The sequence below is a fragment of the Cyprinus carpio genome, unplaced genomic scaffold, assembly GCF_018340385.1.
Source record: "Cyprinus carpio isolate SPL01 unplaced genomic scaffold, ASM1834038v1 S000006796, whole genome shotgun sequence".
Taxonomy (NCBI): domain Eukaryota; kingdom Metazoa; phylum Chordata; class Actinopteri; order Cypriniformes; family Cyprinidae; genus Cyprinus; species Cyprinus carpio.
This window is the reverse complement of record NW_024879382.1, coordinates 437401-506270: the sequence shown is the minus strand read 5'-3', so window position 1 is coordinate 506270 and position 68870 is coordinate 437401. Positions and strand designations below refer to the sequence as shown.

At 39.6% G+C, this 68870-nt stretch overlaps 1 protein-coding gene and 2 long non-coding RNA genes across 3 annotated transcripts; all 3 read left to right on the top strand.

The window, feature by feature from the left end:
- Nucleotides 1–13115: 13115 nt before the first annotated feature.
- On the top strand, nt 13116–20473 carry LOC109069053 (GTPase IMAP family member 4-like). Its single transcript, XM_042756120.1, has 6 exons — nt 13116–13276; nt 14012–14053; nt 16078–16122; nt 18303–18368; nt 18518–19620; nt 20462–20473. Exons 1-6 carry the CDS (start codon nt 13267–13269, stop codon nt 20471–20473), a joined length of 1278 nt encoding a protein of 425 aa, XP_042612054.1. The 5' UTR covers nt 13116–13266.
- A 10010-nt stretch (nt 20474–30483) lies between these two features.
- LOC109062927 lies at nt 30484–31088 on the top strand. Its single transcript, XR_002013160.2, has 3 exons — nt 30484–30522; nt 30651–30821; nt 31028–31088. It is a non-coding gene; the product is annotated as an uncharacterized LOC109062927 (long non-coding RNA).
- A 21677-nt stretch (nt 31089–52765) lies between these two features.
- LOC122144902 lies at nt 52766–54765 on the top strand. Its single transcript, XR_006159917.1, has 2 exons — nt 52766–52825; nt 54663–54765. It is a non-coding gene; the product is annotated as an uncharacterized LOC122144902 (long non-coding RNA).
- Nucleotides 54766–68870: the final 14105 nt, after the last annotated feature.

Here is a 68870-nt window from a genome sequence, read left to right as displayed (position 1 = left end):
CTTGTAGTTAAAAAAAAAAAAAAAAAAAAAAAAAAAAAGTTTGAATGGCCGCCAACGGACTTCCTGGAACTATCGGAAGTCTACATGAATCACGTGACAACCAAACATTTCGAACTTCCGTTGTCGCAACTCTCTCTCTCTATGGCTCTGGCAAGTGCAAGTCTGCAGCCAGACCCTTCTCCCCCTCACTGCAGCCGCCTACTCTCGCCTACATTTCAGGCGAGGCGAGGCGCATCTCAAACAAGCCTACTGCGACGGCTGAGTCAGCCGGCTGCTCTCGAAACGCTCTCGCGGTACTTCATAGTCACAACATTTCTAACTGTGGCGTCGACCCCAAGTCGAACAAAATTATTAACTGGCATGCACTGCTTCAAGTCAGATTGCGATCGGTCTGCGCAGTGCTGCATGAAGTCGAACGCACCTATTAGCTCAGGGGTTCTCAATCTCAACCTCTTTTTTTCCCACCGGGCCGCAATATGGTCCAAATGCAAGTCTCACGGGCCGCACGCATATCATTTACATAATTACGTCACCAATACAAACCAACCTGATTTATAATAGGATAGCCTAAATATTATGATATCTAATCGATTACATTCATTGAAATGTATAAATAATTCCCCATAAATAAAACACCTGATGCGGTCGGCTGACGCAAATTTTGTGAATTCGGCGCGAAGAGAAACGCACAATGAAGTTGCGATTGTAAGATAAGACACGGCGACAGAAAATGTGCGTTCAACAATGTAACCTAGTTGATTCCAAATATGGAAAGCACTTTCGAATTTAATAGGTTCTTCCCATAGATGTCTTGCCACATTTCTTCAATTAAGGATGATTGCTGGGTAGTATGGGTGTTTGCCTGAACTTCTTCAAGTGAGAAAATCCAGCACTCTCCTTCACTACTGATACTGTTATGTGTTCATTCGCTGGCATTTTCCACATTTATTTTTTCTCCCTTAAAAAACAAATTTGTCCATTCTGATGCTCCATTTTACCGAACTAATGGCTGTTGATGACTATTTGAATTGAATTCTGCCAATTTGTATTTGTATTTGTATTTGTTCGTTAAATGCGTAACGTTATGTGAGTATAGGTCTGGCTCATGTCTGAAAATAATATAAGCTATGAAAAACAAAATAATTTCACATAAAAACATTAGGCTATAGCTTATATTTCTTTAGTACATTTTTAAATAAATTAAAAATTAAAATTAATTGTAAAACTGAAAGTTATTTTTTTTTTTAATTGTGTTCAGCTTGGTGGGCCGCATTTGAATTCGTGACGGGCCGCGGGTTGAGAACCACTGCAATAGCTATATTTATTAGGCGGCAGATAGCCTAACTTGTAATGAAAATCTATAGACTATTCAAACAACAATTAATGCTCCCACAAATGGGGAATGTATAAAGAAAGCTAAATATATAAAAATAAGAAACTACATCACCCAGTAGCACTTCTGGAGTTATTCTTATTGTTTTTACTCTGTTTTGTCTGTAATCAATCAAGCAAAACCAACTTACAGACGATTTATCATATTACACAAACTGTTGTTTTGACACTGTTGCAATGCTTGCCAATGTAGCATTTCAGCGCCGTTACCTGTTCAAAATAATCCATTAAACAAGAATCGATTTAAGCCCAGCTAACAAAAAAAGGTCCCCAGGACGTCCCCTAAACGGCCTCTGCGAACGTCCCCCGGACGTCAGCGTGTAGGTGCCCCTGGAACGTCGAACGGACGTTCGCGAATACGTCCTGCCGGCCGTTCACAGTGGAACGTTCACACAGGACGTTCAGCGGCCAGTCTGCGACGTTGTAGGGGATTTCGGCTTTACAAATCCTCAATTGTCATTTTATGTTACTGTTTAGGCTAACCGCAAGCACAAACACCTAGACACATGCACATATGTTGGAACATAGTGGACTACATTTTAATTTAAACAATTTAAAAGTGTTTTTCTTATTATTTTTATTACATGTTAAAATTCCTTATAACGCACTATATACAACGAGAACAAAACAACGTTTTGCCATATATGTATATAAGGATTGCAAGAAGAAAAACAGAATCTATAATTAAAATTAATAATGTATAGTAAGCAAAAAGAAATAAAGAGAACAACTTCATCTAAGTCACCAAACGTACAAAAACAACAGGACGTTCATGAACTGACATAATTATTTCTTCAATAAAAAATGATTTTTATTCGGGAAATTTTTCAAGTGCGTGCGTGGGTCTGGGGGTAACCGCAATGCAGCTGTCTCTTTCTGCTTTATTCTGATGGTAGCTCCATGTTGGCTTTGCCTGTGACTAAAACAACGAAAGGAACACATTCATGTCATAAAACAGATCTAATATGTTTTCCTCTTGCAAAAACCCAGCAAAAAGGTTCTTCGTTAACCACTGGAAGCACTTCATCCACTCCAATTCTTTTTCTACCTGCTAATTAATTTTGTAAAGGGCAATCATCAAGTACAATAAACTGACATTCGAAGACGTAAACGCGAGTCCCCAAAACGGCCTGAATGTTCCTCCAAGACCTAATCAATGTGAACGTCCGAGGACTAACCTATCTCGAACTGCTGCTACGTCAAGGGTATCCCTACACGCTGACGTCCAGCATAATTATAGTCCGCAAGCACACGTTTAATGGGACCTTGTATTTTGTTACTAAAATATTTGCGTTTACAACACTCCAAACCTTAAGTGGGCAAAATTGCTGGTTAAGTTGTGTAGCCTGGCCTATGTGTAAAATGAACGTCATTCGCGTTGTCCTCACGGTGAGCTCAGTAAGCTTATTTTCCATAACGACCTTTATCACCCGCATGCTTATCCAGTAAACCTCATGAAATGCCTTATGAAAACTACCTTTATAATACCCATTACATAGAGGTAAGCTGAAGTTGTCTTATGACACTGATTGCTTTTTTTTACTAATGATCTTCTATGTTCTTATGCTTATTGGCTGCACGTAAAGACACTGTACGTGTAGCTTTTGGCACTTTGATTACGCGCGGCATTTCCTGCTTCTCCATCTGGCATCAATAAATGTCATAACATTAGCATAAAAATGCATATAGGTCCTTCTCAAAAATTAGCATATTGTGTAAAGCCTCATTATTTTCCATAACGAAATGATAAACTTAAACTGAACAAGTGATGCGAGATTAATGTGCACAAAGACTGTTAAAGTTGTGTATCCCTAGCCTATACGGTTGTAATACTCAAACGTCATTTTCGTTGTCTGCCACGTGAGCCTCATAAGCTTTAATGTTCCATAAATTACTTTGTCCACACGCGCTTATTCAAAGCCTTTACAAACCCAAATCATACCTTAACCGTCCACATAACTTGCCCACCTGACCCTTATACTGTTCCCACTGGCCCAACATATGACCTTTCCACAAGAAGCCATCCCATTCACTGCAGCGCCAAGAGGGCTGACATTGTTAAAATTCGAACTCGAATCCGCGCCCTGATACCGCATGTTCATATGGCAATATCGATATTGTTGAAAAGTAAAGTACCACACCAAAACTAAAGAGGGAAATCCTGATAGAAGATTTCGTGGCATAGCTGACCATTCCATATCTGCAAAGGACACTCGTTAGCTGCACGTGAGCCTATAAGCTTAACATCCAGGAGACACCGGCATATGAGTGCTTATACCATCTAAGAGTATGACTTGCCTTGATATGGGGAATAGAAGCAGTCACTGGACTGTCGCCTGTGCGGTCCAGTTTGATTATAGCATTCTTCATGTCATACGGATATCAAGGTGCCAGAACCGGATAAAAGATCATAGGGCTAGGATTCGCCATGCAAAGTTCCTGGCAAGGCCGCACTCCATTGAAGTCTGATGGTCTGGGGTGCTATGCGTCAAGGGCTGCGCCGGTGTCCAGTTGGCATTTTACCGGTTCTGGATTAATAGAAAATCATATTTTGAGACCCATACAATGCTTCCTTGTTGGCTATTGCATACAAATATACACCCATGCAACTTGGTTTTGTTGGTCCAAGGTACATAGTTGTTGTAAGTCTGTCTATCTGTCCTTCTGTCACTGTTTGTTAGTCTGCCATCCATCACTTTCTGTCCTGAGATGAAATAAAGGTGCTTTTTTGTCTGACTGTTTATACACTTCTGAATTAAATTTCATAATGCACTCAGGGCCTCGATAAACTGTTTTTTACAACGATCAGCGGGGCATGTTTTCGGGTGGACAGCAATCATCTCTTCCACACTCTGTCATTTTTGGTTTGTGTATCCTACTGGCGTACAACTAACATAATTATTTGAAGGTTGACTTTTTTTTGCTCAAACACTTCTTTTCTTTTTAATATTGGTATCTGAATGAAATATGCTTAATTTTTGATATGTAACTTTAGGCCGTTGCCACAAAATCAATTGGGAGTATTAAAAAGAATAAAGACTCAGAAAATATTTCAGCTGGCGCAACAATCAAAAATAGGAAAAGCTTAATTTTTATCAGCCATATTGGCGGGTACCAACAAACTTTTTCACAAACATACAAATTTCATAAAGACCCAGTATATGCCTGCCCGAGTTTTTCAGACTGGCCTTTGAAATGCAGCATTGATCCATCTTTCCATTTTTTCACTTAGAGGTACTGTTCTGACTTTCCCATTTTTCCTGTGAACATAACCACATTATCTAGAGAGATGGGTCCAAGATCCGTAGTTGAACCGATTGTATTTTCACTAGCTGATCTGCAACATCCCCTCTGAAGAGCGTCTCCGCTTTACATATCTCTGCAGCTGGAAAAACAAATACGATATTAGAACTCTGAACAAGAGGATAGTAATGCGGTTCACCACCTGAAGTTTTATGTGCTAAGAATAAATGGTTTTAACATTATCAAAGTGGTTTATGGAGCCTCTTTCAGATAGGTTTATTTTCGCAAAGTCAATTTGAGCCTCGCACTTAAGGTAGTTTGCACAAAAACAGTAATCATACCATGATTATAGCAAAGCTCAGGGGAGAGGAATATCTAAAATAAGAGATCAGGGCATAGTCTTCCATTGGATTCGAAATGGCAAATGCCCGAGAGACTTTCACCAGAAAATTATCGAGGCTACTGAAATAACACGTTCCTGTTGCAAGCATCGTAGAAATCCACTGACAGAACTGCCTTGTAACCGTGGTCGCCGCCTCAGTGGCACACATCATTCAAAGGCGCTAATTCTCAGTTACATTGTAGATTTCTGTGCACCAATTATTGTTTGAAACAGAGTCTTCAGACCTGACATAACTACACAATGGCGAATATTTAATTAAAGAGACATACCTAACACTGTCGCTAAGTACCGCGCCACATGTATGACACGTTCCCGGATTACGATGAGTTTAGTTGTCGAGCAATCCTGAAGCCACCCGTATATTCTGTTGAGTTTCCTAAACAAGTCACAATTGGATGTACCCTCAGAGTAAGCGATAAAACATTGTGGTGTGTGCTACACACGTGTATGTCATGGCGCGTGCTTGTGTGGTGGGTAACGTGAGTGATTCTAGCGTACCGCTAAAAACGGCCACTTGAGCAGAAAGATTTTATTGATTAGGGGAACGCTATGAAATTGTGGTGTTTCCAAAGACGCGATCTAAAATGGGCTGCAGCTGCAGATAGAAACGCAGGTGGCTGCACAACGCTACCGTATATTCTGAAAACGCGCCCAAAGACAATATTGATGGCAAAATTACAAAATACAGCATTCAGCTCACCACCGTTAAAAAACACTACTTTAAAGCAAAACAAAAAAAGAAAAAATTCAATATTTACTATATGCTCTTTATAATTTTTCATTTGTTTTGAATTCTTTCTCATTACCTGCCGGACAAAGGTCGTCCGACTGAATTCCATCTCAAACAGAACAGAGCGCCCCCTGGAGGGAAATATCCGCACTGCTCTGCAGTGGAAGACCAGCCACCACTAAACGGTTTTGGTCCAAGTTAATGTTTGCGTCCTGTCGTACTACTGTGTATAAAAAGTGCAGTTAACGTCGCTTCGTGTAAAATAAAACACCGATGTTTTACGCACGCAGCCCCATGCCGTTCCATCTCCACAGAAGCTGACCTCAGGTGGCTGCAGTTATGGTTTTTGAACGTTTTGGAACTGAATGACCATGCTGCTGAAGGCAAACCTATATCTAGATAGGAGACACTTATAACCATAATTTTAGTCAGACATTTATCATTGATGTTGAGCTGTTACAGTATCCACATTTTATTAATAAAATGAAGTAGAGGGCGATTGATGTTGTCTTAAACTCAGTACACAAAGAGAAATCTTTAAAAACAAGAGCATCATGGAACTCAGCAGTGGACCTGTTAAAGGTGATTAATCGATATTGATGATGATGGTTTTTCCATCCCGAACTGAGATTCCACATATCGTCCTGAATATGTTCGGGAGAAACTTATAACCGTAAATGAACCGCTGAACACATATGGAGATGTGGACGCCATAGCAAAGAGCCACCCAGGCATTAGCAACTTAGAGCCGGTGGGGGGTGGAACTGGGACGCCTCATCGCGACCTCGGATTGAAAAAAAAAAAAAAAAACAAAAGGTATAGTATTTCATCCTCTGATACCTCCTTAGATAGAGTGGACATGGACGAGCCAACCCCAACATGCAGTGCGTGGCGTCAGGCGCGAGAGGTTTTATTTAACAAAAAACCAAACACAGGAATAAGGTCCAAGGGGAACAGGGTCGCAAAAACAACAGGGAATCTGTCGCCGTCGTGGGCTGCGGGTCGTTGGTGTCTGGATGTCGATGGAGAAGGTCCCAGGGTAAGGGGGTCGATCCGGCGGCCGCAGGCGCGCTCCAGCCTCTTCGTCCGTGGGGCGCGAGGGGCGCGGCTTCTTCAGCGGCTGTCATCCTCCTCGCTGGGCGCGCGGCGCTTGCAGGGGCTGGACGGCCCGGCATCCTGCCTATCACATGATCATTTAGAATCCCTGCTAATATTCTGATTAATTATGGGAGTGTGGAACAAGTTTCGGCTGTCTAATATATTGATGAATAAAAGGTTATTAAAAAGAACTGCATTTATTCAAACATAAAATAAAAAATTCTAATAATATATATTCTAATAAATATTATTTTATTTACTATCACTTTTTATCAACTTAACACATCCTTGCTGATAAAGTATGGATTTATTTAAAAATAAAAAAAAAAAAAACAATGACGGACCCCAAATTACTGACCAGCTAGTGTATATTGTTTATTACAAAACTATTTAATTTTAAAAAACATAGCTCTTCTTTTTTTTTTTTTGTTGTTTTACTTTTTTATTCATCAAAGTATCCTAAAAAAGTATCACATGTTCTGAAAAAATATTTAAGCAGCAGAACTGTTTCCAACTTTGATAATGATCATCATATTAGAATGATTTCTAAAGGATCATGTGACTAATGATCCTAAAAATTCACTTTGCTTTGCATCACAGAAATAAATGAGAATTTAAAGTATAATAAATTTTAAAAACTATTATTTTAAGTTGTAATAATATATCACAATATTACATTTTTCTGTATTTTTGATCAAATAAATGCAGGCTGGATGAGCAGAAGAGACTCTTTTCAAAACACCTTAAAAATAGTATGGTTTCAACTTGTTGACCTGTACTGTATAGACAATATTATTATATATATATGATATATATATAATACATAATATATATATAATATATATATGATAGCGGTACAAATTTTCAGGACTATAGCAAACCAAAGTGAAAGTAAATCATAGTGACTTTACCTTCATCAGGCTCCCCAGCGGAAAAAAACACAAAACAAAATATTAGCAGGGACTTTTTGACATTTCTTAAAAGAGTAGTTCACCCAAAAATGAAAATGAAGTCATCATATGCACCCTTGAGTTGTTCCAACCCTGTATAAACATATTTGTTCTGCTGAACACAAGGGAAGATTGTTTGAGCTCAAATTCTGTACCCCTTTGTGTTCAGCAGAACAAATAATATTTATATAGGTTGGAACAACTCAAGGGTGAGGATGATGACAGAATTTCATTTTTGTGTGAACTTATCCATTTATGGATTCTGCGCCTCAGGAATCATTTTTTGCACACATAGAAAAGACTATTTTATATTATCATCAACAGTTTTTGTTAACTTTCGTACTACTTACACTTAGATGGCAAGTTGCTGGTTGATCTTGGGCCGTTTGTTTATTTCTTTGCTTTCAAACTGAAAATCTCATCTTCAGGGGTCAAAACAAACAGGGCAATAAACAGTATTTTCTGTCAGTTAGAAAATATGCTAGATTGTACTGTTCGAAATAATTTCTTCCCTCCCCTATTTAAACCTTTCATTAAATAAAGCATACAGTTAACATAATAATGATTTCACCTTGGGTTGATTCACTATCCTCAAGAACTTAAAAAAAAATTAGCATGTAAAGGAGATATAGATACACACAACAAAGACATATTCTATATGCATTTTGGCTTTCCTTGAGTATTCCAGATTCAGTTGTTTTGCATTGTATATTTACAGCGTTTTGTCGGTGGTGTACTTTCTAGGTATGGACGCCCCGGAAGTTCTTCTTCTGCAAAGAAACAAAAGTTACAACTGCATTGTCTTTCGGTTTGTGAAAAACTTGACCTTGTTTACCGTGTCATCAACAGATTTTATACCTCGAAATCTTCTTGGTGTTATAATTTTTCGTGAACCTATTTCCTCCGAGCGTCCCTCAAACATGGGACTTTCAACTGCGTTTTGGACCCGATACCGATAACCTTGCTAGGTTGTAAACTGTCTGTTCTCCAAAAATAAGTACAAAAATTTTGTTTAATAAATCTTGATAGAAATAATTTCATATCTTAGGAATGGTTGCCAGTAGTTGATGAGATTAAAAAATAATCTTGGTATTATACTTTACCTGTGTCAGAAAATACTCTGACGGCACGGAATGTCACATTTTATGACTTTGGTCCCAACATTTGAATTGGGCCAATAACAGAACAGTACCTTTCGGACAGAGACAAAGGCAGCGTGCTTAATGTTTTCTACCATAGTGATAAAAATCATAAATGATTAATGTTATATCATTTAGTGTATAAAAACATATATGAAACTAAATTCCTACCCCATCGATCTTTTCGGAGCCCATGAAAGAGGGTGCCACCTCAACCTCATTTTGGGGCTCAATGAATTGAGTACTACAAGGCAAGGATAAACCTTGCAAGTTGGGAACAGTTTAGATAAAATCTGTAAAGTTCAGCTTGCAATACATCAAATGAAAACAAACACAATTCCCTATTAATAGCCACTCATTGGTGTTACTTCTCTTAAACTATATACTTATTTACTGGTTACCAATGTTTGCGTTTCTCGTTGTACTGGAAATTGATAGTTTTCAAAAAAGATGGCACTGGAGAGCAAATCACCAGAAGACAGAAGGAAGCTTGTAGGGAGGCAGAAACTCATGGGACAAAATTATTCACAAAGCAGAAGCTGGTGTAGATGCGAGGACTCAGGGGCCAAAGCTTCAGGACCCAGAATCTCCAGGGGTAAAGCCGAAGCAGTTACACCTCACAGATGACAAAGCTTCAGGAGGAGGCAAGACTCAGGGGTGCAGCTGAAGGATGTAGAGCCTGCAAGAGTCAAAGTGATACTGCAAGTATCTCAATTTCACCCAAATTGTCATTGCGGTGTCATTTTATTATTTTATTGTTATTTTTGGTGATTTTTACTTTGTTGTCCCATCCTAAAGGATGAAGAATGGACACCAGCAATTTTGATCCAGGTAGTTTTCCTCCACCGGTGAAATGCCCTCCTCTGAAGGGGACTTTCGTTCTAACAAAAGCATTGAGAATGCCTGATGTAGCCATTGTATGTTCCATAGAGGGGTGAATCACCCGGTGTTGTCAGATATTGGCTGTAGATTAGATTTGTGTACCCCCTGCAATAACCACGGTGTTGGTCCGCCTTGTTCTGAAACCACCTCGGCAAATTGTTCAGGGCCTAACACAAAGGCATTGCTTGGCACCAATTGAATGACAATCAAGTTTTCCCGTGATTTCTGTCTTGGATTAGATGTTTCCTCAAGATGATTTGCAACTTGTGCCAAAACATTTTTCCGATCGGACCATTTTTTTTTTCATATGATGAAGATAGGGGCTCTCAAACTTGAAAGCACTGCAGCATGTCAAGGCTACCAAAGTTTTGGGCATCTTTCTGCAAGGTTTGCAGCAAGGAATGGACATTGTATACCAAAAATGTGTCACTCCATACAGCTCCCGTCCTCATCTCTCTACAAAATACTTAAGCAGCTGGTTTGCATAAGCTCCTTGTGACTTTGTGAGTAACATCAGGATTCACCAAAATTGCAAAGAGCCGTGCTGAAGCTCAAGAAGTGTGCATAGAGATGGTCTTGGAGAATTCCCTTTAGAAAAACAATCTTCCCAGTGTAGGATAGCAAACTGTCTGAACTCTGTTGCTTTCCAGCGATCTATATTTCCTGCAAGCCCCGACCCCGTTGGCTTCCTGGCAAAGCAATCTGGAATGGGACTTCTTTAGTGACACCAGCCTCTCGCTTACACTGGTCACATCTCCTGATGACATCCGGAAATCTGTTCTCCCTCTTGTCCACAAGAGCAGCAGCTTTTCATTACCCCGAGATACAGCTCTGGTGCATATAATCTATGGGGAATGATTTGATCATGTCAGATCGGGAGGACAGAGAAGTGGTAGATCTCCTCTTCTTGATGGTGTTCAGGTGTGCCAGCATTCCCTGAATGATTGATCTGTCTCATGGTCAGGTTATTTGTTTTCAGGAATATGTCAGATCCGACCTTCCCCAAGATCCCCTCTGGTCGCATTTATCGCACCCATAGTATCCAAAAACTGCTTTATACACTTTACCATAGTTATTTTAGCTGGAGCATCGCAGGTAACACATCGTAAGTTGGATGTTTCTCTCGAAGCGTCTCCCTCCCCAGGTAAGACCATCCTGGATTAGTTCTGCCAATTCTGCTGAACAGCGTCAGAGGCAAAGTTTGGGGTGTTTTGGGTTTGGAAAGCAGCAGTGGATATGCACAGGGGGAAAATACATTCCTGGAGACAAGTTTATGGGAACACAGAACTGGCCAGAGGGATACATTTGAGCTTTTGAACATTGGCAGCCCATCGATGTTCAGGGAGAGATCAAGTGACTGCAGATGGTCTGTCACAGATGTTTTGAGAGCTGATCTGCCACATTAAACTGTATACTTTCGACACCATATTTGGTAGTATGTTCATAATTGGTTTGTGTGTCCAAAGAGCGTCCTTTGCAGTATGGGGAAGGTATGTCTTCATGCCCATGTCTTTTAAGGCTGTTTTATAGAGCATCCACGGCATTATGTTTAACTTGAAACATACAGCCCATTGCCCATCTCCCATTTCGGAAAAGTTCTTCCCTGAGCGTGGGTGGTAAGTATCTGGTTCGCTCTCAGAACTTGACAGGGCTGGAATCTGAAAGCATGTCAAGATGTTCCTTGTTTTCTTCCTCAATGTGCTGGTTGAGATTAAGGCTGTCACTTTCAGCAATGCTAGCCATCTCAACTGAACTGATAGTTTCTTCTTTGTTGTCTGCCTTTCTTTTGTGCCCTTGACACTCTAGCCCAGATTTTTGTTGTAATCTGCCTCCTACGCTCTTGGATGTCATCAAGCTACTGTACTGGTGTCTCTGCCAAATAATTCAGTAAAATTACATTTTTCAGTACACTTACAGATCTTATCTGTTTTCTCAATCTACCAGTATCAACCATATAATTTAAAATTTGATACTGAAACTTACCTTTGTTGAGGACATATTTGCCAGAAGCATAAGGGCTGAGAAAACAGAAATAAACATAAGTTAACACACACACACACACACACACACAACACACACACACACCTCACAAGTTTGGAAGCATTACTATTTTTTTTTTTAGTGCCTTTGAAAGAAGTGTCTTAGTGCTCATCCAGCCTGCATTTATTTGTTCAGAAATACAGAAAAACAAAACTATTGTGAATATTATTACAATTTAAAAGAATGTTTTTTTATTTTAATATGGTTTAAAATATAATGTTGATTAAAAAAATTTTGTGCTTTTGAACTTTTTTCTCAAGGAATCCCTGAAAAAATTATCACTGTATCCCCCCAAAAAATCTAAATAAAATAAAATAATAATAATAATAAATAATAATAATATATAATAAGAATATATATATATATATATCTATATATATATATAATATTATATATATATATATATATTATATATATATATATATTATATATATATCTATCTATTATATAATTAGCACAACTTTTTTCAAGCATTGATAATAAGCATGAAATCACATTATTATGATTTCTGAAGGATCATGTGACACACTGAAGACTCTGAGTAATGGGAGTAGAAAACTTTTGCTTGGCATCACAGACAATAAATGACATTTTAAAGGATATAAAACATAGTAAAAAGTCAAATTAATTTGTAATAATATTTCACAATATTATTGTTTTTTAAATTTTTCTGAATTTGATTAAATAAATGCTTTCAAAAGCATTAAAAATAGTAATGTTTCCAAACAAGATAAAAAAAAAAATTAAAATAAAAAACTGATTCAATTTGGCCCCCCTCTCCATTATACTGTTGAAAGTTGCTTTTGCTTTTTTAAGATTAATATTTTGTATTAAATCAAATTTGATGATTACTCGAATATCATGTTTATATTAAACTTTTTTTTTTGTTATATATATGTGTGTGTGTGTGTGTGTGTGTAATGAAAGTAAACTCAACATATTGTAAAAAAATTGGAAAATCTTCCCACTTAGGTTACATTGGGATGTAGTAACGTTAAAGTATTTTTTTTTATAGTTAAATTCAGGCTAAATCAATGGCATTGCACTGTCTACTCCCAACTATGACCATAGGAACAATTTTACATGAACCCATTTTTCTCAAAAACAGGAGGGTGAAAATATTATTGTGATTTGACCCAAAAAGCTACTTTTAACTGTCGCGCCGCGCCCCTATTGTTTTTGCGATCCACTTAAAGACTTTTCAGTGTGTTTTCCTGGTTTTCAACACTACAATCAGTTTTGAATTTAAACTCCAGTGCAATAGGTGGCGGTATGCATAGTGCTGCCCCTCAGTAAACAGGAGAACAGGAGGTTGGGCTAGCGTGCACTGATATTTTCAGTTTCGTTTGTCAGATCAGTGATTTTCTTTCGATTTGTTTAGGTGTAAAAATGGCGTCAGGTAAGAAACAATTTGGATACGAATAAATGCAGCCACGTTTCATTGATTTATTACGTATATATGAAATATTAGCAAACATAGAGTTGTTTACTTCATTTAGTTTATTGAATGATATTTCACTTCGGTCTTATATTATGTTTAATCCATTGGACACCAGGCAATAACCAAACTTCTGCGTGAGGTTTCTTGTTATTGCCCATTTATTAATATTTTTATGTAGACTATAGATCAGGGGTGCCCAACCATGCAACCCTCCTGGCGATCGACCCTGTCCTGCATTGTTTAGCTTCAACCACCCTAATCAAACACACCGCTGCCTTTAATTTAAGTGAGCCTGAAGGACCTTAATTATTTGCTTCAGGTGTGTTTGATTAGGGTTGGAGCTGAACTTTTGCAGGACAGTCGATCGCCAGGAGCAGGGTTGGGCACCCCTGCTATAGATCCATAGTTTTTTTTTTTTTTTTTTTCTTCATGAGTTGAATGTGTGTAATTTTGTCACACTGTAGCTTGTTCTGAAGATAAGGAACAATAATAATGTCACCATCAAATGAGTGTTGTGATCTCAAACACAAGATCTGTGATCATCAGCACATGGTGTGTCTGAACTCAGTTTAGTGGTAAATGCAAACATTGTGAAGTCACAGCTTTTCAGTGCATGCTGGCTTTTATAAATCATTTATAATGGATAAACCATCTGTTCTCTTTCTCTGTATGTCTGTGATTTTTCTTCTCTAGCAGCAGCAGACAGACACAGTCCAGTACATGATCGTCCTAACAGTAAGTAAATGAAATCGCTGGCATGATATTAAGATGTGTTTAACATTTATGTGTTGTAAATCTTCCCCCCGGATTCACAGACAAGGCTTAAGTCTAATCCTAGACTAAAATGTCTGAGCTGTTTCAACTGAAATAAACTTGTCTGTGAAACCGGGCCTTTGTGTTGTAACCACTGATCTATATATGACTGGATCGCTCATCGCGTTCTAAACTGCCAGCAGACAGTGAAGCCCCCGGAAGTGTTCGATCCGCCATCATACTAATTCCCTACCAGCAGAGAGCACCATGAGTCACATTCAAACCGCTGTCCTAAAAATCACCCGATTTGAAGCAAATCAAACGGGACTAGTTTTTATGTTATGTGTATGTAAATTAATGTTTACTTCAGGTGTTATCTGCAGTGTTTACGGTCTTTTGGGGCAGTATAAGCGATATATTTAAACCGTTTATGTGTGTGTGTCTGCTGCGCAAATGATGACACAGGTAACGATCCAACACAAAATATAGCTTTCTTCTCTATGAACATAATCATTCAGGAATTATTAAACATGAAGTGTTACTGTAGTCAGAAATGGATTTGAATATATTAGAGTGAATAATACAATAGAATCTGTTAATATTGCTATATACTGAACTGAAAAGATTACTACTATCTTGGAAATAAAGCCTTTAAATGGTCTTTAAATCCCTTTAATCCATAACTGGGTGTATAGTAAGTTATGTTTCTCTGAATAAATTATGTATGTGTATATTTTTTAATGGTCATGATTGAGCAACATCTATTTCAGACTCTCCGAGATCGCGCAAATATGTTTACTAGCAGTTACGTTACTGTTTACATGTAAAATATTGTATGCTGAATTAATAATTATTTTAACAACCGTTTGAATCATTACCTGCTTCAAAATGAATGCTGTTAATGAAATCATTGTTGAAACATTTGCACTTAGCGCTGAATAACGAAATAAAAACCTTATAAACTAAATTATATAAACAATGAATAATTGTTACAAGGCAAAATAAAGGTATACAAGCTATAAATCTTTCTTCAGATTCAGAATGAGCACACTTTGTCGTTTGTTTTGTAATGTTGAGTTCGTGTCCGTCTGATGTTTATCATGTCATGATGTTCGCTACTGTAATGAACGTAGCTTTTGAATAAGTAGGGGAAATCCCCGACATTTAAAAAAAAATAACCGTTTACATGCCTAGGGTGTTTGCGTTGCAAGAATGTACAGGGATACTTCCAAATTTAAAAACGCTGACTTGTTATGTCATGTTTTCTCATTAAAATCATAAAATTTCCCAACTTAATTCAATGGAACGTTTACGCACGCGAACACTAGGATTACCAATATGGCGGCGCGGCGGCTTCACTTAATGACGTCATGGAGCAATCCAGTTCCCCCCCACACCCAGTTCTCTATTCTAGATCAGTGGGTGTGTAACTGTTAAAGTATAGGTTACCCTAAAATGAAAATAATGATTAGTCCCAATATGTTGAGATTTACTAAAACAAAAAAACAAAACAAAACAAAAACTATGAATGTGAATTACTTGCATAAGTGCAGCTTTACCAAAACAGTTTAATTGATAAAGTTAATGTCTCGTTGTATTTGAGAGAGACAGAATGTGATGTTGGTCAGTGGTTAAAGTCTGTTTGATGAGAACGACCCCCATATTTTTTACATGTATAGTTAGACCAACTTATGCTGTGTAAGAAAATATTAGGCATCGTAAGTATAAATATAAATTCTGTTTTTTTTTTTTTTTTTTTTTTTTTTTTTTATTTAAACATTCTCTCATTTTCCAAAAATGACTAAAGGCTCCATAAAATCACCATAAAACTTTTCCGTACAGATCTGTGCCTACAGGTTTTTCTTGTTTTTTTTTTTTTTTTTAACATTAATTCTTGTCTTGTGTTAAATCTGCTAATTCTATAGAATTTTTTTAAATGATTTTAATGTTGACTGATGATTGTGCAGTGCTTTTTATTGCATTTTTTGTGTCTCTGCTCTTTTCAGTGAGTGATCTTAGAGAGAACACAAAAACAGGAAGTGATCGAGGAGGTTTGTTACTTATTATTTTTCATAATAAAATGATAAGAGTATGATCATGAACTATTTTGTCCTTCAATAGATACAGTGTAGTGCAAGAGACAGAAAATGACAGGGAGAAAAATGAGGGTCACTTTGTGAGTCCATGACATTTTTACAAATCTCTTTTGTTTTGGTTTAAAAGTAATTTCCGTGATCAATTGTCATTTAATTAATCGTTAACTGCAAAATGTGTCTATTGCGTTGACATATTCACCAGAAGGACTGGATGTGCAACTGGCACTCAAAAAGCCAGCTTCCTCAGCCGAAATAAAGGGGGTGCGTTTTAGTCTTAATAAAGGCTAGAAGCAGGCACTGTAAAATAAATAGATGTGATTATCATTTGATAAAATGAAGAGAGCGCGCTCTGTAGTTAGGCTACTTTTGGGTCATTTTTACTTTGTCGGCTGTTTCATATCCTGTTTAACGCGCCTTTTTAAATGGTATCATGACATTACTAGCATCCAAAATAGGGCTGGACAATATATCGAACGATATGATCACGCGCATCTCGTCAGTAAAGCCGGTTCCATGATTAGCGGTAAATCCCCATCACCTGCTTTCAAATGGAGCTGCAGTTAATACACAGAGCCGTAGTTCACTGAGAAGCTACGCTATATCGAGTTCATTATCAAAGGCGATTCATCTTCAATAATGAACTCGATATAGCGTAGCTTCTCAGTGAACTACGGCTCTGTGTATTAACGGCAGCTCCATTTGAAAGCAGGTGATGGGGATTTACCGCTAATCATGGAACCGGCTTTACTGACGAGATGTGCATGGTCCGATATATTGTCCAGCCCTAATCCAAAATATAATTATCCCAAATGTAACTGTGGCTCGTGGGGCTGTGTTGCGCAGTCAGAGAACCGCTTCCACCACCAGAGCTGCGGCAAAACGAAAAAAAAAAAAACTTGAATATGTGAACTTGAATTTAATTACTTGAATATTAATCTGTACCTCACATGAAACTATGGAACTGCTTCAGAACACTTGAAATATGTCCATGAAAACATTTTGATGCTTTATAATGTTTTTGCCCCTTTCGTGGGGCTCAACATTAATGCAGAATAGTATACGCACAATATCGGATTTGGATCAGTCTCGTCTGACCGATACCCGATCCGCAGAAAATGCTAGTATCGGAGCCAATACCAATCCTGAGTATCGGATCGATGCATCCCTAGTCTCAAGCCTCCAGGTTTTCATCCAAAATATCATAAATTGTGTTCCGAAGACGAACTGAGCTTTTACGGGTTTGGAACGACATGGGGGTGAGTGATTAATGACAAAAATTTACTTTTTGGGGTGGAGTACCCCTTTAAGCAGCAACTCCTTTTTCCTCTCTCCAGCAACACAAGGGATGCACCGATGTATCGGCCACCGATATTTATCAGACGATTTTTCCTCAATTTATAACCATCGGCATATCAGGTATATAAGGAAAAAGGCCGATATAACAAACCAATGGTTTATTAATTAACTGCGTGAAGGCACAAAGCTGTATAATGTCTGTTGCATAATCCTTGCGCTGCTGTCTACACATCAATGCTAATCAAATAACGAAAGATTGCACACTATTCTTATTAAACTGACAAACTGCTTATTAAACTGACAAACTTTAAATCCGAAGAACTGCGTGATGTCATTACCCATATAATGTTAGCTCCATAGACTAGAAAACCCATCAAAATAAGAGTCCCACCTTAGTAAAGATCTCAACCATATTCAAACTTACAAAAAAATATTAAAATGTATACAAAAGCAAATTAGAATATTAATCATAATAAAGTCTGTTAATTTTTGGCCATGAATTAAAACAAATAACATTTAACATAGAAAGAGCAGAAGAGCAATGAGAAACTGAGCATGAACTAATTGGATCTTGCATGTTATCATGACTGGCCAGGTTTGAATATACGAAAAAAACAAATGAGATTTGAGAGCTTGAGCATGAGGCAAGATTTTTGTTTTCTTAGTCTCTTTACTAATGAAGACAAAGTAGAATTAGAGAAGATCCAGATAATATTTAGCTCATTAATAATGTGCTACACTATGATCAGCATGATTGGTCCAAACACACAAGTGTCTGTGTTGCTGGAGAAATTGGAGCAGATTATTTAGTCAAACAGTGTTTTTTTGTTTCTCCACAGAGACATCGATGGAGACACAGATGGAGAAACTGAGGAACTCATTAGAGATGTGGTTTCAGTCACAAGGTAATGACCATACAATCTGCATTAATTAAACACTTTTCATGATTGCTGAAGTCTACACACATTTGTGAGACAAAACAGTAAAACGATATGCAGAGAAATAACATGATTAACACATGATGTTTCAGTATAAATTATTTATCTATCTTTAGAATCGAGAGAAAGAGAAGATGAACTGAGGATTGTGCTGCTGGGAAAAACTGGAGTTGGGAAAAGTGCAACTGGAAACACCATCTTAGGAAGAAAAGTGTTTATATCAGACATTTCTGAAGAATCTGTTACTAAAGAGTGTCAGAGAGAAACATCTGAAATCAACGGCAGACACATTACTGTGATCGACACTCCAGGACTGTTTGATACTGAACTCAGTAATGAAGAAATCCAGAGAAATATGAGAAACTGCATCTCCATGATCCTGCCTGGACCACATGTGTTTCTCTTATTGATTCCATTGGGACGATTCACTCAAGAAGAAGCAACATCGGTGAAGATCATTCAAGAGATGTTTGGTGAAAACTCTTTAAAGTACACCATGGTACTCTTCACCAGAGGAGATGATCTGCATAACAAAACTATTGAACAGTATCTGGGAGAACCTGGATCTACACTTAAAAACCTGACTGAAGCATGTGGAAACAGATTCCATGTGTTCAATAATGAGACTAGAGACCAAACACAGGTGACTGATCTACTGCAGAAGATAGACAACATGGTGAAAAAGAACGGAGGGAGTTACTACTCATGTAAGATGTTCAGAGAGATGGAGAGACAAATACAGAAGAACATACTGATGGAAAGAGTCAGAGAAAGAGAAGAAGAGATGAAGATGATCATGGAGAAAGAAAGACAAGAAAGAGAGGAACAAGACAGAAAGATACAAGAGATGGAGAGAGAACGAGAGGAGAGGAAAAAAGAACGAGAGGAATTGGAGAAACAGAGACAACAGGAAAACCAAAGAAGAGAAGAAGAGGAAGAGAAATTGAGAAATATAATTAAGAAAACACGTGATGAATATGATCAGAAACTTAAACGAGAGACAGAGAGAAGTCAGAGAGAGAAAGAAGAACTTCAGTTCAAACATGAAGAAGAGAAAGAGAGAATGAAGATGAAGATGGAGAAAGACAGACAGAATTATGAGAAAGAGAGAAAGAGAAGAGAAGAAGAGTTTAGAGAGAGAGAAGAACAATATAAAAGAGAGATTAAAGACACAGAGGAACAAGACAGAAAGATACGAGAGGAGATGAAGAGAGAACGAGTGGAATGGGAGAAAAACAGAAAAACAACAGGAACAACAAAGAAGAGAAGAAGAAGAGGAGAAAAAAAAGAGGTAGATTCTTTGAACTTTATAACAAAAAAACTCCTTTAAACTTTATACAGAACTTTATACAGAGGCTCAGCACAAACTTTAAGTCAAAACAATAACCAACTAATTTTGAAATTATTTTGCAAAAGAATAAATATTTGGGTGTAAACAATGCTTTTATTGCACTATAGTTTTTTTTTTTTCGGGAGTTTATGTGGTTGAAAGAATAATTAAAGATTTATAATTAATAATAATTTTAATGTACCTGACTCAGAGTTGAGTTTCTAATCATTTGGTAAAACATAAAGACTCACCATTTGTCCTTTCTGAGCTTTGTATCTGAAAACAGAAGATGAAAATAGTGAGGAAAAAAAACAACAACTAATTATCGGCAGAAAAATATTTACATTTGTCATTTACCAGACGCTTTTATCAAATCCAAAGCGACTTACAAAAGAGGACAATGGAAGCAATCAAAAACAACAATCGAGCAAAGATATACAAGTGCTATAACAAGTCTTAGTTAGCTTAATGCAGTACATATGGCAAGGGCTTTTAAATAATATAATAAATAAAAGAAATTATGTGTTTTTAGCTGATTCTTGAAGATGGCTGAACACTCAGCTGCTGGGATTGAGTTGGCCAGGTCATTCCATCAGGAGGGAACAGTTAATGAAAAAGTCCATAAAAAGTGACTTTGTGCTTCTTTAATGCTATAATAAAATTATTGCTATTATCTCTGAAAGAAAGCAGAAAAAAATTGTCAAGTGCTTTATTGTTTTTTTTTATTCAGATACCCAGTTAGTCAAGAAGTACGAAAACAATGCCAGCAAGCATGTGAGCTGTTATCAAAGGCAAAGGAGGCCATTTTTCTTATTATTTGAATAAATTACCATTTAAGTTGTTTTTCAGTTGTTTTATTTGAAAAAATTAACAAAACATTGTTTAGAATATACTATTTAGTTGTTTCAGTTTGTTATTTGTCCAAAAAATACAATAACATTTTTAGAATATATATTTTTTTGACAGATTCCTAAAATATTTGTGTTTTGTCTTATGACAGGTGGTCTTATAAATTGTTAAGCACTGTATGTTTTCATAGCATTCAGTTGGCACATTTGTTTTAAGGACATCGTGCAGAATGTGGAATGGAGTGTTTTTGTCAGTAAAATTAAAATAAAGGAAATAGGGGTTTTAACCCGATTAATCAAGAAAAAAAAAAATAATAATTCGACCAACTAATCGATTATCAAAATAATCGTTAGTTGCAGCCCTACAGACAACACATCATATTTAACTGCTTTAGAAATTTTCCCATATACAGTGCCAATAGACAGTAGAAGGAAAAGGAAAGGGGATCCACTTTATATTTTAAAGCATTCGTTTAAAAAAAAAAAAAAAACACCGGAAAAAGATGCTAGGATTTGGGGAGGAAAACAAGAGATTTTTCTTGCATTCCAGTGAATTATTCATGAGATATAGTATTTAACTATTGTAAAGTAAATCGGCTGAGCAGACCATAAGTGTGCAGTATATGCTGTCTTTCTCACATCGTTACAGTTGAATACAAAGGAAAAGGAGTAAATAATTCAGGAGCCAAACAAAAAACATTACGGTTGATAGAAAAGTGGTCATGCTATATTGTTGTCAAATTAAATGTCACATTAAAGGTGACCTTATTATGCCCCTTTTTGCAGGATATAAATTAATTATTTGATGTCCCCAGAATTTGTATGTGAAGTTTTAGTTTAAAATACCCCACAGATAATTTTTTATATCTTGTTAAATTTTATACAGTACTACAGTTTGTCAATTTAAAATGGTAATTGTGCATTAACTTGGGCATAAAGTCTGTCGTCAAAGTATTTCTGTATTATTGTCTTACTCGACTGCATCCCCAAGCAGCTGGCATCCACCTCCGAAAGCAATTGTGTTCTCTGCTTAGCTCTGAGGCCAAGTAACTTGTCATATATGAAAATTATTAAGTGGTTTCTCTTACTTTTCTTGGTGATATTAGGGCCAGTTTACCAGGAAGTGACTATTTTGTTCTCTTTGACTCGTTGGATGGAAATGGTGTTTTATTCACATATGTTTTATCCCTGCTGCAGATGAAGCCTGTCAGTATGTGACTGGAATTGTGGGTAAAAACCCGTTACTCCTGAGAGAGCTGGATCTGAGTGGATATGAACTAGGAGACACAGGAGTGAATCAGATCTCTGCTCTACTGCAGGATAAACACTGTACACTCAACACACTGATGTGAGTATTTTCATTGTTACAAGGACACTTTTAAATTCTTGCTGCTGGGTGTTTTTTATGTGTCTTGTATAAAAGATTGCTGACTGAAAAACCATATGTGACTTTTGTAATGTGGCTATCATCATCATCAGCAGTATTTGTCAACTGTCAGCTGAAACATACTGGTAAATATTCAGATTAAAGCTGAAGTGTTTTCTCTTTATGCAGTCTGAAGAAAAACTGTATCACAGAAGGAGGGTGTCATGTTCTGGCTGCAGCTCTAAATTCAAACCCTTCAAATCTGACAGAGCTGGATCTGAGTGAGAATAAACTAGGAAACCCAGGAATGAAGATCATCTTGACTCTGTTTGAAAATGTACAGTGTAGACTGGAAAAGCTGAAGTAAGTATTTTAAAAGTGTACCCCATTAATTACCCAGACTGCAGTGACCCACCACAGTTTCATAGATTAGAAAATATTTTACACTTCTCATCAGAACTGCACAATTAATCAAAATAAACTTGGCATTGTGATATGTGATACAGTCTGCAGTAGGGATGCTCCGATCCGCCTTAATCACCTCTGATACCGATTCCAATACCTAGGGTTCAGTATTGGCCGATAAAGATACCGATCCGATACCAGTGAATTTTTATTTTTTTCCCATTTAAATAAATGTAGAATTTATAATGCAGTACTCATAGTGACCAGAAGGGGTGATGAAGGCTGTCTTCCATTCGTCCCCTTTGCGGATTCGACTGAGGTTATAAGCGCTCCGCAGGTCCACCTTGGAGAATATGTGGGCTCCACGGAGTTCCTCGAGGGTGGCAGGGACTAGAGCTTAGATCGGGCCCAACAAATCAAGACCAACCCTACCCGAGCCCGCGCAGTTATATATATCTATATACATATATATAAAAATACTATTAATAAATGAGCAAAAATTGGCCACTCAATATTAAATATTCAATTATTTTAATTATCATAATTAAAGTTTTAATTTTATTAAATTGAACAAGCACAACATTCAGCATTCAATCAAATATTCTTAAAGATTAATTATTATTAATAATGTTACTTCAACATATTGTTATTTCAACATATGTGAGTGAGCAACAAGCAAGATGTGCATTTGTAAATTCGGTGACAGCGTGTGTTACGAGTTTCAAATGGTGTAAGTGTGACCGCGGCGCACCGGCGCCTCCATGTCATTATTATATTGTCTGCTATATTGCTTTTTATGTATTAAATCCAGGCAATTGGTTGATGAAAAATGTATTAAAATTAAGATACAATTTATAATAAATGAAATTCACTTTAAAGAAAATATTTCTTCAAAACAAAACTTAACAAACTTGAAACTAAATGTGCTTATTTAATGGCTAAAACACGTAGGCTACAGACTCTCTTTTTGTACAAATTGCAGCACATTCATTTAATTCTGAATTTTGCACATGTGAGTTGAAAGGCATTTGTTTGTGCATAGTAAAACATCTGTAACATTTATCAAGTTCATAATTGTGAGTGCATTTATTAATTATTATCTTAATGAATAATACGTCAAGGAAGAAGCATGTAAACTGCGTTGTTTGTTTATTCAGAAATAATTGAATGGATCATAAATGGATCTGAAATTCCGAATGAAGAAATGTAAAACAAAATAAAAAATAAACCGTGAACAATGAACACAGAAAATGATGGCCTAAGACTATAGGCCTATTACTTAAGTATAATTAAACAATGTTTTAGAACATATAATATTTTTTTTAACAAAAATATTTGTAAAGCCTATTATAAAACGTAGGCCTATAGTGCAAAAATGCTGCTCCATTCTGGTAGTCTCCTGCCTGTGTATGAGCCTGTAGATGAAGTGTGAGAAATTGATTAGGCCAAGCAAGGCTGCCTGCTATATATGTAATCATTATATAATACCATATTAATCACAAAGCTATAGCCTACTTCCATGGTTCTACATGTTGTCATGCAAGAACAAGATTGCGTCCACAGTTTCTGGTTTCAGAGCGGTCCTGCTCTGCTCTATCGTTTGGCCAGCTGCGCTGAACACCCGCTCGCTGCTGCTGCTGCATGCTGGAATGCAGAGGACGGATCTTGCCAGCCTGGCTAGTTTTGGGTACACCAATCCATTCACTTTCCACCATTTCAGTAGGTCCCGGTCGTCATCCATGGCATGCTTCTGTGAATTGTACATAGCCACTTCATCCTCATCTGGTTCGTTATCATCGTCTTGGTTCTCCCACTCAGCAAATTCGGAGTCTCTCCTGGGCCTAGCTGCTGGTGGTGTGAAGCCAGCACTGCTCATTGCACTGTGAGCCGCAGCAGCATCTTCCTCCACAGGCAAGAGTAGGGTGCGAACGTGAGCATGTACTTCAGCTATCTCTACAGGAGACATCATCCTCAATTTGTTGAATTTGGGCCAGAGGAAAAGAGAACTTTGTGCAGCATGTTCACCTTGATTTTTTGCACAAGGAACTCAGCATGTCTCTGGCGCACAAATGCTTGCTGCGGTGAGTCGGTGTGCAGCATGTTCACCTTGATTTTTTGCACAAGGAACTCAGCATGTCTTCAGAGCATCTTTGAGCGTCTGTGCCAGAAACTTCCCTCCTCTCTCATCTGCCTTTTCTATGCAAGCCTTGGAAACGGTGATAAGGTGAGGCAGAATGGACTGGGCCGATATACGACCATATGTAGCACAAATGCTTGCTGCGGTGAGAAGATAACTTTGTGCAGCATGTTCACCTTGATTTTTTGCACAAGGAACTCAGCATGTCTCTGGCGCACAAATGCTTGCTGCGGTGAGTCGGTGGGAGAGGGCTGGCAATGTCTCTTCAGTCTCTCAAGCCAGAGGCAGACCAGGTTCATGGTTGCATATTTGTCGCCCTCCAACTCTCTCTGGGCATTATAGAATGGCTCCAAAAATGTGACCAGAAAGCTCAATAAGTCAGGTGCAATATTTTTGACGCGCTCAACCTCACCGCGGTTCTCCAGTTTCTCCTGTAGCTCTGAGTATATGTCTTGCACTGACTTGAGTGTGAGGTACACTGTGCTGAAACGCGTCTCCCCCATCTGTAGCACTGTCTTTGACAATTGCACAACCAGGCCAGATTGTTTTAGATATCTTACAAGTCCTTTCACAGCAGATATGGTCTCTCCTATATCTGGCGCGTTTTCGGACAGTGCGTCGGCATGCAGACCGTGGCGAAGGACAGTATTAATTAGGTGATCGAGACAAGAAAGCCTTCTATATGATCCAACAACCCCAATAATGTTGCTGCCTTCATCTGTTACCCACAATAATCTGTTCAAAAAAAAAAGATCAAGCCAAAATTAGATGCCTTTTTTGCTTTTGCTAATTGTACAATAAATAAAAAGAAACCAAAACGATTAGTCCATGGGAAACATTGCGGTGGTGAGAGTTTTACCAACTAAATTATAGTCGTCTGTGATATAGTGGCACGTTATTGTGATGTAACTTATCTTTCTGTAGTCATCAGTCCACATATCTGTGCTCTTCGCTACGTCTCCATTCTTCAGAGCATCTTTGAGCGTCTGTGCCAGAACTTCCCTCCTCTCATCTGCCTTTTCTATGCAAGCCTTGGAAACGGTGCTAAGGTGAGGCAGAATGGACTGGGCCGATATACGACCATATGTAGCACCAACATTGATTAATTCTTGAGCTAGCCGCTTGAAGCCCTGGCCACTTACAACGTAAAATGGCCTTATGTCCTTGCAGCAAAACTCAACGCATTTCTCTGTGATAGCTTGCCTCGCCCTCAGGGGAATGCTTGGAAAAGTAACAAAAGAGGACATTGAGGGCTGAGGCTGACTACTATCATAATTTCTGTCATGGCAAGCCTGCTTCATGTGTCTGTTCATCGTCGAAGTCCCCATTTTTTGCTGTCATAGGCGAGCAGCGTGCCCCATTTAATGCAAGAGACAAAGCCAACACCTATGTTGTCTCTCCCCACGACTAGTTTAAAATGTTTCCATACCTCCGATTTTCCTCCAAACTTGCTCAAAGTTAATTCTCCTGTTTTAATTTTTTTCTTTGCTTCTTCAAGCAAGAGCGGCAACTGGAGACGGCTTAGGAGGCTTTGGGAGATGAAGTTGCCCGAGGAGCCCGAGTCCACCAGGGCTGAAACAGAAACAGTGCATTCTGGGGTGACTAGTTGGGCTGGCATGGTGGTAAGTTTGGAAATTACAGGGTTCTGATGGATAGTACTCACTGAAGGACGTGGGGGTTTGACTGGGCAGGCACTGATGATATGATCAGGCGAGGCACAGTAAAGGCAGAGTCCCACTGCGAGCAGGCGTTTGCGTTCTTCAGATGATAGACGCGTGGATTCCACTTGCATGGGCTCTGGTACTGGAGGGCTTTTAACGGGAGAACCAGACTGGTGGGCGGCTTTGACGATTGGGCAGGCGACTAGTTGCTGTAAAATGTGATTGGCCTTCAGCATAAAGTTCTCTAATCTGATGGAATCTTCATAGATCGCCATTTGTGCACGGATCCGTGGATTAAGACCTTGAAGATAGATGCTTAGAAGCGCTGCTTCGTTCCATCCACTAGCTGCCGCCAATGTTCGAAACAGGATGGTGTAGTCACTGGTCGTTGTTTCGCCCTGACGCAACCGCAGTAGTTGATCCGCCGTAGAGATTTCTTCAGCAGATGAGCAGAACACTTCCTTAAAGTGGGTGGTAAAAGCTTCAAAAGAGTTATTTATGGCACTGTTTGCATCACAGATGGCATTTGCCCATTGCAGGGCTCCCCAGACAGTAGAGAAATTAAAAATGCTACCTTGGAATGATTGGTGGAGAATTTCTGCGGTTGCGCCTCAATGTACAGCGAGACCTGGAGTAGAAAATCGCCACTTCCAGCTGATTCCCCCGCATATGACGCAGGCAGCGCCATGGGACTGGCGGAGGCAGATCGGGGAGTGGATGAAGCAGTGAGTGCTGACCGGAGGACGTTGCCCAGCTCCTGCAGAAGATCTACAGGAGCGGGTGACTGGGGATCCATAAAGTTGATGTTGTAGGTCCGGTCTTCTGTCACAAACCAAGATGGAGACAGAGGGTTTAGTGCAAGTGAACAGTTTATTTACAAGTGGTAATGTGCCAACGGACGTCGCCTCGGACCCCTCCCCCCAGCCCGGTAATACCGCTGCCTATCATAGAGGTGCCCTTCGAGCGGATTGGGATGGATTTGGTGGGGCCGCTGCCGAAGTCCGCCCGGGGGCACGAACACATCCGTGTCATTGTGGACTATGCCACCCGGTATCCTGAGGCCATCCCCCTCCGTAAAGCCACAACGAAGGCCATAGCCCAGGAGCTCTTCCTTCTTTTTAATAGCCGGGTCGGCATCCCCTCCCAGATCCTGACTGACCAGGGTACCCCCTTCATGTACTGGATGATGGCGGACGTTTGCAAACTACTAAAGGTTCAACAGCTCCGCACCACGGTGTACCACCCCAGACCGACGGGCTCATCGAGCGTTTCAACCAGACCCCGAAACAGATGTTGCACCGAGTGGCGGCCGAAGACAGACGGGACTGGGACCAGATGCTCCCCTACGTGCTTTTCGGCGTTCGAGAAATCCCTCAGGCCTCCATGGGCTTCACCCCATTCAAACTGCTCTTCGGCCGACAGCCCCGGGGTCTGCTCGACGTTGCCCGAGAGGCCTGGGAACAACAGCTGCCGGCACACCGAACCACCGTTGAACACGTGGGTGAGATGAGGGAACGGATTGACCGAGTGATGCCCATCGTTCGGGGTACACATCGTCAAGGCACAGCAGGCACAGCAACGGCATTACAACCGGGCGGCCCAACCACGGGAGTTCCAGCGAGGAGACCACGTCCTGGTGCTGGTGCCCACGGCCGGCTGCAAGTTCTTGGCCACCTGGCATGGTCCCTATACAGTCACAAAAAAAGGTCGGCCCCGTTACGTACTGTGAATGGCAGCCCGGTAGGAGGGAGGATCAACTCTACCACATTAATCTTCTGAAGCGCTGGGTCGGGACCTGGCCCCAGCTCTCCGCCTACACCAGCTTGACTCCCGTGGTTGTGGATATGGACCCCCAACTCTCCGCCGCCCAAAAGTCGGAGCTGCAGCACCTGGTCAGTCAGTTTCCAGATTTGTTCTCCCCCCAGCCTGGGCGGACCCACGTCTTAGAACTTGATGTCCGCACACCACCGGGGACCATCGTCCGGCAGAGGCCCTACCATGTCCCGGAGGCTCGGCGACACGCCATCGAGGAGGAAGTACAGGAGATGCTGAGGTTAGGGGTAATTGAACCAACGACTTCCACCGCCTGAACAAGGTCTCCGAGTTCGACTGTTACCCCATGCCCCGCGTCGACAAGCTACTGGACCGTTTGGGAAGGGCCCGGTTCATATCCACTCTCGACCTCACCAAGGTCTACTGGCAGGTCCCCTTGATGGATCAGGCAAAACCGAAAACGGCCTTCTCTACCCCAAGTGGCCACTGGCAGTACCGGGTCCTTCCCTTCGGCCTACACGGGGCCCCGGCCAGCTTCCAACGGCTGATGGACGTCCTCCTCCGGCCGCACCAGGCCTACGCGGCAGCCTACCTCGACGATGTTGTGATCCACTCGGAGACCTGGGAGGACCATCTGGAGCGGCTGCGGAGGGTGCTGACGGAACTACGCCGGGCTGGCCTGACCGCCAACCCCCGGAAGTGTCATCTGGCCCTCGCCGAAGCCAAATACTTGGGATACCAGGTGGGCCGCGGCCTTATCAAGCCTCAAGAGAAGAAGGTGGCAGCTATCCTCTACGCGCCGCGGCTCACCTCCAAAACACAGGTGCGGGCCTTTTTGGGGTTGGCGGGGTATTACCGCTGCTTTATCCCTAACTTCTCCTCCTTAGCTTCTCCCCTGACAGACCTGACCAGGAAGGGGCAGCCGGAGAAGGTCCCGTGGACCTCCGAGACGGAAGCAGCGTTCCTCAGGATCAAGGCGGCCCTCACAACAGAACCGGTCCTCTGTGCCCCCGGACTTCAACCGCCCATTCCTGCTGCAGACGGATTGGGGGGGGTGTGACACGTGTCCCGAGCTCTCCTCAGCGTCCCCCTGGGAACGGAGCACACCTGCACCTGCTCATCACGGGCTGAGCGGCCACACCTGCGCCCCATCAGCCGCTGCTGTTATGAACCCTGCAAACGGGCACAGAGGTGCGAGATGTCTCCGCAGGACTCGGCTAACCTTGTCTTTCCCTTTTGGCCGCAGAGAGCAGCGTGTGACCGCCAGCCCCTACACCCACGGGAGAGCACGGACCCACACTGCACCAGCGCACCGTTAAGCCAAGACGCCAAGCACCGAGCACCAAACCGCCTCACAGCAACGCCTTCCACCACCAATTTCTGTCAATAAAATTCACTCTTCGGGGAACTTACCCTCATCCTCGAGTCGTGTCCTACTTCACCCCGCCACAATATATATATATATATATTTCTCATATTTAAGGTAACAATGCTACACATAATATCATATTATTGATATTAATAATATGAATATATCTGTAGTCAATATTGATTAAACTGGAGGAAATCCTGCCCATTCCGCAGCTAGGGAAAAAATGATAAAAGCACAGTAGATGTTCATCTACTGAAGTGGTATTCTGGAACTGTGAATAAATTGAATAAAACAGCAAAATAACAACAACAACAACAATAACATCTTCATCAAACAAAAAAGAATTTACCTTAGATAAAGTTTATTAAGTTGATTAATATTTACATACAGTACCAGTCAAAGGTCTGGACCCATTATTATTTTTAATGCTTTTGAATAAAGTCTTTTATGCTCATCAAACCTGAATTTATTTGATCAAAAAAAAAAAAAAAAAAAAACCTGTAATATTCAGCAAGGTTGTGTTAAATAGATAAAAAGTGATAGTAAAGAGATATTGTTATAACATTATTTTTAAACAACTTCTTTATAATCAACAAATCCTGAAAAAAGTATCAAAGATAAAAAATAAACATTAAGCACTGTTTCCTACATTGATAATAAATCAGCATATTATAATGATTTCTGTATGATCATGGGACACTGAAGACTGGAGTAATGGCTGATAAAATTCAGCTTTGATCACATAAATATATTTTAAAGTATAGTAAAATAAAAAAACTATTATTTTAAATTGCAGGCTTGATGAGCATACAAGACTTTATTCAAAAACATTAAAAATAGTAATGGGTCCAAACTTTTGTACTGCATAAGTAAAAATTTGCAAAATTTAAAATTAGATGTTGTATAAACAAAACGTTCAGTGATCATATTTGTTTCAAATGCTTTTTATTGGAGGTGGGGGGCCTCCAACATGAATTTTGCCTAGGACCTCCTAATATCTAGAACCGACCTGGATTAATTATAATTTTGAATATAATAAAAACCTTTTCTAATAGACTTTCAGACTGCAGTATCACTGAAGAAGGTTATAAAGCTCTGTCTTCAGCTCTGAGATCAAACCCTTCACACCTGATAGAGCTGGATCTCACAGGAAATGATCCTGGACCATCAGGAGTGAAGCAGCTCAGTGATTTACTACAGGATCCAAACTGTCAACTCAAGACTCTGAGGTGAGACATGATGAAATAATGAAAAATAAATATGCAGGCAATTTATTTATAAAGAATATTTCACTAAAACAGTTTGTATGTCCATCCCTTTCACAGTGTTTCAGTTTACTTCATCTTCTCTTCTGCAGGTTTTTGGGTCCTGCTGCAGATGAAGGCTGTCAGTATGTGACTGGAATTGTGGGTAAAAACCCGTTACTCCTGAGAGAGCTGGATCTGAGTGAACATAAACTAGGAGACAAAGGAGTGAATAAGATCTCTGCTCTACTGCAGGATAAACACTGTACACTCAACACACTGATGTGAGTTTTTCATTGTTACAAGGACACTTTTAAATTCTTAATTTTTTTTTATGTATCTTGTGTAAGAGATTGCTGACTGAAAAACCATATGTGACTTTTGTAATATGGGTATCATCATCATCTTCATCAGCAGTATTTGTCAACTGTCAGCTAAAACATACTGGTAATTATTCAGATTAAAACTGAAGTGTTTTCTCTTTATGCAGTCTGAAGAAAAACTGTGATCACAGAAGGAGGGTGTCATGTTCTGGCTGCAGCTCTAAATTCAAACCCTTCAAATCTGACAGAGCTGGATCTGAGTGAGAATAAACTAGAAAACCCAGGAATGAAGATCATCTTGACTCTGTTTGAAAATGTACAGTGTAGACTGGAAAAGCTGAAGTAAGTATTTTAAGTGTATCCGATTAATTACCCAGACTGCAGTGACCCACCACAGTTTCATAAATTAAAAAATATTACACACTTCTCATCAGAACTGGACAATTAATCAAAATAAACTTGACATTGTGATATGTGATACAGTCTGCAGTAGGGATGCTCCGATCCGCCTTTTTCACCTCCGATACCGATTCCAATACGTAGGGTTCAGTAAAGATACCGATCCGATACCAGTGAATTTTTTATTTTTTTTTCCATTTAAATAAATGTAGAATTTATATATCTCTGTGTGTAGAACTGATAATCATTCTTTCACAATCTACTTGATACAGACTACTTCATTATAAAGGAAAAAATAAAAGTAAATAAATATGGAAAAATATAGGCCTATGCATATTCATAATCTATGACAAAAAATATCATAAACTAGGTTAGTGGATAATTCATCAGCAAAAGCTATTCTAGAAAAATCAGTGCACAATAATTCTAAAAATCCAAAAATTTTGTGAAAAAACTATTTTGTGGGGAACAAAAAAGTGTTGAACTAAATATGGTAAAATGTTACACATTTCTATTTGTATTATTATAAAATCGATTCATTAAAAACATTAATGAATGTATTTATATGTAAGTATATACTATAAAATGAAAATACATTTCTTTTAAATGTATAGCATATTTTTTAATAAGGCAACAACATATGATAAATACGATAGGACAAAACAATACAGTGCAACACAAAGTGCTTACAATGTGCACTTCTGGTGTGCAGAATGATGTGCTTGAGGCAACACGGAGTCACAGCCTGGACACATCCGGAGTCGTGTTGCCGTGTTGCTTCAACCGCATCATTCTGCACACCAGAAGCGCACATTGTAAGCACTTTGTGTTAAAAAGCGCAAAGCACAAAGAGAAGAGACATTGATGCGTAGTGTATTATATATGTGCAACTGTTATTGAGGCTTTCTTTTAACAGTTTTAAATTTCAGTTACTGTGCACGTTAAAAACAATTTATAGTTTTTTCTATGCCCGTGATTTGTTCTCACAGACACCCGGTAGCAAGTAACAAAACAACATTAAACTCCAGCAAGAAGATAAAGTCCTTTTTGCAAATTCATAGACATGTATTTACAAATAAAGTATAACAATGGGAACACAGAACGATCTTGGAGAGAGCTTTACTGAGCTGACTGTCGTAACAGAACGCGACCAGGGTTTAAAGGCTGACTGACAGACAAAGCAGAGTAAAGAGTTCATGTTAACTTTAATGTAAGGACTTAACTTCTCAATTCCAGTCCTCGTGAATTATTAACAGAATAATTCGCACAATCAAAAAAATAAGTCTCGGATTTGGATTGATCCTCTCTGACCGATACCCAATCCGAGAAAAATGGCAGTATTGGAGCCGATACCCGATTTGAATATCGGATCGGCGCATCCCTAGTCTGCAGTACCACATGCTTAAGAGCGAAGTGCATTTACATGTGAGCAGATCATGAGTTAATGTCAATAAATCTTATCCTTCAACCAGAACCCTCCAACATTTAGCATCAGCACACTGGAGAAGAAGTACCATGTCTTTTAAAATTCATATCTATTGTCTTCTGTGTGTTCAAATACTGGTGGCATTACTCAAAATCTGTCAGTGTCTATTAACTACAACACAACTCACATAGTTTTCTTTAAAATTACATTAACAATAATTTGGGACAAATGTTAGTGTGTACTGACTTCACTCTAAGCTGGAAGATTGGCAGCTTATATTTTTCAATCAACTTAAAGGCAGGGTAAGTGATTTTTCAAAAACGCTTTGGAAAACTGAATCGGGCCGAATAGCAAAACAAACTTGTAGCCAATCAGCAGAAAGGGGCGTGTCTACTCATGATGCAGAGGAGAGAGCATTCAGTCTACAGGACGAACATTAGCTGAGACGAGCAACAGAAAGATAGAGATGGCAGATAACATTTGCGGAACAAAAAAAGCCAGAAGTAGGACCTGTGTAAATGTCGGTGGAGAGAACTCAAGGAGCGGAAGGCCTACGATCGATGAATCGATCAATATACTCCTGTATCGTAATCGTGTCATAGAATTTTTTGACGTATCAGCAAATACTGTAATGCTGGGTATGAGAATCAATAATGTACCGTATCGTGATGAACCATCTTATTTACACCCTTAGTTAATATGCATTTGTAAATGTCTACTTTAAAGGCAGGGTAGGTGATTTGGTTAAAAACATTTTTTGCTATGCATGTTGAAAGTCTCTTCACATCCTGATAACAGTCACTAATGGTCTAATCAACCCTCCATAAACACCGTCTCTCACCATGTCGCACAACACCCCATAAATTAGATTCTTCGGTCTGAAGATAGGCTGTCATTCCTATCTGTCGAAACATATATTTGCATACTTCTGCGCACCCGGTTCATGCAGACATGATTGAAACAATGTAGTGAGAATGAAAGGCGTTATTAAAATGCCCCTATTATGGCTTTTTGAAAATTACCTTTCATGCAGTGTATAACATAGCTCTGAGTGAATGAAAACATCCTGCAAATTTGTAAATCTAAAAGTGCACCATGTATAAAGTTATTGTCTTTCAAAAGAAAGAGTCAACACAGAGTCATGAAAATGAGTCGTTTTTAAAACGAATCTTTAGCTGTTTCAAGGTGATGTCAAACTGAAACATTAGCATATTTATGCCAACCCACTTGTTGTGCACGCAGACCCGTCGTTGTTATTACTCGTAGTTCCGATAAAGAATAGAGCAATACGTTTGGGTGTTTACCACTGAGCTGTGGTTTAAATAATGATGATGGGCATTCTGTTATTCATCTGCGCTGCACGCAGTAGACCAATCATGACAGACTGAGTCATCAGACCAATCACCACAGTTTAGCATCACACAAAGGAGGAGTTTGGAAAAATTAATCATTAAACGAATCGTTTGGGAGTCATTGAGCAAAATGTCAACCTGTTGTTGGGTACTCCCAAAACCAAAATATGAACCTTTCATTACCCATAATAGGGGCACTTTAATGTAATATTATGCACTTTGTACTGTAATGTTTTCTCACCGGTGAATAAGACCTGAAGTGTTTCTGACAGCATTGAATTCAATTAGGGCTGGACAATATGGACAAAATTTAATCACAATATATTTTTTATTTTAGTCAATACAATATAATTCCAATTTTGATATGAACAATATTTATTAAAAAGAGTAATAATAAAAAAAGCCTCAGAAAAACTGCCAAGAATGCCCACAACAGATGTCTGTACCTACAAACTTCTGAAAAATGAATTTGCTTTTAAAAACTTGCTGTCCTCCTCCTATAAAACTAGGCTATGTAATATTTTAGAAAAAAAATGATCAACTTAAAGCAACCTTGCTAAATAAAAGTATTATTTTCTATAACCCCCCCACCCCCCCCAAAAAAAAAAAAAAATGAAAAGTTATACTGAAATCGTGTTATTACTCGGCTTCTGATCTAAGCAGCTCCGCTCATGAATGCTACTTTATCTGATAAAATGAAAATGCCATTGAAACTTTTCTGAAGACTTTCACATTCATATAAAACACCTGTGACATGTTTTGATTTTGAAACATGCAGTGCTCATGTTTATTCAACGAAGTCAAATGCCACAAATCAAATCAATGTATGGGAAACACCGTTAATGTATATTGAAATATTGGAAATGTCTTTAAAAACCATATCATCGTTATTCAATTTTTATATATATACTATTATATATATATTATATATATATATATATATATACTATATATATTTTATATATATATATATACCTATATATATTTCTGATTATATTTAGGTCATAGGGCTATACAATATACAAAAATTCTCAGCTAGAACAACATTATGGAGTAACACAAAATACACAAAAATTAAAATGACCTTTGATGTTCATATATAGTACAAATTAATATGTAACATGGCAGCCTAGTCAAGTGTTAGGTTTATACCTTAAGTATATAATGTACCTCCAAGTTGAGAGATCAAAACCCTGAAATAACACTGAGAAAAAAGCCAGAGTTGGATGAGTCAGAGTCAGAGAGGCTTTATTATTATTTCAGCTCTATACAGCTTGTACACAGTGAAACATAACAGCGTTTCTCCAGGACCATGGTGCTACACAAGACAACATTAACTACAAAACTCAAATTGTACTGTGCAAAAGACTATACATAAAATATCTTAAATAATCTAACATAATACTAAACCTGGAAGAAGAAAGTAAAAGTAAAAAGTTGAACATAAAACAAAGTACAGACTGCAGACTACATAAAGTGTGTGTGTGCATGCCTGAATGAAACAGTGCAACAGCCTGGGACATTACAATATATATATATATATACATAGATATATATATATATATATATATATATACATAGAACAGTTGTCAGGTCAGTTCACATGGAGTTGAGGAGTCTGATGACTCGAGGGAAGAAACTGTCCCGCAATCTGACCGTGAGGGCCCAAATGCTTCTGTACCTTCTTCCGGATGGCAGGAAAGTGAAGAGCTGGTGTGTGGGGTCACTAGTAATCATGATGGCTTTCCGAATGCAGCATGTGGTGTAAATGTCTGTGATAGAGGGGAGAAAGAGTCCGATGATCTTTTCAGCTGCCCTCACGATCCGCTGCAGGGTTTTGCGATCTGTGATGGTGCAATTCCCAAACCAGGTAGTGATGCAGGTGCTCAGAATACTCTCCACAGTCCCTCTGTAAAATGTGGTGAGGATGGGGGGTGGGAGATGTGCTTTCTTCAGTCTGCGTAATATGTAAAGACGCTGCTGAGCTTTCTTTGCTATGGAGCTGGTGTTGAGAGACCAGGTGAGGTTCTCCGTCAGATGAACAACAAGGAATTTGGTGCTCTTTACAATCTCCACAGAGGAGCCGTCAATGCTCAGCGGAGAGTGGTTGCTATGTGATCTCCTAAAGTCAACAACTATCTCTTTAGTTTTGTCCACTTTCAGGGACAGGTTGTTAACTTTACATCAGTCCGCTAGCCGATGCACCTCTTCTCTGTACGCTGATCAGCAAACTTGATGATGTGGTTCCAGTCATGAGTCAGCAAAGTGAGAAGGCAATGGATTAAGCACACAGCCTTGGGGAGCTTCAGTGCTCAGTGTGGTGGTGCTGGAGAAGCTGTTTCAGATCCGGGCTGTCTGAGGTCTCTCTGACAGGAAGTCCAGGATCCAGTTACAGAGGGAGTGGTTCAGTCCCAGAAGGCTCAGCTTTTCAATCAGGATCTGAGGAATGATTGAATTGAATTCTGAGCAGAAGTCTATTAACAGCATTCTGACATATGTGTCTTTTTTTATCCAGGTGAGTGAGAGCTAGATGTAGGGTGGATGTGATGGTATCATCTGTTGAGCATTTTGGGCGGTACACAAACTGTAGTGGGTCCAGTGTGGGGGGCAGCAGGTTCTTAATTTGCTTCATGACAAGTCTCTCAAAGCACTTCATGATAATGGGTGTGAGTGCAACGGGTCGGTAGTCGTTAAAGCTGGACACTTCTTCGGCACAGGAACGATGGTGGTAGCCTTGAGACACGCCGGGACGATGGTGCTGTGCAGGGATATGTTAAAGATGTCAGTGAAGACATCAGCCAGCTGGTCTGCACATCCTCTGAGCACTTTGCCCGGAATGTTGTCTGGTCCCGCAGCTTTTCGTGTCTTAACACTGCTCAGAGTCTTCCTCACATCATCTCTGGAGAAACACAGTATCTGATCGTCAGGAGGGGGGATGAACTGCCTCGCAATGGTGTCATTCTGTGCCTCGAAATCTGCGTAGAAGTCATTCAGTGCATCTGGGAGGGAGGCATCACTGTTACAGGCAGGTGGTGATGGCCTGTAGTTGGTGATGGTTTGGATGCCTTGCCACATACGCCGAGTGTCGTTGCTGTCCCTGAACTGGTTGTGGATTCTCTGGGAGTGTGCACGCTTTGCTTCTCTGATTGCCCGAGACCGTTTGGCCCTTGCTTCTCTTAGTGCTGCCTTATCACCCGTTTTGAAGGCAGAGTTGCGGGACTTAAGCAGTGCATACACATCCGCAGTCATCCATGGCTTCTGGTTGGAGTGTGTAATGATTGTCTTGGGGTCTGTGACGTCATCAGTGCATTTGCTGATGGAGCTGGTCACCGATGCTGTATATTCCTCCAAGCTGATGGAGTTGCTAGTTGTTGTAGCCTCTCTGAATATGCGCCACTCAGTCTGCTCAAAGCAGTCCTAGAGAGCAGAAATGGCTCCAGTCGGCCAGGTTCTAATCTGCTTCAGATCCTGTCTGTTGCGTCTGATGAGTGGTCTGGATGCTGGAATCAGCAGAGATGTGGTCTGAGTAGCCGAGGTGGGGGAGGGGCTCTGCACGGTATGCGCTGGGAATGTTTGTGTAAACAAGATCCAACGTGTTTGTCCCTCTCGTTGCAAAGTCCACATACTGATGGAATTTAGGGAGTACTGTTTTGAGATTCACATGATTGAAATCTCCCGCGACAATAAACAGTCCATCAGGGTGTGTGTTTTTAGTTCACTGATAGCCCCATACAATTCACAAAGTGACTCGTTAGCTTCAGCATTAGCGCTAGGAGGAATGTACACTCCAACTACAAACACTGCGGTGAATTCCCGTGGTAAATAAAAAGGTCTGCATTTAACAGCAACAAACTCCACTAGAGATGAGCAGTATCTAGAGACCAGTACAGAGTTTGTGCACCATAATGTGTTGATGTAAACACACAGGCCGCCACTGCAAGCCTTACCACACAGGTCTTTGTCTCTGTCGGCATGAAACACAGTGAACCCATCTAGTTTAATGGGGGCGTCTGGAATTCTGTTACTGAGCCACATTTCTGTGAAAACAAAGATGCAACAGTTCCTCTGTGTAGCTAGTTGAAGTTGAATGTAGTCCAATATTTTGTCCAAGGAGAAGACAATGGAGAGCATGACAGACGGGAGAGCCGGCCGGCTAGGGTTTGTTTTTAGCCTAGCGTGGACTCCCACTCTCTTCCCACGCTTATGCTTCCTCTCGTACCGCTTTTGGTGTCCCCTTCCCCGGTTTTGCAGTGCAGTTTCAGGATTATTTCTGTATCTGAGTGGGGTTTGTCGATGATATATATGAACATAGGTTGTACCGCTGTCTTCAGAAAGGTCTAAAAACACAGCTGCGAGCTGCTGTCGCACCGCCATCTTATATATATATAGTGCTGGGCAATGATTACATTTTTAATCACGATTAATCACAATGAATTGCATTGTTATGCACAAAAATAATGGATTCAAAAGTAGTGCATTGTGCACTTTTTTCATTTAAAAGTACTGGTATATGAACAAAAGTGCAATAACATTTGGTTTGCAAACACTTAAGGTGGATTTTTACAAACACAAATAAGGTGCTTTTTTACAGCAGTGTTCCTTTTACATAGTAGCAGTTAGTCAAGTCAAGTCAAATCTGCTTTATTGTTAAAAAATTTCTTGTAAATCTTAACTTATAACATTACTGTAATTTAATTAAATATAAAACAAGCTATTTGTCACTGACAGGACATTAACATTTTTATAGAAAATATTTTATAATTTGTTATAGAAAAACAAGTTATGCTCAGAGTCCAGAGCCTCGATCATAACATTATAACAGGCACCTTGCTATTAGAGACCAGCACAATTGCGGGACCCATCGCAGCAGAGTGCGGCGCAGGACAACACTTGATGTGCGGGCAGAGACTATTAACAATTAAATTAAATCACAGTCAACCATAGATGGATTTTGTATAAATTATTTTAAGTTTAACTTTAACTTTGTAATGTAGAAATATTAAATGATTGCAAAAATGAAATAATTTAACTGCCATAGGTGGCAGCAAGTGACTGTCTAAATGAGTGACTTGAATCCTTAAATCACCTGATATGTTTAAAATGCTGATTCATTTTAATGTTGCAAATGACTGTACTATTAGCCTGATTGAATTATTTCCTGGTCTGTGTAATGCTGAGGAACAACACACTGCTGCTTGGAGATGCAGTGGTTCTTCTGTTTGTTCTATTTACAAAGAGAAAATTTGTGTCTGAAAGTTACTCAGTAACTTGTTTGTTGTACAATTGTGATCATGCAGATATTCTGAAAAACAGGATTCTTGTTTGTGTGAATGTGTGATATGCTAACTCTTATAGTAGTGTAAGGATGAAAGAACCTGAGATACTTTGATCTCCTGAGAAACAGACAATAAAAACATACACGGGCATCTTCGAGACACCCCACAGAGTGGAGGTGCAGGAGACCTCCTTCCCTTCTGGCCATTTGTTTCATTTTAAATCCCTTCACCCATGCTTCCTTCTACTCAATCTGCTCAAAATGATTACATGAAAATGTCAATGCAAGGGTGCTAACAGTCATGTCTGGTATGATTTGGAATGTCTCAGTGCAACTGGTACAATGGTCTCAATCTTACAAAAGTAGATTAAAAGATAATACAGATCCTAAGAGTTAAGAGATATTTTGCCTACTGTAATGGGAGTGCCCCTTCCCAGGGTCCTCCATGTAAATTACCTCCTGTTCCCATTGAGCTGTAAAACCACCCAGGCTTGGGACCTGAGTTAATGCAAATTCCAATTGTTAGTTCCTGTCTCCATCTCGGGGGATGTTTGTCTTGGTCTGAGGTATTTAAACGATTACAGCAAAAGGATCAGGGCCTTCTGTAGCCAGAATGAGCCCTTAGCATGAAGTGTGTCCATACACTTCATACTTATGTATTTTTCTAAAAGTCAGGTATGCATCTTTTACTCTTAGATTCACTTTTGAGAATTTGATGTCTTGTATTGATTTGATATCTCTGAATTGGCTATGTAATTGGCATAATACTGTTCTGACTGATAATAAATTGTTACATTTGGTTTACTCTAAATTACTCTGAAATTGTTTCCTCAAGTAGATTAAGTGAAGGCTATGTTTCCGCAAATCTGCGTCCAGGGTTAAGTGCATACTAAAACTCAGGCTAGATGGAGCATAGGGCACATCAGGTGAGGTTTTTAGATTTCTGACTAACCGCTTGACTTTAGTTAAGTTGTACTCAGTTGCAGTAACTATGGGGGGCTAGTCAGAGCACTGGTCATAACCGCTGGTAATTGTCTCAGCTTTAATTAAGTTGTACGTAGTTATATAACTGTCTGGGGCTAGACAGGTAGTGCTAGCATAACCGCTGATTATTGTTTGAGCTTTATTTAAGTTGTACGTAGTTAATTTTAACTATCGGGGCTAGACAAAGAGTACTAGCATAACCGCTGATTATTGTCTCAGCTTTAATAAGTTGTACGTAGTTATATGACTGTCGGGGGGGCTAGACAGATAGTGCTAGCATAACCGCTGATTTTTGTGGTGAGCTTTAACTAAGTTGTACATGGGTAACTGAGGGGGAAATAATTATTAAATTATTTTATAATAATTTTATAATATTATTATTTTATAAAAATTATTAAATAATATTAGTCATAACCTCTGACTGCTGTTGAGACTGGCGAGTTTGTGATCGTGGGGCACACGTAGAAGTACGGCCGTCGTGGGGCACCCTGAGCGACACAGATTCCTAATGAACGAGTAAATATAAAGTAAAGAGTTAAATTAGAATAATCAAATGTCAGAAGAATAATAATAATAATTAGAGACAGACAATCAACCAATTTGTGTCTGTCAACCTAAATTCGAGGTCATACTAAAATGGAGTCAGATTAGAATTGGATTTAAATTGAATAACTCTACGCGCTGAAAAGACCGAACGCCCAAGAAACCTTCAGCCAGCACCGGATACCTTCCTTTGACCGAGTGCCTGGACCTTACAGTAGGGATCCTCAAATCTAGCTTGTGAGATCCACTTTCCTGGAGAGTTTAGTTCTAACCCTAATCAAACACACCTAAGCATGCTAATCACTGTCTTCAGGGAAACAGGTCAATTTAGCTCAAAGGGAATCATTTAAGATTTTAAACACTATTAATTAGCACATTAACAAGATCTGGCTGATCACTGAGTCGGCCAGCAATTTATTGAAAGAGTATAACATCAACTCTGCAATAAATATTAAAATCCAAAATATAGTGAAAACACTATTAATTAGCACATTAACAAGATCAGCAGTTTAAGACATTAACTTGTAAGCACAAAACACGTGTGTTCCTGTAGCTCAAGTGGTAGAGCATTGCGTTAACAAGCGCAAGGTTGGGGATTCGATCCCTGGGAACACATGATTGGTAAAAATTGATAGCCTGAATGCACTGTAAGTCGCTTTGGATAAAAGCGTCTGCTAAATGCATAAATTTAATTTAATTTAATTTAAAACACAAGATACTTCTATTTTCAATATAAATAAGGCTTTATTAGATAAATCTAAGACATATAAACTAATCTAACACATAAGCACATGTACTCACATTCACACAAGGTGCAGGAAGAGAGAAAGCTAGGAAAGAATGAGTTTAAGAGAATGAAAATGTGAAATCCCAAGTTTACAGCAATTCGTAAATTTGCATAGACATGAACAACCATCAATCACTTACTTAACCCTCGAATTGAATTCCTAAATAAGATTAAAATTTATATTAAATTCAGTTCAGCTAGAATTTGGAGGTACTTGCATTGCAAGGCGGTTCCCTTTGTTGTCCTTGCAGAAAGGGGGTTTCCCGAGGTTGCTGATTGGCTGGAAGTTCAGTAGTCATGTGGTTGGACGTTGTCTGAAGATGCGGAGTTGTGGGCTGGTTGAAGTTTTAGACGGCCACTCGAGGTCGGACTCTCGAGGTGAGACACGGCATTAGGCAAAACTTAACTCAGAACATGAAACTCTCAACAGAAAAGAAAAGAAACTAAATTAAAAGAATAGAAGTAAAGTTTGACAAGACTAGGTGGCGTTTCTCCTCATGGTTTTGGAAGAGCAGCTGGCGTGTAAGCCAGAGCATGCTCAAAGAGTGCTAAAAAGCAGCGTCAAAACATGGTGGCAAAAAGGCAAAAAAAAAACCTAAAAAAGCAAAGTTTGATGGTGCCCTGAGTATTTAAACCGGGTTGTTGGACACATCCCAAATGGTGCCTTGACCAATTATAGCTCAGTGTGTTGCGATGTTTCTCTTCCCAGCTCATAAATCAAATGTTATCTTATCCGTCACATGGTTGGAATTTTCCCACTCTTGCAGAGTATAATTTTGGACATGATTTCTATAAAAAGAATATGATACTTTTGACAAATAATTAATTGGAATAAACGTTTGAAGCAAGCAGATTCAAACACACACATACTAAACATGAATATGAACCCTTAAGCTGTTCAATAGTTATTAAAAAGACAGAACATGTCAAATGTGTGGGTTACATACAGGATATGGAGTTAAGCAATGGACTGATATTCATTTATAAGTCCTTTTGTGTTCATTTTGGTGCATCTACATCTGTAAAAGACAGTTTCTGTGCCATTCTGTGGATGTAAGGACATGTTCTGTGAAGACCAGAGGTTAAACGGTCTCCTTCTCGGTTGAGAAATTCAAATATCTTGGATTCACCCTGGATAACAAGCTCACTTTTGAATATCATATAAAGGACATCCATAAACGCTCCCAACAGCGTCTGCATATTCTACGAAAATTAAGTTCCCTTTACATTGCTCCTCATCTTCTGTTACTACTGTACACAAGTATTATCCAGCCCATTCTGTTATACTGCTCCACCAGTTTTTAAACCATGCTGTCAGTCACCAACAAAAAACAAACTGAATAAAATCACACACATAGCTTCAAAAATAATACACTCCCCTACACCTAACATCTCAGAACTCAATGACAGAGCAATAGCCCGCCTTGCCCGGACAATAATAACAGACCCAGAGCACCCCCTCAACTTCCACTTCACTCTCTTGCCCTCCGGGCGAAGATACAGGACCTAACATGGAGAAGGGGTCGTTTCAAAAAGAGCTTTGTACCATCTGCAATTTCAATCCTTAATAGGCTACAAAGTTGAAACATTCACCTTCTTGTGTTTTTGTTGTTGCTGTTACATGTGTACATGTATGGATGGATGTATGTGTATTTTTTTGTTTATTTTTTTATTTATTTATTTATTAATTTTGTTGCCAGTTGTGTGTGCTGTAGTATATTTGTCATATTTGTGTACAAACATCTGATAAACATCTTCAAAAGAGTAGTTTCACATATATTACAATGCATGATGTCGCATAAAAATCTGCTGAAATTTGCTTCAACACAGTCTGGATCTTGTCCTGGGTGGGGGAAACCACCAAACAAAGTTTCTACTAATGATTTTCCTCATGTGATGGTCATGATATGCTGTGTCTTTGACCATTAATCTTGGTTACTTGCCCCAAATTTGACAATCGCCATCCTGAGTTGGGATTATCAATAAGTGTTCTTTTATTTTATTGCTGTGAGCTGCTCAAAGCTGCTAGTTGGTTAGGCTCACTTCAGACTGGCTTGTGCTAGGATGTGATTTACGAGCATCCTGCTTTCTCTGGCTTTTCTGTGGAATTCGGCTCTTTGGGTTGTTCAACCATGTTCTTGATTGAATCTTAAATTGTCTGATTCGAGGTCTGATACCCTACAACAGGATCATTAGAAAATCACAGGTAGGTGAGTTTGATCAGGGTTGGAGTCCAGATTTGAGGATCCCTGTGCTAAAGCATATATTCAATTCAAGTTCAATTCAAGTTTATTTGTATAGCGCTTTTTACGATACAAATCATTGCAAAGCAACTTTACAGAAAATTAAGTTTCTACAATATTTAGTAGTAGCTTATCAGTGATGACTGTCAGTTATGTGCATACGGCAGAAATGTTCAGAAAAAATCAATAAAAGAAGTAAAATAAACAGACGATTAACACTATTAACAGTAATTATGCAATCAAACTTATAGCAAAATGTGGTATGTCTGTATGTTGTCTCTGGGTTAGCATCATCTGAGGTCCTCTGAGGGGCTGGCATCATCTCTTCTCAGGTGTTCTGGATCCAGACTGGAGCTTGTGTAAATCCTAGTTACCACGGGATATAAATCCTGTGGCAAAACAGAGAAACAAATAGAGACATAATTAGCGTAGCTGCTGTTCCAACCAAGTAAAATTAATTAGTTTAACCCAAGCTAAAGAGCAATAATGCACATTTGATCAGATATAACTGCAGTCCAAAATTATGAGATGCATTATTTGAATGCTTGGCCAAAGAGATGTGTTCGGAAATTAGATTTAAACAGAGAGAGTGTGTCTGAACCCCGAACATTATCAGGAAGGCTATTCCAGAGTTTGGGAGCCAAATGCCAAAAAAGCTCTACCTCCTTTTGTGGACTTTGCTATCCTAGGTACTATCAAAAGTCCAGCGTTTTGTGACCTTAGGGAGCGTGATGGGTTGTAGCGTGGTAGAAGACTAGTTAGGTACGCAGGAGCTAAGCCATTAAGGGCCTTATAAGTAAGTAATAATATTTTGTAACTGATACGGAACTTAATAGGTAGCCAGTGCAGAGACTGTAGTATTGGGGTAATATGATCATATTTTCTTGACCTGGTAAGGACTCTAGCCGCTGCATTTTGGACTACCTGTAGCTTGTTTATTGAGGATGCAGGACAACCAGCTAGCAGTGCATTACAATAGTCCAGTCTAGAGGTCATGAATGCATGAACTAGCTTTTCTGCATCCAAAACAGGTAACATATTTCGTAGCTTGCCAATATTTCTAAGATGGAAGAATGCTGTTTTTGTAACATGGAAAATATGATTTTCAAAAGACAAGTTACTGTCTAATATAACACCTCTTTCAGTAATTTAGTGGGTACAGGATCTAATAAACATGTTGTTGGTTTAGATGCAGTGATAAGTTTATTTAGCTCTTCCTGTCCTATAGTTGTAAAGTTTATCTTTGGGTGCGATGGATAAAACTAAAGTATTAGACGCTGTAGAATCTACATTTGTTATTTTATTTCTGATGTTATCTATTTTATCAGTGAAGAAATTCATAAAGTCATTACTATTTAACTGTGAGGGAATATTTAGATCGGGTTAATCTAATGTTAATCTAGCCACTGTGCTAAATAAAAACCTTGGATTGTTTTGGTTGTTTTCTATGAGTTTGTGGATATGCTCGGCCCTGGCAGTTTTTAGAGCCTGTCTATAGCTGGACATACTGTTTTTTCCACGCAATTCTAAAAAACTTCCAAGTTAGTTTTTCTCCATTTGCACTAAATTCTCCATTGACTACGAGTTTCTTTCTTAAGAGAGTGGGTATTACTGTTTGTACCATGGCACAGTACGTTTTTCTCTAACCTTTTTCAATTTGATGGGGGCAACAGCTTCTAATGTATTAGAGAAGATAGTGCCCATGTTGCCGGTCATTTTGTCTAGTTCATGTGTATTTATGGGTACACAGAGCAGTTGAGATAAATCAGGCAGGTTAATTGCGAATCTGTCTTTGGTGGCTGGAACAATAGTTCTGCCCGGACGATAACGCGCGAAGCCATATAGTTAATATCATCAATACGCAGAATGCACGATACAAGGAAATGGTCAGTAACATCATCACTTTGAGGTACGATATCTATATCAGTAAGATCGATTCCATGCGATATAATTAAATCTAGCGTATGATTAAAACGATGAGTGAGCCCGGTGACATTTTGCTTTACTCCAAAACAGTTTAATAAGTCAGTAAACACAAGTCCTAATGCATCATTTGTATTATCAACATGAATGTAAAAATCTCCAAATATTAGCACTTTATCAGCGGTAACCAACAAGTCTGAGAGGAAATCTCCAAATTCTTTTAGGAATTCTGTATATGGCCCTGGTGGTCTATACACAGTAGCCAGAGAAAGAGATACAATAGATTTCTTTTGCATATCTGACAGTGTAACATTAAGCACAAGTATTTCAAATGATTTAAACCTGTATCCTGTTTTCTGAGTAACACTGAGAATATCACTATATATTGTTGCAACACCTCCCCCACGACCAGTCTGACGGGGCTCATGTTTTATAACAGTAGTTTGATGGAGTAGACTCATTTAGACTAATATAATCCTTTGGTCTGAGCCAGGTTTCAGTCAAGCAGAGTACATTAAAACTATTATCTTTGATAATTTCATTTACAAGGACTGCGAGTGATCTAATGTTTAGGAGCCCAAACTTTAAAAGTTGGTTTTGTTCATTTATTTTGCCTTTTTCTGGTTTAATCAAGATCATATTTTTTCTAGAGCCTGCATTAAATTTATATTTTGACCTCACTATTCGGGGAACAGACACAGTCTTAATAAACTGCACAGCGCAAGTACTTCTATCATTTAAGCGGGTAGAACAAAAGCCATCATAGCAGTTATTTGAGAATTGGCTTACTAGTCAAATGGAGCGTAGAGTCCTGGAGATGTTGTCCGAGAGCAGCTCCGCTCCGACTCTGCTGGGGTGCAGGCCATAAGCGCAAAAATGCCTAGGACGCTCCCAGAAAAGATTCCAATTATTAACAAAGAGCAGTTTCTGTTCTTTACACCATGACAATAACCATTCATTTAGAGCAAAATGTCTACTGAACCTTTCGTGTCCTCGTCGATACGTGGGCAGTGGTCCTGACACGATGATCGTCTACGCGGGCGTCGTGCTGCGAACCGTCTCGATCAGGCTCCTGAAGTCCCTCTTCAGCGTCTCCGTCTGCCGCTGCGTGGTGTCGTTAACCCCGGCGTGAAGCACGACCGCTCTGGGGCTCTCGTCGGCCTTCAGGATCGCGGGTATCTGCGCAGAAACATCGAGAACACGAGCACCAGGGAGACAGTAAGTGTGGACTTTACCTTCGGCTAACGTAGCACGGACGTGTTGGACGATGGAGTCTCCGACGATCACAGCGTCGCGTTCCGTCTCGCGGAGGGGAGAGAAGCGGTTCCATGTGGAGATCTCGAAGACCGGAGGGGGAGAGGAGTCGTCGCCCGGGGCCTGGCTCGTGTCCTCCGCTGCAGATGCACCCAGGGTCCGTGGTGTCCCGGCGCCGGAGTGAAGGACATCTGGGCAGATCGCGTCCTGGGTGCACCGGGTCTGTGCAGAGAAACACGGGGTGGAGGTGGTGGGACTGTTAGCAGCGCGCTGTATACTTACCCTGGACTTGTGAGCGTCAGCCCGGGAGGTTTCCAGCGCGGCTTCTCCACGGCCTCCAGCTCGAGCTGCACCGAATGCAGCTCGAACGTGTCGTCACCTGCACTCAAAGGTAGACAAACATCCGCCATTAAATCAAGTAACAGTGAGTAAAGCAATGGTAATGTGTGTGAATAGAGTATTAGCGATGCACACGGGTTTAGCGACAACCACGCTGGCGATGCTAATCGGCTATAAGCTACTAGCGGACTCGGGAAATCAAAATAAAACTGGTGATAACAAGGTGCTCTGATTGTTTGAGTTGTAGAATACGATAGAGGATATATTCACACGTTATAGAAACGAAAATGATGGTGTATAAAATAGATTTCAATAATAAAAAATTGATGATAGAGAAATAACGTGACGGAGCTCAAACTAGAGGCATACAGCAGCAACCAACAGGAAGTGTTATAAAAACAAACTCATTAAATGGCTATTTATATTTTTTAACATCATTTTGATGACATTTCTGCCCCACTGTGTGTGATGGCAGTGAGATGGGAGAGAGCGCTCAAAACTCTTCAGATCGCATAATGTAGTGAAACATTAATATAATGTAGAATCATCTTCTGTACAGAAACGAGGCGAGAACATATGAGGATTAATCATTATCTCTCTAAATGTGTGCTCTTTGGGGCTAAAGTATTAATGGAGATGTTTAAAGTAGCCACATGATCACAAATTCAATATGTGTGACCTTCTTCTATGTGAAATAATCATAAATACCAGTTTATGCTAATGAGTATGGCTTCGAAGGTCATAGTTTGAAGCTGTTAGCCCCGACTGACCCGTTTAGCTCTTGTGTCCACAGTGGAAATGTGGCTAATAATTTGTGACTGGTATTTAACTGAACAAATCAAACAAATGTTAAGTCTGGCCATGGATGTGTAATTTAACCACAGTGTGGTGATAGTGATGTCATGGAGCCTTTAGACAACCTGTGATGATGTGTTTCCAAACTTATTAGCATCATAAAACTATTTTTCATATTTTCATTTCAAGGAAAAAAAAACCATGTATTTTCAACACTGCACTTTGTGTTACCTTGGCATTAAATGACAGAAAACTGCTTTGTGAGTGTTTTTAATACACCAGCTAAGGGAGTAATGTCAAATCTGACATTTATCTCTGTTCTGACCATTGCAGTCAATGTTTAGATTTATTTTCCTCTTTTGTGAAGTCACAGAAATGCCATCATGGATTTTTCTTCTTGCAATTGTGGAAATTGAAAATAAAAATTGGATTTGTTGCAGTTTGCGTTCACCAATATTGAACTTTAGCAAGCTTTACTGTGAAAAGAGTCCATTCAGGTCAAAATCCTGTAGTGCATGTTTTTACTTCATTCTAGAACATGTACTTGTATGACAATCTGTGTTATAATGAAGAATAACATCTTTTCTAATAGACTTTCAGACTGCAGTATCAGTGAAGAAGGTTATAAAGCTCTGTCTTCAGCTCTGAGATCAAACCCTTCACACCTGACAGAGCTGGATCTCACAGGAAATGATCCTGGACCATCAGGAGTGAAGCAGCTCAGTGATTTACTACAGGATCCAAACTGTCAACTCAAGACTCTGAGGTGAGACGTGATAAAGTAATGCAAAATTATATTATATTATATTATTTGACTAATTTAATAAGGTATAAAATTTGTTGCATCAAAATTATATTATATTATATTATTTGACTAATTTAATAAGGTATACAATTTGTTGCATCAAAATGATCAAAGATGAAAGATGAGATGCTGCAGCTGCTGTTGTTTTGATGATAAATGTCAGCACAGTTTAGTTGTGTTAAAAGTTACAGGTTAAGCAGACATTTTGGGTCACTAGATGTGCTGGTGTTCAGTATTTTGGTGCCTCCATAGTTAGGGCCCGAGCACTGCAGTGTGAGGACCCTCTTGGAATTGCTCCGTTTCTTATTATTCTTCCGTTTGAAATTGCCATGGACTACAATAGAGTATTATGATATAAAATGCTTCTTCTGCTCCAAAGTGAATTGCATTTTGAGGGCCTAAACATGCTCCAAAACTCACAAAACTGCACACACATCAGAACTGGCGAATGGCTCGATAGCGCCACCTGTTAAATTTCAACGGAGTGCGCCTCAAGCTACGTTTTACGTACATGCATGAAAATCGGTACACACGTGTAGCACACCATTTTTGTGCAGTTTTTACCATTTCCATGCCTCATACTTTGACGAACTCCCCCTACAGTTTTAATCAGGTCATCTTCAAATTTGGTGAGTGTGATCATAAGACCTTTGTGATGTTAAATTGCGAAGATCTTGAGTTTTTGCCAAGGGGCATGGCCCTAGCGGCCTGACAAATTTTGATGTTTCGCCGTGAAACAGGAAGTTGCTGTAACTCAGGCAAGCAATGTCCAATCTGCCCCAAACTTCACACGTTTAATAGGTGTTCTGTCCTGAACAAACACCCATTCCCAAATTCAGTTATAGTCATAGCGCCACCTGCTGGCAACAGGAAGTGACATGGTTAACACTGTTATGGACTCCTAGGAACATATTAAAAAGTGTCAAACAAGTGTTAAATAGGCTGCCAACATGCTAGAAACATACTTATACATGCTAGCAACACTTAGCTAAGTGCTAAAGCATACTACTAATGCAGTGAAACAGGAAGTTACTGTAATTCAGGCATGCAGTGTCCAATCTGCACCAAATTTAACAAGTTCGATAAGAGTCCTGCCCTGAAAACACCTACATGCCTGTATTTGATTATAGTCATAGCGCCACCTGCTGGCAACAGGAAGTGACATGTTTAACACTGTTATGGACTCCTAGCAACATAATAAAAAGCATCAACAAGTGTTAAAAAAGGCTGGTAACATTCTAGAAGCATACTAAAACATGCTAGCAACACTTCGCTCAGTGTTAAAGCATGCTATTATTGCAGTGAAACAGAACATTATTGTAACTCATGCATACAATGTCCAATCTGCTTCAAACTTCACAAGTTTGATTAGATACCTGACCTGAAGATAGCCACATGTTCATATTTGGTTATAGTTATAGCGCCACCTACTGGCAAGAGGAAGTAACATGTTTTACACTGTTAAGCACTATTAACAACACAGTTACATATGCAATTTTTTGTGCTAATCATGCTAGAAATATTCTCAAACATGCCAGCAACACTTACTAAGTGCTAAAGCATTCTATTAATACTATGAAACAGGAAGTTGTTGTAACTCATGCATAGAATGCCCAATCTGCCTCAAACGTCACAAGTTTTATAAGAGTCTAGGCGTGAACACATCTAAAGGCCGATATTCAATTATAATTATAGTGCCACCTGCTGGCAACAGGAAATATCTTGTTTCACACTAACTTAAACATGCAATGTCTGATCTGCCCTAAACTTCACATGTTTGGCAAGAGTCCTGGCCTTAACAGATCTTAAGGCCAATATTTCAGTTATAAACATACCGCCACCTGCTGGCAACAGGAAATTACTTGATTTAAACTAACTTAAACATGCAATGCCCGATCTACCCCAAACTTCACGTTTGATATGACTCCTGGCCTGAACTCAGCTTAAGGCCAATGTTGATTTATAGTCATAACGCCACCTGCTGGCAACAGGAAATTACTTGTTTTACACCAACTTAAATATGCAATGTCCGATCTGCCCCAAACTACACGTTTTTTAACAGTCCTGGCCTGAAGACATTTACATGCCAATATTCAGTTATAATCATAGCGCCACCTGTTGGCCAACACAGACATCAGTTAAATAAAACTATCCAGAGTAGGGGTGGGTGATATGAGCTAAAATTCATATCACAATATTTTACACTGTCCAGGAAATATCAATATTATATTGTGATATGAGAAAAAAAAATTACAGGCAAAATATTTAAATCTTTCATAACTAGAAAAAGTGAGGAATTGGACATAGACCTGAGAATTATTTTTTTATTGTGCCATTTGTTTTTCTCAAAAAGTGGGGCCTGTATGAATTAAATTCAATTAAATATTGTGTGTTTGAGTTGGCCAGTGGTTCCCAAACTTTTTCTGCCGGGCCCCCTTTTGTAGAGAAAAATATTTCCAATTCACCTTCTTTTTTTTTTTTTGGTTTTTTTTGGGGGGTTTTTTTTTTTTTTTTTTTTTTGGAAACATGTATTTATTAAAAATACAGTAAACACTGTAATATTGTGAAATATTGCCAATTTAAATGATCTCTTTGAATGTTTTAACATATAGGCTACTGTATTCCTGTGATCAAGGCTGAATTTTCAGCATCATTACTCCAGTCTTTAGCGTCATATGATCATTCAGAAATCATTCTGATATGCTGATTTGCTGCTCAGTAACCATTTCTGATTATTATCAATGTTGTAAACATTTGTGCTGCGTAATATTTTTTAAATTGTACTTCGTGTCAGAGTGCTGGCGTTCATTAGAAATAGAATGGGTATCAGTTTACTGTCATGAATTTGTTGCATCCACAGCAGAAAACATCACTGAGTTCTATTTGCTTTTGTCAAATCGAGCCGCTCGCATCTGGTGTAGATGCTTAGAGCAGAAGCATGCATCGTTCATTTATATTTCTACATGACAATACAACTCTGATTCATCAAGCGCTAATGTTGAGGTCATTAAAATATGTCAGATTAATATTTTGTGTTCAATTATTTACTTATCAGGCAAGTGGCTGCATGATAAGCGGGGAAATTATACAGCGTAGTCTTTATCACCCTGCAGAGGTTTATTTTGCAAAATAATCTGCTGACTGTACACTATCCCTCAGTTTGTGAAACACTGGAGAAGGTGATTTGTGCTCTATTAGTTTGGTCTGTTACGATGCTCTGTGTTTGATTATTAATGTCTGTGTAGCACGGTGTTGCACACAGAGGACAAAAACATTCAGCTTCGACTCTTTATCGTCATTTGTGTTAGTCCAGTGTTTGGTGAATTCTGCTACATAATAATAGGAAAAGCCGCATCAAAAGATCAACTAAATATATCACTATGAATGCTTAGCTGTCACAAGCTAGTTATCTCTTTGCTAACTTTCCTCATCTTCTGCTTAAAAGCCAGAAAGATCTTGAGATTTTTGAGAATCATGAGCTTTAGCCCCTGAGTTTCTTTTAAATTTACTTTTGACTTTTGTCTTTCTTAAAAATATTTGTATATTTAAATGTTCAACTGTTTGAACTTGAACTAGAACTTTTCATTACAAACAATGTTTGATGATCTTTAAATGTTTTGTGATGCAATGCACATTGAATTGATTCCAGCTTCATCTTCTCTTCTGCAGGTTTTTGGGTCCTGCTGCAGATGAAGGCTGTCAGTATGTGACTGGAATTGTGGGTAAAAACCTGTTACTCCTGAGAGAGCTGAATCTGAATGAACAAAAACTAGGAGACACACGAGTGAATCAGATCTCTGCTCTACTGCAGGATAAACACTGTACACTCAACACACTGAAGTGAGTATCTTACATCATTTCACATGTTACATGACTAGTAATGTTACAGTCGTCTATTTTAATTCTCATTTGAGTCCAACCTCACGTTATAAAGCTTAAAAGAGCCAGGAAATTGTTTAATATAACTCTGATTATATTTGTCTGAAAGAAGAAATTCATATACATCTAGGATGGCTTGAGGGTGAGTATATCATGGGGTCATTTTCATTTTTGGGTGAACTATCCCTTTAAGTGCACAGGGGTTGGAGAAAATAATGTGAACACATTAGAAATAGCCAGTATTTTATTAATGTGTTTACCATCGTTTGTCTTTAATACAGCTTCCAACCTTCTTAGAATAGATTGATAGAACTTTTGAATAGACTTAAGTTAAATTTAGTCTCTAACTTCTGCTGTGACTGCTGAATGTGATCATGTTTACTGACTACAAACTGAGGATTGAAGACTAATTTAAAAACATTGACCACCAACCAGTAACACCTCCCTCACAGATAAACTGAAGCCCTTTAATGCTTGCTTTGATCGTATAAACACAGAAGCACATCAAAGCTGAGCCCCACACGACGACCTGCCTCTCTCTTTTTTAACCAGCGAGGTGTGCTTCTACCTGAGCAGGTGAATGCACAGAAAGTGTCTGACCCTGATGGTCTTCCTGACCGAGTGCTCAGGGTCTGCACAGAACAGCTGGCTGATGTCTTCACACACATTTTCAAGCTCTACTTGGTCCCCACCTACTTCAAAACAGTCACCACTGAACCAGGACCAAAAAACTACAACTTTGCACTCCATAAAAAATCACGCACCCACACACACACAAATAAATATATAATATATATATATGTTACCGGGTTTGTACCACAATATATATTTGTATGTTTTTGCATATGTTTATATATTTTTGTATAGTTATTCTGTTTATATTCTATACTGTATATTTTTGTGTAAGAGAGACTTGTAAAGTAAGTTGTTTTGTGATCTAAACATTTGAAAGTTGTAATGAGTGTTTCTTGTTGCTCATACAGCAGGTCAAATACACAACCCAATATCCAATAATTTCAGTTAATAATACCAAAAATACACAAACATTTCACTCTTATCCAATAGGACAGAACTGTTTTCATTGTGTTTATTAATGGGACGTGCAACAATAGTTCTGTGCTGCTGTAGCAGAACATATTCATAGTGTTTATTGATGCTTCATATCATCTCTCTGCCATCAAACAACCAGATTAATGAATGTGTAACACAACTGAACAGAACCGGTCCAGACTGGGCTTTATTCTGTGCAGGCATTGCTTCTTCAGTCTTACCTGTTTCAGAGAAATATTACTGTACTTCACATCTAAAAAAAGACAAAACTACAGTTTTATTTAGATGTGCAAAGTTGAATCTGTGTAGCAAAGCTGATCAAGTCACTGGACAGAGCAGAGCGAATGCATTTACGTTGTAGTGATGTGCAGACCAGAATCAATTTAAACACAAATACACAGCAGTCAGGACTTTTATTTTAGACCATATGTTCAGTTTTAGACAAAAGATGAAATAAGAATTATTTGACAGAAATAAAAAGATATGAAAGATTTTAACACCTTTCACACAAGATTGTTGGGAAATAAAACTTCATTGTATTTCTATCAAGAATCATATTGTACATAAATTATGAGAAGTGTAAATTATTTGATTAAATTAACAACTTATTTGTTTTTCTGTTTTGAAGACCAATTTGTGGAAATTTTCCAAAGGTATTCAGACACTCTTCCTCTGTTTTTTGTTTTATCAAGGAATTGTAACTTTATTAAATAGTTTTCTTCTATCTTCTCTCTTTCTCTCAATGTAGGTTAAGTGACTGTGGTTTGATAGATGAAGGTTGTTCTGCTGTGACTTCAGCTCTGAAATCAAACCCATCACACCTGAGAGAACTGGACCTGAGCTGGAATAAACTAGGAGACTCTGGAGTGAAAAACCTCAGTGATCTACTGATGAACACACAATTCAAGCTGGAGAAACTAGAGTTAGTATCATTATACTCTACAGCAGTTACACTGAGATTGATTTGTCAGGGTACATACTTTATTTCCAAAAATTAATGTACCGTTGTGATCTTTAATGAAAATAACTATCAATTTCCATCATAAAAACATCTCTTCTCTCGTCTGATGATGTGAAGACGGGAAAACCTCAGTCAAAAAAAAAAATGCATCAAAACATGCATCACAATAAGATATCTTTAAGTAAATTTTGATTTTGACTGTAAATTACAATCTTAAAATGTCTTGAAGTAAATTTGTATTTTCTTGATTTGTTACATTTAAACTATTTTTACATTTTTAATGTTATTGTAAAGTGGTTCTATAGTTGATCCTGTATCTTAATTACATTACAAATCACAAAACCTTTTTTTTTTTTGGTCTGACTAAAGATTCTCCAGACTTGAAATGTAACTTGTATCCTCAAATCCTAGTTTTGTATTTGTTTTAGTTTATGGCTGTATGATTATATATTTACTTATATTGTTTTCAGGTTTTAGCAACATTTATTTATTGCACTGGATGGTATTTACTGATTCATTTAACTCACACACATGAACATAACGAGTCTGATTTATTGTGTTTTCTCTTTCTGTCTTCAGTCTGTGTGATTGCAGTATTACAGAGAAACAGTGTCTCATCCTGACTTCAGCTCTGAAATCAAACCCGTCACACCTGAGAGAACTGAAGCTGAGCTGGAATAAACTACTAGGAGACTCTGGAGTGAAAAACCTCAGTGATCTACTGATGAACACACAATTTTATACTAATACACAGGTTCTGTGTATTAAAATACTAACAGCAGTTACAGTCAAATTAAAGATTACGGTTTATTTTCATAAAGTCACCATGAAATTAAAGTTGACAGTTATTATTTTTTATGGAATATTGCAGTGCTTAAATGATTTATCTGTGTACATAATGTAAATCTAAATAACTTTCCTTCTCCTCCAAACTGTCATGAATTCTGTCCGCGGTCTTCCGTCCGCTCTCCACCAGAGGTCCCCCTCATATTATATTGACTCACACTACACAGACTGTTATGTTTCCTTTTCAAGGGAACTTCGAACTGCGTCCTCTAGGGGTCGCTATGGGGAACACCTCGTCGTGACCCGTGTCTGAAGCATACAAATGAAAAAAAAACACCAACGAGTTGGCCGGCGACAGCCTCTGACGTCACTACCGGTGCGACTATAAAACAGGCACCGGGGAAAACACGTCATTCTCTTCTTCGTCTTCACTGACTGTTTTGTTTGAAGCGTGCATCTGAAAGAACCGGTAAGAGCGCTCTTTCTCTGTCAATCATGGCGACTACTAGCATGCGTTTAGACAATGTATGCATCCGTGTCGGCATTATTTGACACCCGATGACACACACGATCTTTACGTGATTTGTTTGGGTAAAGAGCACGCACGCGATGTCTTTGAGGAGGCAATCTGCGTGCATTGCGAGCGTTTTTTCAAGGAAAAAGCTCCGCTCTCGTTCGTCTCTCATTCCGAGAAAAAAAAAAAAAAAAAGGCAGCCATCTGCTTCCCGCGGTTCAGGACCCGCCGCTGCTGAGGCACGGAGGAGAATGAGCTCGTGAGAATTTCAGGTGGATCTGTCTGAGTGGTTTAAAGAGGGACTTTCCCTTTCGCGCTCATAATGGCGTCGGACGAGAGAGAGCCTCGGGAGGATGAAGTTATATCTTTAACACTTTCTGATACTGAGGTTAGTGCTCTGCTGGGTTTTTACCCAGGAAAAAGCAGGAGATATTTGAGGATGGTGAAGAAGCTGAGGCTGAGCCTTCTCAATTCTCCTGCCCTGCGTATGTAGAGCTGTTGTGAGTTTATGGATCGCGCCTCGATGAGCGTTATCTTTCCGACCATAGCCCTCCAGCTCAGGTGAGCCTTCCATTTCTGCCTGATCTCCATACAGAGATCGAAAGGAAATGAAAGAGGCCGTTTTCTTCTCCGCATCCATCGGTTTCAGCATAAGAGTTTTGCCGACATCGAGGCGATGCGCGCGGGAAAACGGCTATGAGAGGATGCCCCCTGCAGAAAGAGCTTTCATTCTGCGGGGGAGACATCCTCTCTTAATCTCCCTCCTTGCCATCTAAGCCCTTTCAAGCAATGCATCTTGCTTAAATGGCAGGGCATACGCAGCAGCAGGTCAGGCTGTGGCTTTATTACAAAATAAATGCTTCAAGCATATCAGACTGATCTGCTAAGAGACCTGGATAAAGGCGAAAGCCTTTTTCCTGATCAGGTAGCCGAGCTGCGCCGCACCACAGGCCTCTCTCCGGGCTACCAAGCAGGCCGCCTCTGCCAAGCGCAGGACTATGGCGGCCATGGTGGTGGCGGAGAGACATCTGTGGATGAACCTGGCAGACATCGGGAAGAAAGAAAAGGCTTTCTTCTCGATGCTCAGGTTTCGTCTTCTGAACTTTTCGGTATTTCCGTTGAGACGGTGATCGAGAAGTTCGGGGAGACGAAGGCGCACTCCGCTGCTTTCAGATCCTTCGTTCCACGAAGGTCCAGGTCTGAGCCCGAGCAACATAGGGGTCCTGGCCTGTCTCAATCTGAGGATCAAAGACGGGCACAGAAGGCTAGTGTCGCGACTCACGCTCCTCCCCCACCTGCGGGCAGGGTTAAGAGGAATTGTGGGTCACAAGGGGGTAAGCAGAACCTAAGGGATGTGATCCAGACGAGGCAGCGTTCTCGTCTGAGTCAGAGTGATACTGAGGTATCTACTCGTTCCCTTTAGGGATTTTTAACTTCTGCTTTTATCCTCCCCTTCCTAATTCCCCTGTAACCACCAGCTCTCCACCTGATCGAGGTTAGGTGGAAACCTCTAACACATAACAGTCTCCTATAGCTGGACCTATAATGTTTTTGGCTGGTTCTATGTTCATAGCAACCACCTTACTGATGGTCCGGACTAAAAGGAGGCGCCCCTTGAGCGGGGCTCCAGCGCAGGAGGGTGGGAGTATAAAAAATAACCCTTTCTGTATATACTTATGTGTAAATTGCTGGTGGTTATGTCTACTAATAAACTCTGTGAGTTTCCTTTGCAGTGCTCAGTTACAGTGGTTACTAAACACTCGTCAGCACCAGCCATCCGGCTTCATGTTCCGGTATTAGGCGGCTGAGATCACAGGTTTCTGCGGGAGCCTCCGTGATCATCAGGCCTGGCACAGCACTGCAGGGTATTTCATGGATGTCCGGCCAGGTCACCCTGAGGGGTCTCCTGGCCACTTAGTTGTGCTGTCATATCCAGCGGGAAGTGGAGATGGCAGTTACAGAAGTCTTGTATATGCTGCCTAAGGTGATGCTCCCCTCGCTAGAGGTTTATAAAATTTAAGCTTGCCTCTCCCGTGCGGTTCAGCGCCTCTGCGATGCTTAGGAACCTTTAGGTACACACGCTAAGCTCTGTGTACTTTCTGAAAACCCACATGGAGGTCAGTGTGCACGTGAACACTTTGCGCACTTTCTAAAAATCCACATATTGGTAAGTGTGCACGCAAGACTCTGCGCACTTTCTGAATCCTGTATGGTAAGGGTTACGCGCTCCGCCTCGTTCCCTTTCTTGAGGTGATTAGACCTTGGTTCCTTGGGCTCCATTCAGCCAGTGTGTATTTTTTATACACTTCAAGCATCGCTTCCCTCAACATGAGGGGCTATTCGGGCGATTCTCGTGGTAGTTTAGCAGCGCCCCCTTTTCCAAGAAGGGTCGCCTATGAGCGTGCTACTCTGGATTCAGGAGTTCTCCTCTCATATGAGACTGAGTTCACTGTTTTTCCCAGAGCGCTCCACCATATTGATGACTCTCAAACATATTTTTTTTTGAGATGCACCATTCCATCTATGAGCTGCTCTATCAGAGTGCCACGAGAGCCCTTCCTTAGAACAGTATTTGAAAATCCATGATATGGTAAGTTCGCACGCTAGTACTCTGCGTTCTTTCTAAAATCCTATATGGTGAGGGCTTCGCGCGGTTGCTTCGTGCGCTTTCTTGAGTTGGTAAAAAGCCCCGTTCATCTTGGGCGCCACTCCACCCATGTATCCTCGGATACCTATCTAAAACAGGGTGTTGCTACTGGAGATCTGTTGAGACAGCTCCTTCAGCAAGCTTTTGCGGAAACAAGCTATAGCCCCTGTGTGACAGGCAAGACTTAGTATAAAATGCTAGGTTCCTAGCCGTATCCCTTTAAAGGAATCTTTCCTGATTCCAAGCCTTTAGCTCTACCACCGGGCCGAGGCCCTAACAATTAAGTTGGGTATGTAGCTTAGGCCTTTGGCCGTAAGGGGTATTGTCACAGACAGCCGTCTAAACGTCCCGGGGGCAACTCCCATTGAAATGGTATAGTTGGTACTTAGTGTTCGCCATGATTCTGGCCTGCACTCCCCTCAGCATGGCGGCGTGGGTATACTGTTCCCCATAGCGACCCCTAGGAGGACGCAGTTCGAAGTTCCCTTGAAAGGGAACGTCTCAGGTTACGAATGTAACCATGGTTCCCTGAGTAGGGAACGAGACACTGCGTCCTCTAGCTCCCTGCCATGCTTCGGACGCAAGCTTCAGACGAAGAAGTGAATGACGTGTTTTTCCGGTGCCTGTTTTATAGTCGCACCGGTAGTGACGTCAGAGGCTGTCGCCGGCCAACTCGTTGGTGTTTTTTCATTTGTATGCTTCAGACACGGGTCACGACGAGGTGTTCCCCATAGCGACCCCTAGAGGACGCAGTGTCTCGTTCCCTACTCAGGGAACCATGGTTACATTCGTAACCTGAGACGTTCACCCCGGACTACATTTCCCATGATCCATTGCACTGATTAACCATAATTGAATGTGATTCACCTGTGATTATGAACGTGATATTGCATAGCTTGACACTGAACTATGGCTCTGTGTATTAACCCTCTGAAGTCGATTAACGTGGATACGCGTTTTGAGGCATTTTCTCCTGATAACCCCGAAAATAACTTAAATTACACTTTCAGTTTTGATCATACAGATAAGAGCAATACATCAATCAAATCTGTAAAGGGTCTACTTTTATTTGTATCCACACATAATAACAACAAAACTTTGTGCATTTCTAAAATAAAGATAACAAACAAGGTGTGCTGTCTGCAGCCTTGGTCTGCGCTGATCTTTATTTACAAACGCGTCATTAAAATGAACTGTAACTCAGTGAATACTCAACGAAGAGACATGAGAGAGATATCTATAGAAAGCCTGACATGTCTACTTTTAAACTAAGCAAGTGCTACCGAAAACAAATATTCTGTGATAAAGTACTCCATATGAAAACAACGCGATGTCCGACTTTCGCGTCTCCCTTCATTATATCTTATGCGACCACACCCACGCGCCGAGCGTGCTATTGTTATTATAAGTGTCCACGTGAAGCTTGCGCGGGTAAGCGCCCTCATCAGAGCAAACAAAGTAGCGAGACTGTACTTCACACTTTTTAATTGTTACTGTTCGCGTCGCGCTGAGAGGAACAAGACATAATTCACCTCAAGAAGACCCCTGAGAGGAATAAGATGTGGATTTCCTCAGAAAGAAGAACGAAGCGGCTTGAACCAGCAGAGATAAACATGAGTAAGTCTTTTTTATTATTAATCTACTTGTATTAGTTTTCATATAACTTGTACACATTTTACTAGTTAGACTTTTTTCCAGACTGTAATTCCTGACTAAATGTATAATCAGGTGAAACATTATGAAGTTCCATTTACATCATCTCAATGTTTCACGAGGCCAGGATGTTTTTTTTTTTTTTTTAATGTTCTATAACATAGACAGCAATACGATATAAAGTAATATGAGTTATAATGTTGCTAGCTTAATGTCAGTAATAATGATTAGACAAAACTTTACTGAGATAGGCTATTCTCTGTTCACAAATATAGCCATATATGTTTATAACTATATATATTGTATAAGCCTTCATACAAAGCATGCTTGTGTTTTCAGGAATGTAATTAAGCTTCTGATCATCAATATCTGCTCTGGTGTAAAAAAAAGAAAAAAAAAGTCTATCAAGTAAGCTGTAAATATCACTGACAATAAATGTTCTATGTGGTAATTGTGTTCTTTTTTTCCTCTAAATTACTACTAGTATCAGTGACCATAACAATAATGTTAATAATGCAGTTTATTTGCGTAAACAGCATGCTTACTTTTTTATATCAGATAAATAACAACCTGTTGCAAAGCGAGTAAATGCAAATAAGCAGCCCACTCAGGAACCTGGAACACAGCTAAGACCAAGCGAGGCCTACACTCCCATCTCTTCAAAGTCACTTCAAAAAAGTATGTCCTTCAGAGCACATAAACAATATACATTTTGGAAATGCCAGGTATGTGATGTTCATTTATATATTTCAACATGACACATGAGCCTGCATTTATTTGATCCAAAGTACACAAAGTTGCATTAGCTAAAGCAGTAATATTGTGAAATATTTTTACTATTTAAAGTAATTGCATTCTATTTGAATATATTTTTACAATTTATTTTATACCTGTGATCAAAGCAAAATTTTCAGCATTATTACTCCAGTCTTACTCCAAGTGTAACAATATACACTATACCATTTAAAAGCTGGGAGTCAGTATGTATATATATATATATATGTATATATAAACTATATATTTATATATATATATATATATATATATAAATATAAACTTATTTAGCACACAAGTGATGATAAATACAATAATCATGTTAGAAACGATGCTGTTCTTTCAATTAATAAAAAAACATCTCTTTTCAAAATTAATAATAATAGTAGTAATAATAATAATAATAATAATAATAAATGTTTTTTTGAGTAGAAAATCAGAATATTAGAATGATTTCTGAAAGGATTGTGTGACTGGAGTAATGATGCTAAAAATTCAGCTTTGAAAGTCAGCTTTGATTGTTCCTAATAAACTGTTTAACTGCACTCACAAGTGAATATTAAATTATGTTGTGGGATAATTAAATATATTCTAAATAAACTACAAACCTAAAAATATATACATTTATTTTGTCCTCACATTCTTTCTTGTAACTCTTCCCTTTGTCAAGCACCTGACTGAAAGGCTCATTATGTGGGTCTTTGTCTTCTCAGGTGTGAATCACACAAATATTCATGATAGTTGACGCCTACTCGCATATGCCCTTTTGAAACAAAAAGTGTCTTAGAAATTTTTAATTAATCTATTGTTTTCTGTGAGTGAGTAAACAAGAATTCTAGGCTACAAGCTCCAGGTTTGACAGTCTTGTGAACAAGTGTTCTGTATGTGTTTTATGACCTTATTTCAGTGACTTCAAAATTGTAGCTTTTTACTAACCACGCATAAACGTCGTTTTCTCAAAAACACAATCATGTACATACATGCTATTTACGTATTATTGTAGCCCAGTTTGTACTGATTACAGTGTTATTAGAATTTAGCCATGTATCTATTTATAAGCAACTGAAAAAAGCACAAAAGTCAGGGGATGTCAAAATTTCTCCAGGCCCCCAATCCTAGACCTCAGAGGGTTAAATGCTGCTCCATCTGAAAGTCCGGTGAGAGAGAACAAAGTCAATAGTTGTGGAACTCCAGGGCTGTCAAGACTGTTTTATTCACTTAAACATTAGATGAAGTGATTATTTTCTCTTTAATTCAGATGAAGACAAAGTATTTTACAATGAATCTGCTATGTTAGCGAAGTAAGTTATACGTTTTTTAGCCTGGTTCTCTTATGAAAACCTGGAGATTTGATTTGGTTCTGACCCATCAAATATAACAATAATAATAATAAAAAATAATAGTGATGATATTATTGCATTTATTCAGTTTTTTATATATAAAATAATAAACTAAATAATAAAGTGTGATAATACTATTTTATTTTAAAATAAAAATGAAGTATTAAATACAAATACAATTATTTTATAGTAAACTTAAAAATAAAATGCTATTATTATTATTATTATTATTATTTAATTTATATTATTACCTTAATTATTATAAAATCAGCAAGCTTTTATAATTTTTTATTTTCAAACTTAAAATCAGCAAGCTTTTATTTTGGCGGGTTGTCGGAAAGTAAGTCTATGCGCTTCTGGGTTTAGTCTAAAGAGCGTCAATGAATGAAATGTCACAGTTTTGCATTGTGCTTTGAAAACGTTAGCGGGTAGCCTAGATTTATGCTTTCAGTTTGAATAGAAATCTTATACAGTACAGTTTGTCAATCTAAAATGGTTATTGTACATTAACAGCTGTCAACCATGTCGGTCCACAAACACGCGCTCTGAACTAATTTACAGCACATTTCTTATTTTGGTCGCGCATGCGCACCTGCAGACCACTTATGTGCACCCCTGCCTATATTCTATCTGTTTTTCTTTTATTTATTATACAATTAACAAAAATGTATTAAAAAGGCATCTAATACTAGTTTGCTGTATTATTATTTTTTTCTATCGGTTTTCTTTTTATTATATGATTAAAAAAAACCTTGCTACATGTACTGTGTTAAGCTGAGACTTGTTAAGGCACTTGTATATAAGTAGCAAACAATAAAACATACTACATTTACCAAATTTAAATCCCTCATACTCAATATCAAACAACTTTTAAATTTAGATTAATTTACTAAGGTTTTGGCAAGAAAATTTTTTTTTAATTTTTTATTGCACTGTATGGTGTTTACTCATGATTAATTTAACTCACACATGAACAAAACATGTCTGATTCATTGTGTTTTCTCTTTCTGTCTTCAGTCTGTGTGATTGCAGTATTACAGATAAACAGTGTCTCATCCTGACTTCAGCTCTGAAATCAAACCCATCACACCTGAGAGAACTGGACCTGAGCTGGAATAAACTAGGAGACTCTGGAGTGAAAAACCTCAGTGATCTACTGATGAACACACAATTCAAGCTGAAGAAACTAGAGTTAGTATCATTATACTCTACAGCAGTTACAGTGATATTAAATATTACTGTTTACTTTCAGGAAAATAAAAAAGGAAAGGATGTGACATGTGGCCAAGTATAGTGTCCCATACTCTGAATTTGTGCTCTGCATTTAACCCATCCAAGTGCACACACAGTAGTGAACACACACACACACACACACACACACACAAGGCTCCCGGGGAACAGTTGGGGTTCAGTTCTTGCTCAAGGGTCTCATCTCAGTCGTGGTATTGAAGGTAGAAGAGAGCGCTGGATATTCTCTCTCCACCCACAAACCCTTCTGGACCTGAGACTCAAACCCACAACCTTCAGGTTACAAGCCCAACTCTCTAACCATTAGGCCACGACTGCCCCAATTCAACAAAAACTGAAGAAAAAAGATTAACAAAGTAGATTAAGATATAGGATCAACTATGGAGCTACTTATCATATTAAAAATTCACATGAAATTAAAGTTGACAATTATTATTTTTATGGGATATTGCAGTGCTTAAATGATTAATCTGTGCACATAATGTATTTCTAATTTATGTGTCCTCCTGATCTTTCATCTGAATAACTTTCCTTCTCCCTCACAACATCATCTCTTCTCTTTTGCATTATTGACACACTGTTTTCCTAATTAATGTTGTTCAGTTGCTTTGACGCAATCTTTTTTGTTTAAAGTGCTATATAAATAAAGGTGACTTGACTTGACTTGACTCTCCTCTGATGATGGAGCAGGAAAATCTGTTAATCACCGGAGATCACAGGAATAACAAATCACAGAAATCCCATTTATTAATTGACCAAATTAAATCATGCCATACTTTTTTTTACATTCACTCAGACTTACTGTACAATAATGACAATTGCAAAAAACAAAAAACAAAAAAAATGTGGTTGTTGATGATAAAATCCTCTTAAAATGTCTTTAAGTAAATTGTAATTCAGAAACAGAATCTTCTTGATTTCTCACATTTAAACAGTTATTTGTAAGAAGTTCTATAGTTGATCCTATATCTTAATCTACTTTAATCTTTGTTGTTTTTGTTTATGGTCATATAATAAGGTTTTTGGCAATGTTTTAATTATTGCACTGTATGGTGTTAACTCATGATGAATTACTCACACATGAACATAACGTGTCTGATTCATTGTGTTTTCTCTTTCTGTCTTCAGTCTGTGTGAATGCAGTATTACAGAAAAAAACAGTGTCTCATCCTGACTTCAGCTCTGAAATCAAACCCATCACACCTGAGAGAACTGAACCTGAGCTGGAATGAATTACTAGGAGACTCTGGAGTGAAAAACTTCAGTGATCTACTGATGAACACACAATTCAAGCTGGAGAAACTAGAGTTAGTATCATTATACTCTACAGCAGTTACAGCAAGATTAAAGATTACTGTTTACTTTCAGGAAAAGGTGGCCAAGTATAGTGTCCCATACTCTGAATTTGTGCTCTGCATTTAACCCCATCCAAGTGCACACACAGTAGTGATCACACACACATCGTGAACACACACATGCGGTGCCCGGGAAACAGTTGGGTTCAGTTCTTGCTCAAGGGTCTCATCTCAGTCATGGTATTAAAGGTAGAAGAGAGCAATGGATATTCACTCTCTCCACCTACAATCCCTGCTGGACCTGAGACTCAAACCTGCGACCTTCAGGTTACAAGCCCGACTCTCTCACCATTAGGCCACGACTGCCCCAATAAAACAAAAACAAAAGAAAAAAGATTAACAAAGTAGATTAAGATATAGGATCAACTATAGAACTACTTAAAATCATATTAAAAAGTCACCATGAAATTAAAGTTGATAGTCATTATTTTATGGAATATTGCAGTGTTTAAATGATTAAATCTGTGCAAAAAAGTATTTTTAATAGATCTGTCCTCCTGATCTTTCATGTGAATAACTTCCCTTCACCCTCACAACATCATCTCTTCTCTCCTCTGATGATGGAGCAGGAAAATCTGTCGATCACAGGAATAACTAACTTTTTTTTTCCACATTCACTCAGACATAGTGTACAATAAAGAATGACAATTACTCTTAAAATGTCTTTAGGTAAATTGTAATTCAGAAACGTCTAGGTTACGTGTATGTAACCCTCGTTCCCTGAAGGAAGGAACGGAGACGTTAAGTCAGAAATAGACTGACGAATGGGGTCTCGCCTAAGAGCCCAATCACCTTCGAGTGGTAACAAAACGAGCCAGTGGTACACAGTGTACCTTGGTCTGTGGAATTTGCATTGCGAGCTCCACCCCACTGTGTGGGTATATAAGGAGCAACTCGCATTCAAGTTTTCACTGAGGAGCCGAGCCCAATGACCCGGCCGTTCAGCGGAACAGCGATGTGGCAAAGGGACGTAATGTCTCCATTCCCTCCTTCAGGGAACGAGGGTTACATACGTAACCTAGACGTTCCCTTTCAGTCGGTCACGATAGATGTTACGTCAAAAAGAGACCTTACTGGCCCGAAGGGGCAAGTACCCGGGAGGACACGGGCTCTACACGGAGATTATAAAATCTCGCAAATGTGTTAGGTGTCGCCCAGCCCGCAGCTCTACAGATGTCTGTTAGCGAGATGTCCATGCGCCAGTGCCCAGGAGGAGGCTACACTCCTAGTTGAGTGAGCTCTCACCCCTAGGGGGCATGGCAGGTCTTGAGCCTGATAAGCCAGGACAATAGCATCCACTATCCAGTGGGATAACCTCTGCTTGGAAACAGCATTTCCCTTCTGCTGGCCTCCGTAACAAACAAAGAGCTGGTCTGAGGTCCTGAGGCACTGAGTTCTGTATACGTAAGTGCGGAGTGCACGTACTGGACAGAGCAGAGCAGCTTGCAAGTTCACCACCTGATCTCTAAAAGGAGTGATGGGAACTTTGGGCACGTATCCAGGCCGGGGTCTCAAGATAATGTGAGAGTGTGGCCCGAATTCCAGGCACGCTTGTTCAACTGAAAATGCCTGCAGGTCCCCGACCCTCTTAACCGAAGCCAAAGCCATTAGGAGCGCAGTTTTCAATGATAAAAACTTTAGCTCTACTGAGAGCAAGGGTTTGAAGGGAGACTTCTGCAGTGCCGATAGAACCACTGCGAGGTCCAAAGAGGGAACGTGATGAGGGCGAGGCGGATTGAGCCTCCTGGCCCCTCTCAGGAACCTGATGACCTGATCATGCTTCCCAAGAGACTTACCATCAACAGGGTCATGGTGAGCCAAAATGGCGACCACATAGACCTTCAGGGTGGAAGGAGACAGCCTTCGTTCCAACCCTTCTGAAGAAGGAAAGCACTGACCCCCGATCGGGCAACTCCAGGGGTCTTCACGACGTGAAGAACACCAAGTGACGAAGAGGTTCCACTTCAAAGCATAGGTGTGTCTGGTATACAAGGCTCTAGCCAAAGTGATGGTAGCTACCACCTGAGGTGGCAAGGTACCTAAACCTTCCGTGACCCGTCCAGAACCCACATGTAGATTCCAAAGATCGGGAAGCGGGGGAGAAAGAAGGGCCTTCCTCAGAGGAATTGGCCAGAGAGGGGCTGTTGCAAGGAGTACAAGTTCGGGGAACCAGGTCCGGCCGGGCCAAAAAGGTGCAACCATGAGCACCTGCTCCTCGTCCTCCCTGATCTTGCACAACGTCTGAGCAAGAAGGCTCACTGGGGGAAACGCATACTTGCCCAGGCCCAGCGGCCAGCTGTGCGCCAGAGCATTCGTGCCAAGGGTGCCCTCGGTTTAGGGAGTAAAACAACTGGCAGTGGGAATTCTCTGGATCGTTCCCAAATCAGCTGAACCGACTGGGGTGGAGTCTCCATTCCCCAGGGTGAGAAAGCTCGTCGGCTGCACGAATGAGCCTGCCTGGGATGTGAATGACACGAAGTGACCTCAGATGCTTCTGACTCCACAAGAGGAGATGGCGAGTGAGTTGCGACATGTGACGGGAGCGTAGACCGCCCTGACGGTTGATGTACGCTACGGCCGCAGTGTTGTCCGTGCGGACCAGAACGTGCTTGTCCCTCAGCAGGGCCCTGAAGCTGTGCAGAGCAAGCCGTACTGCTAGCAACTCGAGGCAATTGACATGCCACTGAAGTTGGGGTCGTCGGCTGCACGAATGAGCTTGCCTGGGATGTGAATGACACGAAGCGACCTCAGATGCTTCTGACTCCACAAGAGGAAATGGCGAGTGACATAAGTCATAATGTGGTCCAAACGGACCAGTAAGTGATTGTCCCTCGCTATGGCCGCAGTGTTGTCCGTACGGACCAGAACGTGCTTGTCCCTCAGGAGGGCCCTGAAGCTGTGCAGAGCAAGCTGTACTGCTAGCAACTTGAGGCAATTGACATGCCTCTGAAGTCGGGGTCCTGTCCAGGAACCTGACGCAGCATCCCCGTTGCACATGGCACCCCTGCCCGTGGCAGAGGCATCTGTTGACACAACAACATGTCTGGACACTGGTTCTAGGGGAACGCCAGCCCATAGAAACGAGAGGTACAACTACTAAAATGACTTTTTGTTTGCGTAATCCCTAAAACAATAACATTACCAATGATGTCCAGTTTTAAAATGACAACTTGACTGACAACAGTTAAATAGCATTCAAGATTTCAAGATTGAGATATCTAATGTAAATGTTCAAATAAAGCTTTTAATAAAGTTTAATAAAAAGGTAAACCTCACATTTCAGCCTTTGAATAAAGAAAAGATATGTCAAAATTATAATTGCTTAATAAACCTCCGTGATCACAACAGCATTGCTATTAAGAACACTTCCGTTAGGTCAGCAGTTTTCAATTCCAGTCCTCGCACCCCCCAGCTCTGCATATTTCACACGTCTCTCTTTGTTAACACACCACTGATCCAGATAATCAGCTCATTAGAAGTGAGCTCCATGCATGAACTGTTCATACTGACATGGTCCCTATACAGTGTTCCTTGCTCCCTACTCTGTTGAAGTTTACCTCACTTTGGAACATTCATTCACGGATTTGCGCTGCGCAACATCTTCACACACGGACATTTAAATTCACGTCTCGCACCAGAATATTGACTCCTAACCCTAAGGTTGTGGGTTTGAGTCTC

Coding starts and splice junctions, on each gene's coding strand:
- LOC109069053 (XM_042756120.1), top strand. Junction 14,054..16,077: donor AGTACATGATCGTCCTAACA/GTAAGTAAATGA, acceptor TGCTCTTTTCAG/TGAGTGATCTTAGAGAGAAC. Junction 18,369..18,517: donor GATGTGGTTTCAGTCACAAG/GTAATGACCATA, acceptor ATCTATCTTTAG/AATCGAGAGAAAGAGAAGAT.